This window comes from Ovis aries, chromosome 11 (assembly GCF_016772045.2).
Source record: "Ovis aries strain OAR_USU_Benz2616 breed Rambouillet chromosome 11, ARS-UI_Ramb_v3.0, whole genome shotgun sequence".
In the NCBI taxonomy this organism is placed as follows: domain Eukaryota; kingdom Metazoa; phylum Chordata; class Mammalia; order Artiodactyla; family Bovidae; genus Ovis; species Ovis aries.
In genome coordinates, this window is record NC_056064.1 from 5445752 (window position 1) to 5517684 (window position 71933).

At 44.5% G+C, this 71933-nt stretch overlaps 1 protein-coding gene and 1 long non-coding RNA gene across 6 annotated transcripts; one reads left to right on the forward strand and one right to left on the reverse strand.

Moving 5' to 3' along the window:
• Nucleotides 1-4795: 4795 nt before the first annotated feature.
• On the reverse strand, nucleotides 4796-45175 carry MMD (monocyte to macrophage differentiation associated). 5 transcript variants are annotated; one of them, XM_060395096.1, is made up of 7 exons: nucleotides 44889-45175; nucleotides 36580-36661; nucleotides 31552-31712; nucleotides 28033-28107; nucleotides 26344-26445; nucleotides 23862-23931; nucleotides 4796-5355 (listed from the first exon to the last, which is right to left on the reverse strand). In XM_060395096.1, the coding sequence occupies exons 1-7, from the start codon at nucleotides 44912-44914 to the stop codon at nucleotides 5335-5337; spliced, it is 537 nt and encodes a 178-aa protein (XP_060251079.1). In that variant the 5' UTR covers nucleotides 44915-45175; the 3' UTR covers nucleotides 4796-5334. The 5 variants fall into 5 exon arrangements, with proteins under 5 accessions (XP_060251079.1, XP_042111174.1, XP_012040524.2 ...); XM_042255240.2 differs by lacking the exon at nucleotides 4796-5355 and adding an exon at nucleotides 8655-8824; XM_012185134.4 differs by lacking the exon at nucleotides 4796-5355 and adding an exon at nucleotides 13521-15470.
• Nucleotides 45176-45451: 276 nt separating this feature from the next.
• LOC121820539 (uncharacterized) lies at nucleotides 45452-55025 on the forward strand. Its single transcript, XR_006061068.2, has 3 exons — nucleotides 45452-45643; nucleotides 46369-46521; nucleotides 47787-55025. It is a non-coding gene; the product is annotated as an uncharacterized LOC121820539 (long non-coding RNA).
• The last annotated feature ends 16908 nt before the right edge of the window (nucleotides 55026-71933 follow it).

Consider the following 71933-nt stretch of genomic DNA (forward strand, 5'->3'; position numbering starts at 1 on the left):
ACCAGGCTTATCCTGAAGGACATGGGAAACCACTTCCAGGAGTCAAGTCATTCTCATTTTAGAAAGAATGCTCTGGCAGGAATGTAGAGACTAGGATAGAGACATGTGAGATTGAAGGAATGGGGTGGATGCTCTGTTGGAGCTTTTGAAACAGGAGGGAAGGGGACAGGGCAAGTCTGTAAAAGAATGACATAGCCCGAAGACGTGACATAAACTGATTAGAACCAGATAGGTCCAAGATGGTGGATAAGGCTACTTCGGCTAGGCCTTGAGCCTCAGTGTATGCTCGTTGTAATACATCAACAAGCTAAATGACACACTCACGGGCACCATGACAGTTCCAAGGCCAAGTGTAAAGACAAAAAGTGGTGGCGGCCCAGTTCCTGGAAGTCTCTGCCCCTTTCCTGTGACTCAGACGGTAAAGAATTGCCTGTGATGAAGAAGACTCAGGTTTGATCCCTGACGCAAGAAGATCCCCTGGAGGAGGGCATGGCAACCCACTCCAGTATTCTTGCTCGGAAAATTCCATGGACAGAGGAGCCTGGTGGGCTACAGTCCTTGGGGTCACGAAGAGTTGGGTTTGACTGAGCCACTAACACTTTCACACTTTCCCCCAAATAGTGGGAATAATCCTCCCAGTCTTTAACCTGTGAAATTACCCAGCCTATAAAAACTGGCAACCCCACACCCTGGTGCCGCTCTCGTTTTCTGAGATGGCCCGCACCCTGTCTCTGGAGTGTGTTTCACTCCAAATAAATCCACTTCTTACCTATCACTTTCTCTCACTGGATTCTTTCTGTGATGAGACATCAAGAACCTGAGCTTCATTAAGGTCCAAGACTGGGTGTGATCTCAGTTAAAAGATTGTGGGTTCAAGTCCCAGTGTGGGTTTTGGCTAGATTCAAGCCCTAGCCCATGGGTTCAAGTCCCAGTCAGAGGTTCACGGTTTCACTTTTATGGTAAATGAGCTGAGAATGGATAAAGGCCTCTACTCAGCAGGTGTGGATGGAGGAGGGGAGAGTGGAGAGAGATCTGAGTGGTGGGTGTGAGACTAAGGAGCTGGTGGAAGGTGGGGGACAGACGTGAGGGAGGGGAGTCTAGACTGACTGCCCAGTTCCTGGCTTAGGTGACTGTGACGACCAGCCTGCCGGCTTACATAGGAAACACAGGGGGAGAATCAGGCTTGGGAGAACGTTGATTTATTTCGCTTTGAAAAGACTGAGGTGAGTATGGGACATCCACGTGGAAATAGCCAGTATGCAAGACACGAGAGTGTTTAGGGCTAGACACCCTCATGTGGGCATCAGTGAGGTCACCCAGGGTGAGCAGGGAGGGAGAGGGAGCAGGAAGGCCACAGAGGACCCCAGGTATCTGATGGTCGTTCAGTCGCTAAACTGTGTCCAACTCTTTGTGACCCCATGGACGGCAGCACGCTAGGCTCCTCTGTGGTCTACTATCTACTGGAGTTTGTTCCAATTCAGGTCCTTTGAGTTGGTGATGCCATCTAACCATCTTCTCAGGAAACGGATGTTTCAGGTGAAGTAGAGCAAGACAATCCAGGAAAGAAGGCTGAGTAAGAGAAGTCAGAAGTGCACGGGGAACCGGGAGGCAGCATGTTAGGGAGGCCAGGGTGGATTTCAGAAGAGACAGTGGACAGAGCTGTCAGGTTCCTAGGGAGGGTAAGTCTGATAAAAGCCAAAAATAAGGGGCCTGGTTGGCAGAGCAAGGCCTGTAACATCACTGACGGGCTTGAGGAACAGCCTTAGCGAGGAGGAGGGCTGCCCTTCACTGACAGGGGAGATGGAAAGAGCTGGGAAGGAGAACCTCCTTGTTCTAGTTCCTCAGGTCAGTTTAGTCCAGTCACTTGGTCATGTCTGACTCTTTGCGACCCCATGAACCACAGCACGCCAGGTCTCCCTGTCCCTCACCAACTCCCAGAGTTTACTCAAACCCATGTCCATCGAGTCAGTGATGTCATCCAACCATCTCATCCTCTGTTGTCCCCTTCTCTTCCCGCCTTCAATCTTTCCCAGCATCAGGGTCTTTTCCAATGAGTCAGCTCTTCACATCGGGTGGCCAAAATACTGGAGTTTCAGCTTCAGCATCAGTATTTGCGATGAAAATTCAGGACTGATTTCCTTTAGGATGGACTGGTTGGATCTCCTTGCAATCCAAGGGACTCTCAAGAGTCTTCTCCAACACCATAGTTATAGTCCAACTCTCACATCCATACATGATTACTGGAAATACCATAGCTTTGACTAGAAGGACCTTTGTTGGCAAAGTAATGTCTCTGCTTTTTAATAGGCTGTCTAGGTTGGTCATAGCTTTTCTTCCAAGGAGCAAGCGTCTTTTAATTTCATGGCTGCAATCACCATCTGCAGTGATTTTGGAGCCCCTCAAAGTCTCTCACTGTTTCCATTGTTTCCCCATCTATTTGCCAGGAAGTGATAGGACCAGATGCCATGATCTTAGTTTTCTGGATGTTGAGATTTAAGCCAACTTTTTCACTCTCCTCTTTTACTTTCCTCAAGAGGCTCTTTAGTTCTTCTTTGCTTTCTGCCATAAGGGTGGTGTTCCTAGCCAGGAGCTAGTCCACATTCTCCAGGGCACCTCTGATGAGGAAGAACTTTTGGGAATGGAATTCAGCGCCTCCTGATTGTCAGGTCCTGTGTTAGACATTTCATGCAAATAATCTCACCATAGCCCTAGGAAGGGACAGCATAATCTCTCTTTTCAAACAGAGGACATCAAGGCTCATTCAAGTCACTTATTCCTCTCTTTTCCACCGGCCAGGTCACAGCCTCCAAAGATCTGTGAAGAGCCAGGCCTTTATCTCTCACTGGCTCAAGTTGCTAAAGCTGATAAGGAAAAAAGATAGTCTTGGGCCAGACACAGGGTAGATTTCCACCACTGAGGCCACCACAGAAGCAAGTTAAATCAATGGGCAGAAGAGAGATAAAACACTGCACAAAGCAGCTTTCTTTTCCGGGAGCAAAGATCAGCTAGGGAGGGGTGGAGGTGAGGGCAGGTAGGGGAGAAAGTCTTCGAATCTCCTTCTTAAACAATCAGACAGTTCAAGGCTGCTTGCCAGGAAATACACGGGCCCACGTTTTATTTCTAAGATTGGTGCTCATTTTTAAATTAGTACTTTTACAGTGTTTGACTATCTTCCAAGATTGGTTTTATTGCTAAAATCTGCATTTTAAAGATAAACCAAGACCCGGGGTCTTGCACCTGCGCTTTTCTGCTATTTAGGAGCCCAGACTCAGTTCATTATTGAGAGCGCAGCACTGGGATCTCTCTAGAAGATCCCTCAAAGAATTCCAGTGCTAATCACAACACCAAACATGTGCCTACAGTGGCTTCCAAAGCCCTGTATATCCGCCATTCAGTTCCCCTTTTAAAGGAAAAATAATCCATGACCTTTGTTAAAGAGGAGTAGGCAGAGTTTCAGAGGCTACTGCAATGGGGTTTCGGAGTAAGGGCCACTAAGCTCAATACAATGACTGGGAGGAAGTTCCAGTCAAGGAACGGGGCTGGGGGCAGGAGTGGGGTGGTCAGCGGGTGGATAATGACCGAGCAGGCCAGGGTTGTAAGATACCAGTGCCGGGGGATGAGGAATTTCATTAGCTCCCAAGGGTAAGGCTTTTCCCTTTAACTGACCCAGCAGGATTCCAGCTAAGACTGGACTAAACAGGCCAAGGACAGAGCCCGAGGTCAGGGACTTGTCAGAAAGGGAACCGGGAGGCTGAATAGAGCTCGGTCACAGGAGACGGGCTCTGTCAGCCTCTCTGACTTGGTTGCCGAGTGCTCCCTGCTCACAGGGCTCCTCCCGGCCCCCTCTGTGCCTGTGCAGTCCCTCCCCAGGAAGGCCTTTCGCTGCGGGAATCGGCAGCGTGGGTCCTTACAGTCGCCCCTCCCAGACAGCGCCTGTCTGTGAGCACAGGCCCACCCGTCCCCATGCCCCCCGCCTCTCTCCTTCCTCCCGACACCATCTGCCATGCCGTTTACTTGTACATTTTGTTTATAGTCCCGTTCTCCTCCAGGAGAATGTCAGTCCCATGAGGCAGGAATTCACTGTCTCCCCAGTACCTGGAACGGCATCTGACATGTCGGAGGGGCTCACGCTTTGTTGAATGCATTGGATGCCTGGATGCTGACGGTCTCCATAATACCTTCAGATCTTGATTATCTACGTCCACAGCAAAGGATGACAGTCCCCAGTGTCGGAAGACCCTTCCGACCAACTCATAGCTTACTTTTACCAGGTGTTATTTCAACTTTTATACAATAACCTCAGATGTTGCTCAGTCACTCAGTTGTGTTCGATTGTTTGTGACCCCATGGACTGCAGCACGCCAGGCTTCCCTGTCCTTCACCATCTCCTGGAGTTTGCTCAGACTCATGTCCATCGAGTCGGTGATGCCATCCAACCATCTCATCCTTCTCTTCCTGTCTTCAGTCTTTCCCAGCATCAGGGTCTTTTCCAATGAGTCAGCTCTTTGCATCACATGGCCAAAGTATTGGAGCTTCAGGTCAGATGAACCATGGAATATTTGCCACCCATAAGAATTCTAAGGTATTATGTGCTTAGGAGGGGTTGAAAATGGGAAAAGGAAACCCAGAAATATTGGAACAAAGAAACCCATCTAGGAGTTTGCTGCAGAACACTTCACAGGCATACAGGGTCATCTTCCTCAATTGCCAGAGGAACAGATGAGTGCCCCACCCTCCTTTTGTCAAAATTTTGGCTCTCTGTGCACTAATGAGAAAGAGAAATACAGACACAGTTATGGAGAAGGAAAGAGTGGCTTTATTTCTTTGCCAGGCTAAGGGGGTACACAGTAGGATAGTGCCTCAAGAATTGTGCCCCTTTCCTGGTGAAGTGGTGTTGTTTAGTCACGGATTCATGTCTGACTCTTTTGTGACCCCATGGACTGCAGCCTGCCAGGTTTCTCTGTCCATGAGATTTCCCAGGCAAGAATACTGAAGTGGGTTGCCATTTCCTTCTCCAGGGGATCTTCCCAACCCAGGGATCAAACCCACTTTGGCAGTCAGATTCATTACCACTGAGCCACCATGGTAACCTGCATAGAAAGAGATTGTCTATTTAGGCAGGCGAATGTGATAAGGGTCAAGGCAGTGATAGCCTACTTCTGTTTTCTGCAAGTTTCAGAAGGGTGGGGCTGCTGACAGCATTAGGGTGTGTGCAGGGTCCAGGTGGTCCAATCTCCTAATCTTGATGAGTTTTCCTTTAATCCTGTGGTTTTGTGGCTGCTCCTCCCTTGATTAGCAACTGTTTGAATCTGCTCTTTTGGAACTCAGAGAAGGTCATGGAGGCTGGAGTCTTGCCTATAAGAAATGGTGAACAAAAAGGCCATTGTGCCTGGGAGTCCCACAGCGCTCTGCTCAGCATCACACCCTCTCTCCTCCCGAGAGGTCCTGTACAACAGGCCCTTAGTAGGCAATCACACAAGCTGCTGCTACTATCTGCAGTCAGCATCATCTTCCCTCCAGAGGCCCCACGCGGGGTTTCTCAGGAGCACCCATGCTGTTTAGGAAACCCGTCGGACTGTCTGCTGCCACGCGCCCCAGCTCATTCTTTCCCCGTGCCCAGATTGTCATCTCTCCTGTCTCTACCCACTGCCCCCTTATTTCTCATCTCCCTAGTAAGTCCCCACACACCCTGCACGTTTCAGCTGAAACTGCCTCTACGGGGAGGACTTCGGACTCCCCTGGGCAGGGTTAATCACTCCTCTTCCAATAATAGCAGCCAGTACAAACACTGTGATTAGGCTGTATTATAATTACTAATTTGTGGCCAAGTCCTCTCCCCAGGTGAACACGGGGGCCTGGAGGGCACAGACACAACTTACTGTCAGCGCCAAAGGAAACGTCTCAGCGGGCAGGTGTCTCTCACGCCTCACCCCTGCCCAGGAGGCTGGGGAAAGCCTGCTTCAAAAGCGCCTGACTCACTTCCGAGCTTCTGGAGTGCAGGGAGGCTCTGAGAGCAGACTTCACACAGGCTTCCTCTAAGGCGTGCTCTTCCAAAGCAACAGCTGATTTTCAGACAGAGGATTTGAATCTGGCCCAGCAGATGGAAATCTACTCCCCTGAATAAGACAGCTGTTGAAAAGCTAGTTAAAGCAGCCATTTCCTACCTGTCTGCTCACACTGGCATGTTCACTGGTCACTGTCATTTGGAAAGTGCCAGAAAACAGGTCAGCAAAACTCCACTAAGGCCTTGGAACCAGATAAAGGAGTGGAGCCAGGGGATCATCTGGCCGGAGTGACAGGCAGGAGTTCTGTCTTTTTATAGCATCCGCAGTAGGAGATCAGTCTCTAGCACAGATGTGATACCCACGAAACAGTTGATAGTGGCTCAGACATGAGTTGGACCATAAAGAAAGCTGAGCACCAAAGAATCGATGCTTTTGAACTATGGTGCTGGAGAATACTGTTGGGAGTCCCTTGGACTGCATCGGGATCCAACCAGTCCATCCTAAAGGAGATCAGTCCTGGGTGTTCATTGGAAGGACTGATGTTGAAGCTGAAACTTCAGTACTTTGGCCACCTCATGCGAAGAGTTGATTCATTTGAAAAGACCCTGATGCTGGGAAATATTGAGGGCAGGAGGAGAAGGGGATGACAGAGGATGAGGTGGTTGGATGGCATCACTGACTCAATGGACATGAGTTTGAGTAAACTCTGGGAGATGGTGAAGGACAGGAGAGCCTGGCCTGCTGCAGTCCGTGGGGTTGCAAAGAGTCAGACACAATTGAGTGACTGAACAACAACAGACAGTAAAGAATCTGCCTGCAATGCAGGAGACCTGGGTTTGCTCCCTGGGTCCGAATATCCCTGGGAGAAGGGAATGGTTACCCACTCCAGCTGGACACAACTGAGTGACTAACACTTTCTCTTTCAAACATTTGATGGATGAACGTGCAACTTCAGGGGAAAAGAGACAAGACGGAGGAGACATTGTATATTGCAGTTGACAGTAGCTCTTCATTTTTAGAAGTCCCTCAGTTGTTTCTCTGTGGCTGCCCTGGGCCCTGGTCGCTGCTCGAGGGCTCTCTCTGTGGTGGGCAGGGCAGCTCTCTGGCTGGGCTCTGGTGGCTCTTCCCTGGGGTGGCTGCTTGTGTGCGGCCCAGGATCTAGGGCTCGGGGCTCAGCAGCTGAGGCTCATGAGTTTACTTGCCCTGCGGCGTGGCACCCCACTCCAGTACTCTTGCCTGGAAAATCCCCTGGCTGGAGGAGCCTGGTAGGCTGCAGTCCAAGGGGTAGCTAAGAGTCGGACACGACTGAGCAACTTCACTTTCACTTTTCACTTTCATGCATTGGGGCAGGAAATGGTAACCCACTCCAGTGTTCTTGCCTGGAGAATCCCAGGGACAGGGGAGCCTGGTGGGCTGCCGTCTATGGGGTCACACAGAGTTGGACACGACTGAAGCGACGTAGCAGCAGCAGCGGTGGCGGCGTGGGGGACCTTCCTGGACCAAGGACTGAACGTATGTCCTCTGCATTGGCAGGCGGATTCTTAACCTCTGAACCACCAGGGAAGTTCCTAGAACTGATCCTTTAACAAGCCATCAAAGGTGGGTCTGGTAGGTGAGCCTCCAAAGTGGCACATGTAGCAGCAGGCGGGGACCACATTGCTGCCCGGGACTGTGGCCCAGTCAACCGGGCGCCTTTGGGTTGACTAAGTGGAGGGTGCATGTTCCCCACTGGGCACAGAAGGAAAACTGTCCAGCTTTCCTTGCCCACCCTTTGTCCACATAGTGCTCTGGATAAACCGCTAGAAAGCCAGGGGTGTCCGCCTGCCTCAGTTTAGCTTCAGCCACAGTCCCATGAGCTTTTAAGAGCTAAAAAGTGCAGGAGACTTTTTAAGAGCACTACTAACTGTTCCTCCAGGTTGCTTCTGCTTGAAAATCTCTGCAGGTGGGCTATATTGTTTGAAAAGCTCAGCCATATGGGGAGGCCATTTGTCTAGTGCCAGTCATATGCCAGAATGCATGAATTAGGCACTTCGGGGGTATCATTTCATCCCGGGGCTGCACCCCGAGGAAGGTCCTGGACTGCCTTCTGCAGGTGGGCATGGAGGCTCCAAGGTCATGAGGGATTTACTGAAGCTCATCTTCACTGGCAATCTGTCCCAGGCTGGCTGACCCATGCCAACTCAATACGCAGCTTGCAGATGAGATCAGAAAACACTCATGTTTTAAAAGAACCAAATCTTTTTGAGGAATAGCATTTCCTGACCTTTTCGGTGGCTGACATGGTTTGGGTGTCGTAAGTTTGATCTGGCACGGAATAGCAGGGGGAGCTGCAACCTCTCCCAGGTGGGGCTGAGAGCGTTTCCCAAGGCCCTCCTGAAGCCTGGCCAGTTGTTTCGCCTTGGCTTCCAAGTGCAGGGAAAGTCTGAGGGACAGTGAATTGTGTAGGAGAACGAGAGAGCTGTTGTGTTGGACAGGCTCCTGATGGGAACAGTTTTGACTTGCTTTGCAAGCGCCTAGACTGCACGGTGGCACTGCTTCTTGGAAAAATCACCCCGCTGATCATGACAGGGAACATGTAGGAGGAAGAGGCGCATAAGGTAAGAGGCTGGCACTGTCTGTGCCAACTAGCAAAAGCAGCAGAGACGCGAAGGCAGTAATTCTAACCTTGTTAAACTAAAAACATTTCTCAGGTCCTCTTGGGAAACTTTATTTTGCTTCCCAAGGAAGGAAGCGAATCGGCTTCTTCGAGGTCAGTTTCATTTGGAAATTTTCCTCTTTCACTTTCCATCTAATTGGCACATAAGAAGAGCAGACACAACCTGAAAATGTCAAGCAAAAATCTGGAGGTTTGGAATGAGTCTTGTTTGTAAAAGGTCTTCCTTTGGGCTTCCCCAGAGGCTCAGTTGGTAAAGAATTCGCCTGCAGTGCACGAGACCCCGGTTTGATCCCTGGGTTGGGAAGATCCCTTGGAGAAGGGAAAGGCTGCCCACTCTAGTATTCTGGCCTGGAGAATTCCCTGGACTGTATGTCTGTGGGGTCTAAAAGAGTAGGACAGGACAGAGCAACGTTCACTTTCACTTTGGGTAAACCCATTAAGAAAACTTTGACCCAGGGATTGCACTCTTGAGAATGAAAACACTAAGACTCCAGGATCCCTGGGTTTAATCTGGCTCTGACACTTATCTTGAGCAAGGAAATTCATTTATCTGTGCTTGTTTTCTAATCTGTAAAATGGAGATAATAAAATTATCTACGCATAAGGTTTTTTGTAAAGAGTGAGACAGTCCATGTAACTTAACTAGCACAGTACCAGTCCCCCAGACATAGAAGTACTCAATTGTTTCTTATTATAATCTCAAAGACCCAGTCACAAACAGGGACAAAACTTTATGCAAAGCTGTTCATACAGCACTATTTACAGTACTGAAAAATCTGAATCTAAACCCCCCCCAATTAGGTGAATGACTAAAACAGGCTGCATGTCTGGTCTGGAAAGATGATGGAGCCATTAAAAATTTTGGCTACGAAAGCTATATAATAATTTAAATGTTTATAATATAATAAGCAGGAAAAAGCAGTTACATAATTGCATATTGTGGCATATTTACAACTGTACAAAACAAAAACCAAATTCCTTAAATAGCGGGGAAAGAATGGCAGAAAATATATGATGAAGCATTAGGATGAGCGGACTCATTCTAATTGAGGGCAGTCTGCACTGAGGCTCATGGGTTGCAGAACCAAGTGTTATTTCAGTTTATTATTACATGCAGAAAAGAGGACCAGAGGGATGCAGGAGAGGCAGAACAGCTTTCCAGACTTTTATAAATTTAGTTTCAGTTGGAGGATAGTGGCCTTAGAGTGTCGTGTTTGTTTCTGCTGTCCAACGTGAATCAGCCAAAGGTATCCGTGTGTCCCCTCCCTCTGGGAGTTCCCTCCCGTCCCGCCGGCATCCCTCCCCTCTAGGTCGTCACTGAGCACTGAGCTCCTGTGTTACACAGCAGCTTCCTGCCAGCTGTCTGTTCTCCACACCATAGTGTCTATATGTTTCAGCGCTACTCTCTCAGTTCGTCCCACCCTCTCCCTGCCCTGCCGCATCCGCAAGTCCACTCCACGTCTGCACCTCCATCCCTGCCCCACAAACAGGTTCATCAGCACCGCTCTTCTTGATTCCATATATATGTGTTCGGTTCAGTCGCTCAGTCGTGTCCGACTCTTTGCGACCCCATGAATCGCAGCACACCAGGCCTCCCTGTCCATCACCAACTCCCGGAGTTCACTCAGACTCACGTCCATCGAGTCAGTGATGCCATCCAGCCATCTCATCCTCGGTTGTCCCCTTCTCCTCCTGCCCCCAATCCCTCCCAGCATCAGAGTCTTTTCCAATGAGCCATCTCCTTGCAGTCCAAGGGACTCTCAAGAGTCTTCTCCATATATGTGTCAGTATACAATATTCCCCTTTCTGACTTACTGTACTCTGTATAATAGGCTCTAGGTTCATCCACTTCAGTTCAACCGACTCAAATTCATTCCTTTCTATGGCTGAGTAATACCCCATTGTCTATATGCCCACAACTTCTGACTCAGTCATCTGCTGATGGACAACCAGGGTGCTTCCATGACCTGGCTATTGTAAATAGTGCTGCAATGAACATCGTGGCACTTGTGTCTTTTAAATGACGGGTAGTTGGTCCTTTGAACCCTTCGGTAATCTAGCTTGGATTTTCCCTTATTTAGGACAGACTGTCTCATGTCTCCATGCCAGTTTCTCATCAACTTTTATTGTAGTCTCTATGAATGTTCTAGCGACCCTTGGTCAGGGAAGCCAGTCGGTGAGAGCCACATTGGCTTTCAGGGACCAGAGCCACTGGGCAGAGCAAGTGTGTCCTGAAAACACTTTATGTCTTTCCACTCTCATTCCCAGGCCTCTTTCCACTTCTGCTGTGAGGGTGGCGCTGCGCTGTGGACGGAGCTGGGTGAGACTCAGCTCCTGCCTGCAGAGGGGCGGTCCCGGCCACAGAGAGGGCAGACAGACAAACGCTGCCCAGGGCAAAGGACGGGGCCAGAAAGGGGCGGCGGTGCTGAGGCCCAACCGGGAGGATGCACGGGGCCGGAGCCTGGGGGCACGGGTGGAGGTCTGGACCAGCAGATGCTCCCTGGGCAGGGTACTGGCTGGGAGTAAAGGCCTTCCAAGCCAAGGAAGAGCGGGTATGAAACCACAGGTACAAAGGCGCCGTGAGGGCAAGATGTCACGGGGCTAGTCCGTGGGGTCCAATCAGGGAGAGGATAAGGAAGAGCCAGCATGAAATTAAAAGACGCTTGCTCCCTGGAAGAAAAGTTATGACCGACCTAGACAGCATATTAAAAAGCAGAGACATTACTTTGTCAACAAACGTCCATCTAGTCAAGGCTATGGTTTTTCTGGTAGTCATGTATGGATGTGAGAGTTGGACTATAAAGAAGGCTGAGTGCTGAAGAATTGATGCTTTTGAACTGTGGTACTAGAGAAGACTCTTTAGAGGCCCTTGGACTGCAAGGAGATGGAACCAATCAATCCTAAAGGAAATCAACCCTGAATATTCGTTGGAAGGACTGATGCTGAAGTTGAAGCTCCAGTACTTTGGCCACCTGATGAGAACTGACTCATTGGAAAAGACCCTGATGCTGGGAAACACTGAAGGTGGGAAGAGAAGGGACTACAGAGGATGAGATGGTTGGATGGCATCACCGACTTGATCGACATAAGTTTGAGTGAACTCTGGGAGTTAGTGATGGACAGGGAGGCCTGGCGTGCTGCGGTCCATGGGATTGCAAAGAGTCAGACACAACTGAGCGACTGAACTGAACTGAGCATGTGAAGAGGCCACAAGAAGGAGGCCTGAACCATACAGACCTATACAGCCGTCAGTGGCAGTCCTGAAGCAGGGGAGAGACATCCTCATTCTTTCAGGGGGATGACGCTGGTAAGCGTGGAGGATGAGCTTGTCTGTTGAGTGTGACTGGTGGCGGGTACACGAGGAAGTGGCTACAATAGTCTGAGAGTCGCTATCTAGGGCTTTGCAGGGAGCCGCAGTGTGAAATGGGGTGAGGAATCAGATCAGGGAGCTGGGCTTGAGGTGGAGGTGACAGCTCTGGCTGCCTGGTTGAATCTGGGGGGTTGGGGAGTCCAGTCAGAGAAATGAAGGATGTACATGGCTATGGCCATGCTATCAACCAGGACAGGATATTTCAGAGAAATGGGTTTGGTGGGGGAATGGAGAATGACCTCAGCTTGGGACTGGGTGAGGAAAACGTGCTGGAGGTGGGGAAGAGGCCGTTGATTAGAGAGGTCTGGCCTTCAGAAAAGTTTAGGCTGGAGGTACTGATAAGGATTGATGCTTTAAGATTGGGATGCTAGAGAAGACTCTATAGAGTCCCTTGGACAGCAAGGAGATCCAACCAGTCCACCCTTTAGGAAATCAGTCCTGAATGTTCATTGGAAGGACTGATGCTGAAGCTGAAACTCCAATACTTTGGCCACCTGACGTGAAAAGCTGATTCATTTGAAAAGACCCTGATGCTGGGAAAGATTGAAGGCAGGAGAAGGGGACGACAGAGGAAGAGATGGTTGGATGGCATCGCCAACTCGATCGACGTGAGTTTGAGTAAACTCCGGGAGTTGGTGATGGACAGGGACGCCTGGCATGCTGCTGTCCATGGGGCCACAAAGAGCTGGACACAAATGAGCGACTGAACAACAACTGATAAAGAAGGAGATACACAGAGTGAGCAGATGCTCCAGGAAGAGATGAGGTTACCCTGGTGGACTAGACAACAGAATTCTAAACAAAACCTCAAGACACCCAATCTTCAAATAGATTTGACAGAGGTTTGCGTGAGGGTTTACTGAGGTTCTAAACTGTGTGAAAATTGTTGTCTTTTCCATGATTATGCTGACGAATTTTCAGTTCAAGTTTTTGATCCATTTGTTCTTGCTAACTCTGACAATGCTGTGATGCAAAGTGAACAGGAGGCTTCAGAACTGGAGAGAACCTGGGTTCCTGTCCCAGCTCCCTGAATGAGCACAAGGCAGGTAAGCCTGACTGTTTCTTACCCTGCAGAAGAGGGAGAATGAAATCCAACACTCAAGAGTTGTTACTCACTTACAGTATGTGTCTGCTTGGTAACAAAAAAGCGTGTTAAGTTCAATCTTACAGGATATTATATAAACTAAACCAAAAGGCTTCTCTGGGTAACATCATTTATAAAATTTATAATCCTTAGGCCCAGACTAGCATATTTTAAGCTGAAAATGTGCTTTAATGTTTGCACTGGTTCTGGCAATTCAATTATTAAAAAGTGGACTAGAAAATTGTAGATGACAGGGTACATTTGTTTTTCTTCCCATCCTGACTTTTCAAAAAAAAAAAGAGAGAGAGAAAAAAAGGCTAGTATACAAATTACATATGCTAGATGAGCTCAGGCGTTCAAAAATGCATTATCATTTTCACAGTCATCTAATTTAGAGACAGTGGAACAAGTCCAAGTAACAATTTTATTTTAGTCTACAGCACAATTTTTTACATACACTTTAGTGGTTTTGACAGTGGTACTTTTCAGCAGACTTCAAATGAATCGACGAAAGTTAATATACTTAAAATTAAATATACACAAAAAACAAGAGGCATCCAGATGTTCAGAACCATGCAGAAGGGATGGTCTGGTTGGTGTTTTCACTGGGTACCTTGCCTATTTGGGGTTGCAGAGAGTCGGACATGACTGAGCAACTATCACTTTCGCCTATTTAAGAATTCATCAGCAAAAGGCAGTTCTTCTGTTCTTCATTCCCATATAATTTACCAAAGTCAGAGTTCTAAACGTACACACACACACAAAATAAACCTTCCTTTAAGGCTACATCAGTACAAAATTTCAATGAACTGAATTCAATATACAGTCAAACTAACAATTCCAGTGATCATACCCAATCACTAGAAAACAGGCAATATCAGCACCGGATCTAAATGCAAGGTTATTTATTAAAACACCAACAGGAGATTAACCAAAAAGCAACTAATATGTTAATCTTAATATAAGACATTGAAGAAAAACCAAAAACAATATATTAAATATCACTCCACTGAGCCAGGCTATAACTGATGGACAACAGACACATGAGTTTGTCAAATAGTGCTTTAAATACTTTTCTGTGATAAAAAGTGTATCAGGAGATGCAAAGGAAAGGTAGAAATGTGAATTGATCCATTTAGTTCCACAACTTAAAATGACTATCAAACTGATAAGATAAAGCTAAGTGACAATAACTTAACCACTGGGCACCAGACAGGCATGACCACTATTCACTGTAATTCATAACGCTCTTCAGGAGTGTTCCGTGGATGGCCAAGCCAGCAATCCTGTCTTAATACAGACTGGATACTTATCCTCTGTGGGAAAAGACCCTGAAGAAGACATGGCAAAGGCCTAGAGAAAAAGTTCAACCTTTTGAAAAAGTTAAGTGATATCAAAATGCTTTTCTATCGCTGGGAAACCAAACTAGGTCAAATATGCGGCCCAAAGCAGCACAGAATTCAGAGTCAGAGGTTGGCAGGAAAGTTTTGGAAAACTTGCAGTTTTTAAAAATTGGCAATTTCTCCATGCTTAATAAAACTATCAGAGAAGAGGTATAATGTTTGTTCATTTGTGGAATGTTGACAGATTGCTGCAAAAGTTCACATGAATGAAGAACCGCACAGATGCGCTTCAATGAAGTATTTTTTAAAAAATTTACAAAAAACTGAAGTTTCTATTTAAAAAATAACCATGTATGCCAAGATGAAACATGGTAAAAAGTAGTGTAAGTTGTAGTCATGATTCTTTAACAGCTAATGGGAAAGTGATAGAAATCATTTTCTCTTAAAAAGGAAGTTTTGTTATTGCACTGACTTTTACAATCTGACCTAGTAATTTAGAAAAATCATGTAGTAAAATCTGTAAAATTAAAATACAAAATTCTGGTTTGTAAACATCAGTTGGCCAAGTCTCTCCAGAGTCCTTCATGATAGTGGAATGGAATGAATAATTAATTCACTACCTTATTTACTTGCTGTGAGGGGGAAAATTCCAGAACACAGCTTTCATACTTTCACAGTAATTATATTCAAAGATATAAAGAAAGTCAGTGCAGTCGTCTTCTTTTCTTTCTCTGTGCAATTTTCAGCTCTTATCCCACTCCTAAGTGCCGTAACTGAAATAATACTGGTTTGGAGACCTAGTACAGATTGGTCATAAATGTCGCATAAAGTCTGTAGGACTTCGGTAAAGGTATTTCCAAATGGCATAGTAATGCACTGCAGCTGCTGTGGCCACAAACAGGTGCCAGATGGCATGGGCAAATGGAATGATGCCATCGCTCTTGAAGAACACAACTCCCAGGCAATAAATTAAGCCCCCACAGGCAAGTTCCTGAAGTCCATCCGTGTTGTTCTGTCAACAGAGGAAAAAAAATGAAAAGGTTTTGATGTTACTCTGATATGACAGCTAAATCCATCCCTGCAAATGCCCCCTAAGTCTCCTGATTTTCCAGACAACAAAGCAGCTCTGCACAGACAGAATCCTAATCTGTAAACATGAACTACACTTAAGTCAACCTGGATTAACCTCTGAATCGGCCGTCTGGATCTCACCAAGCAATCAGGTTATAGGTTCCATGGCAAAAAGCAGAATCTTCTGCTCATCTATAGCTTGTTTAAGCAGACGAATCACATCTAAAGTGAACGGTCATTCATTTAATAAAGTCAAGTCCTTGGCTTTCATCTTTCTCTTGAGGAGCCTTCTTCCCTACTAAGGTACACTCAAGCCGCTCTGTTTATAATCCACAGCGCCAGCACGGTTTTCACTCCCTTTGTCTTCCTCAAACTCTGTTCTACACTAATCGCTTTTCTCAGACTCCTCTGTTTCTGTGAGCTTGTGGCTTCCTTACAGCTGACATGGCCAGAAGGCAAATCATTGCTAGGAGTGACCTCTGAGATCATATAGCACAATACAGTTCCTAACCTTCTAGATGCTCCAGGCCTTTTTGTCTTTGTGCCTGCGAGTTTTTTAGCTCAACAGGAAATTAACAGTCAGTTGTGCTTTAGCACAAAAACGAGACTTCATAAAGTACTCTTGGTTTTCAAAGCCCTTGACTCATCTACAAGATGAGACTGGGCTGTGTGATGGCAGGCGAAGAGAACAGAGGCAGGGCTCAAGATGCTGATGGACGAACTTGCCAGGGTTTCTGGAGACCAGAACAGGGAGGTCTCCAGTTCTGCAGGGTGAATGGGAACCTACAGCAGCTCATGGTCAGGCCTTGATAGGGACAGTGGTGGGTGTTCTGGAGGCCTGGGCCCTGCGGCTGCAGCCTTGACAGCCTTGGAGCAGGGCCCCGCACAAGTCCCACAGGGGACGGGGGTTGGGGGGGCCTGGTACGTGGGCTGCCTGCGCCAAGGCGAGGGCGATGGCCGCACTGGACACAGAGCCAGGCGTCGTGAAGACCCAGGCTGGGGCCGAGGGCCAGCCCCATCTTCAAAATTCACATGGGCACCAGGGTGTTCTGCAGGACCAAACAGTGAGGAAGGAGACTTCTCAGACTGCTCCTTAACCATCAGTTAGATTTCATTTTCTTTAAAAAGTAAAACAAAGCAAAACAAAACACCAGACACATTTATTATTTCCTAGAGGTTTTAGAGCAATTAATATCCATCAATAAGAGTACATCATGAGAACGCTGGGCTGGAAGAAACACAAGCTGGAATCAAGATTGCCGGGAGAAATATCAATAACCTCAGATATGCAGATGACACCACCCTTACGGCAGAAAGTGAAGAGGAACTAAAAAGCCTCTTGATGAAAGTGAAAGAGGAGAGTGAAAAAGTTGGCTTAAAGCTCAACATTCAGAAAACGAAGATCATGGCATCTGGTCCCATCACTTCATGGCAAACAGGTGGGGAAACAGTGGAAACAGCGTCAGACTTTATTGTTTTAGGCTCCAAAATCACTGCAGATGGTGATTGCAGCCATGAAATTAAAAGACGCCTACTCCTTGGAAGAAAAGTTATGACCAACCTAGATAGCATATTCAAAAGCAGAGACATTACTTTGCCAGCAAAGGTCCGTCTAGTCAAGGCTATGGTTTTTCCAGTGGTCATGTATGGATGTGAGAGTTGGACTGTAAAGAAAGCTGAGCGCCGAAGAATTGATGCTTTTGAACTGTGGTGTTGGAGAAGACTCTTGAGAGTCCCCTGGACTGCAAGGAGATCCAACCAGTCCATCCTAAACGAGATCAGTCCTGGGTGTTCACTGGAAGGATGGATGCTAAAGCTGAAACTCCAGTACTTTGGCCATCTCATGTGAAGAGTTGACTCACTGGAAAAGACGCTGATGCTGGGAGCGATTGGGGGCAGGAGGAGAAGGGGATGACAGAGGATGAGATGGCTGGATGGCATCACCAACTCAATGGACATGAATTTGAGTGAACCCTGGGAGTTGGTGATGGACAGGGAGGCCTGGCGTGCTGTGATTCATGGGGTCACAAAGAGTTGGACACAACTGAGCAACTGAACTGAACTGAATAATAAAAAATGCCCTGTGTACGTCTATTAGGGACATTTTCCTTAGAGAGGGTTAGGTTTTCCTAATGGAGGGTTAGGATTCTTATAGGAGCATCTGACCCCCAGTGAAGAGTCACTGATCTAACACAGCCTCCTTAGAGATGAAGAGACTGAAGTCAGAGAGATAAGTACTGCTTTATCAACTTTCAAAGAACCAGAACATGGTTAATCTTAAAAGCAGATTACGTCTGCTTCATTATCAACGCCATTACTGTGTTTGTGTCCCTATTAAATGTTTGAAACATTCATTTGATCTTCACAATCCTAAATTAGGTATTTTTATCTCAACTCCACAGATGAGAAACCTAGAACACACAGAAGATAAATAATTTACCCATGGCCACAGAGCCTTTAAGTATCAGAATCAGGATTTGAATCAAGACCAAGGTGTTTTGTTTCCTGAAGTCACATTCCTTTTTCAGGGAGGGAGGGAGGTCTTTTAAAAATTGATGATTCATTTATATAGTGTAATGCATAGATATTAAGTGGACTGTAAGGTTTTGTGAAATGCACACTTCTATAAGATGATGCTGTCAAAGTGCTGCACTCAATATGCCAGCAAATTTGGAAAACTCAGCAGTGGCCACAGGACTGGAAAAGGTCAGTTTTCATTCCAATCCCAAAGAAAGGCAATGCCAAAGAATGCTCAAACTACTGCACAATTGCACTCATCTCACATGCTAGTAAAGTAATGCTCAAAATTCTCCAAGCCAGGCTTCAGCAATATGTGAACCGTGAACTTCCTGATGTTCAAGCTGGTTTTAGAAAAGGTAGAGGAACCAGAGATCAAATAGCCAACATCCACTGGATCATGGAAAAAACAAAAGGGTTCCAGAAAAACAGCTATTTCTGCTTTACTGAATATGCCAAAGCCTTTGACTGTGTGGATCACAATAAACTGTGGAAAATTCTGAAAGAGATGGGAATACCAGACCACCTGACTTGCCTCTTGAGAAATCTGTATGCAGGCCAGGCAGCAACAGTTAGAACTGGATATGGAACAGCAGACTGGTTCCAAATAGGAAAAGGAGTACGTCAAGGCTGTATATTGTCACCCTGCTTATTTAACTTCTATGCAGAGTACATCATGAGAAATGCTGGGCTGGAAAAAGCACAAGCTGGAATCAAGATTGCTGGGAGAAATATCAATCACCTCAGATATGCAGATGACACCACCCTTATGGCAGAAAGTGAAGAGGAACTAAAAAGCCTCTTGAGGAAAGTGAAAGAGGAGAGTGAAAAAGCTGGCTTAAAGCTCAACATTCAGAAAACTAAGATCATGGCATCTGGTCCCATCACTTCATGGGAAATAGATGGGGAAACAGTGGAAACAGTGTCAGACTTTATTTTTGGGGGCTCCAAAATCACTGCAGATGCTGATTGCAGCCATGAAATTAAAAGACACTTACTCTTTGGAAGAAAAGTTATGATCAACCTACATAGCACATTCGAAAGCAGAGACATTACTTTGCCAACTAAGGTCCGTCTAGTCAAGGCTATGGTTTTTCCAGTAGTCATGTATGGATGTGAGAGTTGGACTGTGAAGAAGGCTGAGCACCGAAGAATTGACGCTTTTGAACTGTGGTGTTGGAGAAGACTCTTGAGAGTCCCTTGGACTGCAAGGAGATCCAACCAGTCCATTCTGAAGAAAATCAGCCCTGGGATTTCTTTGGAAGGAATGATGCTGAAGCTGAAACTCCAGTACTTTGGCCACGTCATGCGAAGAATTGACTCACTAGAAAAGACTTTGATGTTGGGAAGGATTGGAGGCAGGAGGAGAAGGAGACGACAGAGGATGAGATGGCTGGATGGCATCACTGACTTGATGGACGTGAGTTTGAATGAACTCTGGGAGTTGGTGATGGAAAGGGAGGCCTGGCGTGCTGCGACTCATGGGGTCGCAATGAGTCGGACACGACTGAGCGACTGAACTGAACCGAACTGATGTAACTCATATTACCCCTATCAAGATACACAAATATCCTAACACTCCAGAAAGTTCTTTGGTGATCCTTCCCAATCCTAGACAACCCCTTCCACTAAGGCAACCGCTGTTCTTGTTGCTATTACCACAGACTAAGCCTCTCCATTTGAGAACCTCACATAAATGGAATTATACTCTATGTACAGTTTTGAGTCTGGCTTCTTTTTTGCTCAATGTAGTATTTTTGGTGCTAGGAATAAAGAACTCGCCTGCCAATGCAGGAGATGTAAGAGATGCGGGTTCAATCCCTGGGTCAGGAAGATTCCCTAGATGAGAAAACGGCAACCCATTCCAGCATTCTTACCTGGAAAATCTCATGGACAGAGGAGCCTGGCGCGCTACAGTCCCTGGGGTTGCAAAGAGTCAGCCACGCCTAAAGCGACTTAGCATGCAAGTGTGCACCTGTATGCATGCGGGTGCTAACGTCATTCATTCCTACTACTTAGCATTGTATTAAGTTAAAAGATAATTAGTTTATCCTTTCCATGTGGGGCTATCATGAATAAAGTTTAATACTTAGACTGGTTTACAAGTCCTTTTGTAGATACATGTTTTCATTTTTGCCGAACTATAAATGTGTGCTTAATTTTATAATAAACTGCTAAGCAGATTACCAAAGTGGTTGCATTTTATATTTCCAAAACAGTGAATCGAGGCTCTAGTTATTTCACATCCTTGTTGGTATTTGGTGGCGTCAGCCTTTTTAATTTAACTATTCAGTATGGTGTGGTGGTAAGCTTTTAATTTTCATTTCCCTGATTTCCGAGATGACTGGTGACATTGAGCAGTTTTTCAAGGGTTTACTGGATACCTGTATCTCTTTCTCTTGTTATTATTGATTTAGAGTGGTACAGTGTTTGGTACACATCCTTTGTCAGATACATATAGAGAAAGCAAATAGTTTCTCCCAGCCTGAGGCCTGACTGTTCAAATTCATTGATCTTTTCTTCTGCAGTATCCCATCTGTTGTGAAATTCCTCCAATACATTTTTTTTTCAACATATAGTTTTCAGATCTAGGATTTTCATTAGGCTCTTCTTGCTTATATAGCAATATTTGTTTAGATAATGGATGCTGAGAGTACAGATTTTGTTGTCTTCCAAATGTTGAGTTTGTTCCGTTATTTATTTACTAGATCAACTTTTATCCTTTGAGGTTTCTGGGCTTTGTTATGGGAGTGCCACAGCTTTGTCTAAGACTTGATCTTGCTAGGGCCAATGGAATACTTGTTTTGCTCTGTGTGGTCTCTCCTTTCTGGCTGGTTGGAACTCTGGGGTCTCCAGTACTGGGCTCATTCAAGAATATGCACTTACTTCACAGCCTTTCAATAGCTATCTTCAGCTAGCGTATGCAGCATCTTGCCCAGCACAAATGCAGCTTAGTATTTGGGCAAGGGCACAAGGAAATCCCTTTGTAGATTTCTGGAGACTCTTCTCTGTGAAGCTCCCTCATCTCCAGGACCCTGCCCCAACCTGGGGAGCTGAATTGCTGGTTTGTTTCCTCCACCCAGATGGCTGCTCCTGGACTCCACTTTCTTTCACTGTACTTTGGAAAGCATTCCAAACAGGGAGAAAACTGCAGTGCATTTGAAGCTCATCTTTTGGTTTCTCTCTCCTCAAGGATCATAGTCCTATATGTCTGTGTCCAATGCCAAAAAATTGTCGTTCATGCACTTTACCCATTTTTTATAGCTCTTTGGGGCAGAAGGGTAATTCTGACACTCGTTACTCTGACTGCAACACCGAGGGTTTGAGTCTTCCTCATCTGTGCTGCTCCTGTTCCTTCAGATGCCTGCGTGGTTCCTTCTGGCCTGCTCTCTGCTCGCTGCTTTCATCACAGGACTCGTGTCCGCTGCACGGTCACACCCCTCACACGCCTGTGCACATTCGGAGGCTCCTGCTTCCCCGTCCCCGGGCCTTCCTCCACGCTGGGTCCATCTCCGCGCCACGTGCGCCACCCCTCCGCCTCTTGGCTCCCGCCTGTCCTTCTGAATCAGCGTGAACAGCGTTTCCTCGGGGATTCTGTCAGGCCCTCCCAGAGCAGGCTGCACTTTCCACAAAGCCTTATAAAACTTGATAGCCGCTTCTTATTTTGTATGAATTGTATTTTTCTGCTTGATTCTATCAGGGCAAGGGTGGGGATTTTCCTGTTTGATTAACGTGAACAGTAGTCACCTGTTATTGTACCACTTGAAAATGTCCATGAAAGATTTATACTAGTAAAAATACTGGATAAACTTGTTTTTACAATACCCAGAGGGAATTTACTTGAAGCTTCACTCTAATCATTAGTAACCCATCAACACAGACCTTGCTCTGGGTGTCCTCAATTGCCTTCCAAGCAGAGTTTCTCACTTCTGTCTTTCACCTCCCTCCTCTCACCATTCCCTGATGCCTTTACCAACTAAAGTGAAAGTGAAAATGAAAATGAAGTCGCTCAGTCGTCTCCGACTCTTTGCGACCCCGTGGACTGTAGCCCACCCGGCTTCTCCATACATGGGATTCTCCAGGCAAGAATACTGGAGTGGGTTGCCATTTCCTTCTCCAGGGGATCTTCCCAACCCAGGGATCGAAACTGGGTCTCCTGCATTGCAGGCAGACGCTTTAACTGCTGAGCTATATATATTTTCGGTGCAAGGTAAGTTACTAAAGCCATTGTAAATCTCATATCTCAAAGAACATATCTCGTTACAATCTCATAAAACATACCCCTTGAAAAAACCCAAGCAAACATAAATCCTAAATCTTTTACAGGTATTTTTGTGACCAGGGCAAGAACTATACACAGCAAAATTCTTACAAAGTGCCTGTGAGCTCAGGAGTGAAATTACAGGTACATTTCTAATCCTTGCAGGCTAAGAAGAGAGTTCAACTAACCAAACCATGAGTTCCTTAATTAATACAGTAGCCAGTGCCCAAAAATGCAGAGTATAGACTGGAAATACATAAGCTAAAGGCACAGGTGAGCAGTGGGCAGGATTGTGAGGTCGTTACGTTACTATTCCAAACTGACAGATAAACATGGATTTCTCAACACTGGTTAGTCTGACTCATACAGGTAATGCCACATTTTCACTCATTAAAGTCCCCAAAGGAAAATTTCAAGCAAAGTTAAAAGACAAACAAACAAACAAACACTTTCCTGGGAAAGAGAAATAATACGACTTAAAAGCAAGTGAAAAGAAATGTAAGAGTGAAGGGATTCAAGAAATATCCAATAAAATGTTGAGCCAAATGACCTTTTGAAGTTCTTCCAATGCTTAAATTTTAAGAAGTCATTAATTTACTGTGTACAATAGCCAAGACATGAAAGCGACCTAAATGTTCATCAACAGAGGAATCAATAAAGAAGATGTGGAACACATGTACAATGGAATATTACTCCACTGTAACTGAGTAATATTTTTAATATTACAAGCCATTAAAAAGAATGAGATAATGCCATCCGAAGCAACATGGATGGACCTGGAGATCGTCATACTGAGGGCAGTAAGTCAGAGGAGAAATATTGTATGACATCCTTTATATGTGAAATCTAAAAAGAAATGAAACAAATGAACTTATTCACAAAATAAACACAGACCCACAGACTCAGAAAAGGAAGTTATGGTTGCCAGGAGGGGAGGATGGCAGGAAGGGACAGTGAGGGAGTCTGGACTGACACGCACACACTGTTATATTTAAAATGGACAACCACAAGGCCCTCCTGTACAGCATGGGGAACGCTGCTTGATGTCATGTGGCAGCCTGGACGGGAGGGGAGTTTGGGAGAGAATGGATACAAGTGTATGCAGAGGTGCTTTGCTGTGCAGCTGGAACCATCACAGCATTATTAATTAATTATACTCCAATATAAAATAAAAAGATTTTTAAAAAATTTACCCTTGTCCATGAATTTAGGTTTAAGACACTAAGTAACTTAAAAAATTCCCACCTTCACATTATCTCACACCTCTTTGGGTAAAGGGTGGGAGTTGGGTGAATAGAAAGGTTATCCCAAAGAACAAATACAGCAGATTACCATATGGAAGAAGACACTTGGATATACAGCTTTTCCAAACTATAGACAGCAAGGAGTGCAAGTTGTGGCACTTTGTAATTTATATATTTTTTCTTTTGAGTCTCTAATAGGCATATTATAACTTCAGAAATAAAAACTAGAGATTGTATCTATAGACATATTACAAGTCACAGTGATTGGAAAGAAAATAAGGTGAAATAACTAAATTATGAAGAAACTTACCATTGATGTTACCACCAAGGCAGGAGAAAAGCCCATTGTGAGATAGAAAAAGAGCTCAATCACCTTATACCTGCAGAGGAGAAATGTGTTAATATCATTTATCTATTCCTACAACACTTAAACCATTTCCTCACCATTTTTTTCTTTTTTCTTCTGAAATACAAATGTAAACTCTTAATGAAATATATTTCATTTCTAATGAAATGTATTTTCCCTACAGGAGACCCCAAGCCTCTAACTGAAATACTGTGGTTGAGTACAACAATGAACTAATATTTCTTTCGGGATTGTTGTTGTTTAGTCATTAAATCCTATCTGCCCCTTCTGGGACCCCATGGACTCCAGCCCTCCCGGCTCCTCTGTCCATAGGATTCTCCAGGCAGGAATACTGGAGTGGGTCGCCATTCCCTTCTCCAGGGGATCCTCCTGACCCAGGGACTGAATCTGCGGCTCCTGCATTGGCAGGCGGATTCTTTACCACTGAGCCCCCAGGGAAGCCCTTTCAGGATTGATAAGGCATCAAATTCTACATGCTGCATGGAAAATGTTCTTTGCCCAAAGTTATCACTGAATCCAGTTAACCACGCACTTTCCCTTTCTAATCCCAGTGTTTGCCTTCACCATCATTCCAATTCCTCACTATAAGATACTGAAATTATGAAGCTGCACAAGGAATAGCTTGGCGCCTCCTCTATCAGTGGCAAAGGGATGGGAGCCTTAAAGAACTAAGGGAATGTGTTTCTGATTGTCTGTTTTGTATCTGCAGAAACTCTGCACAAAATTTGTTAAGGCTCATCACCTTAGATGCAGATTACTTGAAAATGCTAAAAAAAAAAAACCACTGTACTGAAATTCAAGTTATATTTATGCCTAGTCAAACTACACTTTAAGTTTCTCGAAGGCAAAGACCAAAGTATATTTATGTTTGGATCTGCAGGGCCTAGAACAGTATGTGGCACCATTTAGGTTTTCCCTAATACCTGCCAAACCAAATGGCCAAGGGTGACTCGCATCTCGTTCTTAGTGTTTTGTACTCAAAGTCCACCAGGAAGTAATCGTATCAGGGAACTGGGGAAGAATGTGGGTTTGGTTTACATCAGAAGGCCTGAAATAGGAGAAAAAACAGTTGTCTTACTTTACTTCCTATTTTATCCAAGGGTATAAATTAGGGGTTTGAGTCTGGGAAGCAAACTGTTCCCTTGGATATATATATATATAATGCATAACACCACTCAGAATTGCTAATTATGGTCAGAAATGCACTTAAGTGAATTTCAAAGTTACAGAGAAGTTAGCTAAAACTACTATTTTCTTCTGAAAAGAGAAAACAATTTATTACTTTGTGACAAGCACGTTATATTCAATTCTGAGGGCCATTCTGCCAAAAACAATAGATAAAGAATTTAATAAACTGTCTCCAAATAAATGATCTCATGGTTGTGAGTTTCTCAAGCTCAGGCATATGAAATGATGGAAAGAGCCATGGAATAGGAACTAGGCCGCCTGGGTCCTAATTCCAGACGTGTCGCTGACTTCATGCGTGACTACATGTTCTCAGTTTTCAAGCATGAAGCAGAAATAGATGACTTGAAGGTCTCTTCTAGAACTAAGATGCTAAATTTCAATAAGCTTTCTTTTTATACTGCTTCACACACCAGGACCTTTGAGTAACAGGTTTAAAAAAAATGTGTTCCATGGTGAGGATACTAAGAGCAATGGCACCCCACTCCAGTGCTCTTGCCTGGAAAATCCCGGGGATGGAGGAGCCTGGTGGGCTGCAGTCCATGGGGCCGCTAGAGTCGGGCATGCCTGAGCAACTTCACTTTCATGCATTGGAGAAGGAAATGGCAACCCACTCCAGTGTTCTTGCCTGGAGAATCCCAGGGACAGGGGAGCCTGGTGGGCTGCAGTCTATGGGGTCGCCCAGAGTTGGACACGACTGAAGCGACCTAGCAGCAGCAGCAGCAGCAGCAGCATACCCTTCCAAACATCCCCCTTCCCAGGAGTCCTAGGTTGGAACAGCCTCTGGGTCCCTAACTAGGTTAAGTGTTATGCTGAGGGCTCAATATCTATTATCTCCAACCTTCCTAGAAACTTAGAAAAGCAGCTATTTTTCTCATGTGGTAACTGTAAGTCACAGAGGGTCTGGCTAGTGTGCAGAAACGACTAGTCTGGCTGAGGATGTGAAGTGAAGGCTGGCTCATTCCAGAGTCAGAACTGCACCGCCATTGCAGACGAGGGAGAAGGTGGCTTTGTCTTTTAGCTACATCATGCGTTACACAGGTACCATTCATTTGTCTGCAGCAATCTGTCTGCCAGTGATAAAGAGCAAATGGTTCTGAAGATTTGTTAAAACAATATATATTCTGTTTATGTATTTCTACTATTTTGAAGTGCAAATGTAAAGTAAATCATACTGTAATGTAGATAAAATTTAGGAAGTTAATTTTAAAGGTATTAAATGTAAATTATTTTCTCTTACTTTTCATGGTAGAGAAATACATAAATGGTTCCTCCAGCTGCCATGAGCCAGATAAACCAACGCATATGAGATGCCAGGGGTCCAAGTTCACGGAGATTTAACCTAAAAACGTAAACATGACAACAGAGAACAGAAGTGATAAATGAAAGGAGTTCATACAACCTGTTTTCCTCTAGTCCTGAAAACGGAGAGAGAAGGTACGAGGATAAGACCAGAAAGAAAAAGCGCTCACCATGTGGTGGAGGTATTTGGGCAACTGGGGTCAAATTAATAACTGAAAGATAAAATTGTCGTTCAACCTTTAAGACTTAGAATCAGTTCCAGTGTGGTTTAAAACAGAACCAGCCGAAAGGAGACACGGGGAGGTGAGCCCCAGCGCACCGCGACCCGCGACTTTCCTGATGAGGTGGGCTGCTGCAGAGGCCACTCGCCTTGTCATTCTGGACTGCATCCCCGAGAGCAGACTGTTTACCAAGATTACTGAGAACAAAACCCTCAACCGGATCACACACACGCACACAATGGACACCTACTACACAGACCAAGTATCTCTGCCAAGAGAAAACGTCAGAAGAATTAGCCCAACATATGTCATGCGAGATATTTTGCTAGAATTTAACCATGGACTCCTGTGAAGCCTGAACTTAAAATGCTACAAATTCATCTGTACTAAATTCAGATTAAGAATAGAAAAAAATGTGATTCTGAATCACTATCACTACAAAATTAATATTTCCAAATGGAAAAGGTACCATCTGCGTATCAAAGACTTACATGTGAACAAACTGTTTACTGTAATATTTGTTTCCTCAGTCCACATTTAAATTTTTTATTTATTTTAAATTGAGGTATACTTCACAAAAGCCTCCAAGTATCCTCGCTCCAACATGATGCAGACCTATAATTTAGTAACAGGTACTGGGGAGAGACATCACTTACTTCTTACTACAACACATAATTAAGTTTCTTTTGAATGATGGATGCCACATTAGTCAGAATCCAGAGACTGGCTGTTTGTAATGACTATGGTAGTTGATGGCATAATATGAATTTCCGAGTGGTTAAAACTGGACCATACCGTGGTAGTGGAAAACTAATTTTTCTTTAATTATGGATTCAAAACAGCAAAAGACTCTATCTTGTCTATACCAAAAAGACAGGAAGAACCAGGACACTGAACTGAACACCAGGCATTTAAAATAGCTAACTAATTAGGCTAGCTCTCTTATTCATATAGCTGAAGAAATGAGAGACGCACTCCATATATAGTAGCTACTGCACTGTGAAGACAAGCAGTATGAATTTCAAAAGTTAGCTTGTTTTCTTTACATATATATTTATAGTGTTTCCATTTAAACAATTAGATGTCCAAGTATTCTGAGTAGCAAAAGCACAGAGAAAGAACATGGAAGGCATAGGGAACGTATTTCCAAAGTGAGCATGCTACCTGCACACGGCTTTGTAGCACCTCTCTCAACAGTCCAGTGCAGACATGTATTCTGAGCGTCAGCAACATTCTCTCCTTAAAATCTGCAATCTGACTCCAGCAAAGCAAAACGGGAAAGGAAAAAAACCCATGTCTGTATGCTTTTGGGGGTGGGGGGCAGGGACAGGAAGACAGGAGGGAAGAAAGACTGAGAAGTCTCTCATAGAAATCCTGTCTTCAGAAAGAGGAAAACTGTATCTTACCATGGAGCGTAAGACGCAGCGATGAAGAAATAGATGACCATTCTATCGCACATGTGAAAGCAATGCTCCACTGTCCTGTGGGGGGAAACGCATTAGACAAGTTTTCAGAAAATTTTAAGACTGGAAGTAGGGGCTATCACTCTGCTGTGCCTCAACTGCCACTCTTGTTCTTAGTTCTCATGGCATACATAAATGGGCTTTCAAAGCCACATGGCCTTTTTTTAATAAGATGAAGCCACAAATAAAAGCTTTATTATTAAATGACACATACCAAGGATCCTCTCCATGTAAGAACCCCACAACAATCAGAAACTCTGAAATTGTTAAACAATAACAAGCAAAATCTGTGCTTTCTGATGTTTTCCATTTCTTTTAGATCTTATCTAACAGGAAAATGAAGTTCCCCGAGGGCAGACCACCTCTCAACCCCTATCATGGTGCAGGGCACACACCCATGAGGGCTCAGGAAAATACTCCCTAAAGCCAGTTTTTAGAAGGTCTCTGAAGCAGCCTTTACTCCAAGCACCTTCATGCAGACAGTAAGTTGCAATAAAGCAAATTTAGAAACTAATTTAGGAACAGCAACGACACAAACAAAGGAGCAAAAAAAAGGTTATCTGCTGTCAAGAGGGTAGCCACCTGCGCTTCTAAGCAAGCTTTCTCCTTCTACAACTGGAGGGTCAGGAAGTGTACAACGATCTGGCTCCCTGAGGTCTATTCACAGAGCGGGTAAGACAGGATCTGCCCTTCACTGAGGGAACGTAAAAAGTACAGACGCACTGCACTGTCTTTAATCCACTTCCAGCCCAAGTGGTGGACACGACAGCTTGGTGGCTCACCAGCATTAGACTCGCCTCACCACACACACACAGCGGTGGCCAGGGCGGGCGAGGGTGTTCAGCCAGTCAGTGCTGGTCACTACGTTAATGTTCTCAAGCCTGACTGCCTTTCAGAATCGCCCGAGTCACAAACTCCAGGCCAGAAGATCCTGACTTAAGAGGGCTAGAAGATGAGGCAGAAGGTGGAGGGAAGAGGGGAATCTCTTAACTGCCTGGACGACTGTGATTCTGAGCCAGCTCTGGGCCTTGCTAATTCTGCTTTCCAGACGGTGGCAGCACCCAAAGTCAAGCTGCAGCTTGTTCAAGACCCACCCCCCAGGGACTACCCTGCCGGCCCAGGGCTGAGACTCCATGCTGCCAGCGCCCGGGGCCCGGGCGTGAGCCCTGGCGTGGGAACTAGAACCCCCCCCCCCCCCCCCCCCCGCCACAACTAAGAGTTCCTCTGTGGCAGCTAACACCTGGTGCAGCCAAAAAAAATAATAAATAAATTAAATATTTAAAAAATAAAACCCCACCACCCGCCTGACACTCACCCTCCTCACAGGTAAAACAGAAACAACAACATCTCTATCAGAGCATGTATGAGCATTACATGAGACCACGTAGCCATGTGATTAGCACAGCACCCAACACATAGTAGGTACTTAACCAATGCTCATTCCCTCCCCTCTTTTACTTAAATTAAGGATATACTGGGATATTTTTAAGAATGCAATTAAAATAAATAAATTAAAAAAAATTAATGCAGAGCAAAACTCCACCCATAGCTTAGGATTCCAGCAGTGCTATTCCAAGGTTCAAGAGAGACTGGTTTCTCTCACACCTTCTTCCCAGGCCTTGGCAGGGAGCCCCTGAATACTGAAGCAGGTACCTGCAACTCTTTTTACTGATTCAGAAATCTAAACAGCAAAGCCAAGTCAGACAAGGCAATCGCAGGCACTGCACTGTGCCAAAAAGATAATGAAGTGCTCTGGCCTCTGCGACAGTGTCCTGAAGAGTCAGGACAGGTACTTTTGAGGCTTGCTTCTGAGTGAGTCCCAGGGCTCCATCATGATTCAGCGCTGTGGTTTTATTTTAAGCTCAGGGAACTGTCAGCTTCTGGGTGAAGGTAGCAGACTACAAACTGTAAGCAATAACGTGAAGGGTGTGGTGGAAGAAAACCTCACGACAGGAGTCCGAGCACCTGGGGCGATCAGATTCTGCTGGTATCAATGACGGGCAAGTCAGGACGCTTCTCTGGGTCTCAGTTTCCCCAGGTGAAAATGATGGGGTTTGGATTAGATGCTCCTTAAGGATCCTTCTCAGAGAAGGCAATGGCACCCCACTCCAGTACTCTTGCCTGGAAAATCCCATGGACGGAGGAGCCTGGTGGGCTGCAGTCCATGGGGTCACTGAGGATCAGACACGACTTCACTTTCACTTTTCACTTTCATGCATTGGAGAAGGAAATGGCAACCCACTCCAGTGTTCTTGCCTGGAGAATCCCAGGGACAGGGGAGCCTGGTGGGCTGCCATCTATGGGGTTGCCTGGAGTCAGACACAACTGAAGTGACTTAGCAGCAGCAAGGAGCCTTCTGGTTTTAAACTCTGATCTTTAAATGTGAGGAAACTAATAATCATCTCATCACTAGCAGAATCCCAAATCCTGCTTTTAAATAAAACCTATCTTTTTAATGTTAGATTGTCCAAATAGCTTGAGATTTCTTTGAACATTCTGTAACACCAAAAATTACCTTCTAATATTACACTAAATCACTTTTGGTCTGCTCTAAATCCTCCTTTCTGGCCCTTAGGGGTTGTGTGGAATCCATTTCATAAGCAACTAAATAGTGTGCTCTACCTCTGTAGTCCCCCAAACTAACTCTTTTTACTCAAAGGATGATTGCTTTTATGTTCTTCTTGCTGGGAGGTGAGGGACCACTGTATTCTTTGGAAAGCATTTAATAGCTAATAAGCAGCAACATATGTGAGTTTTGTTTGAGTAGATACACTGGATCCAATTCTGAAAGCTGAACTTCGCAGAACAGTAGCCTGAGCTGTAATATACCTGCAGTAGCGGCAGTGATTCTAATTTTCAGTCATTCTCATACGCATCATCTCGTTCACCCATCACTACAGCCCACCAGCTGGGCATTACCATTCTCGTTTTAGTGATGAGGAAACTGAGGCTACATGAGGCTAGGCTGCAGGGATGGGACTGGAAAACCCAACTGATGAATCCAAGCCCAGGGTCCTGCCCACCACCCCGCAGCTGCAGTGCAGAACAGGCGTCGGGGTTCCACACTGTCAGTCCTAGGGAAGCAACGTGGGTTTGTTTGGTTGTTGGCTGGTTGGGTTTTATTTCGGCTGTGCAGCAAGGCTTGCAGGATCCCTAATCAGGGAATGAACCTGGGGCTCCAACAGTGAGGGTGCAGAGTCCTAACCAGTGAGCTGCCAGGGAATTCCCAGCCATGTGGTTTTGTCTGTCTTCTGAACAAAGATGCGCTTTTAAAAGATACACATGGGGGTCCTCAAACTCCTTCCAATCCACAGAAAATTTCCTGAACAATGGGACAGCTGAGTCCACCAGGAAGGGAAATGTCCACTCTTTGCCTCAGCTGCCCAAAGCATGCCGGCATGACAGGCCAACCTGAACCAATGATTCTGTGTGACCTGTTGAAACAGCTGCCATTCATGGTACCTTAAGTGACTCTTTTTCCATGCTACAATGTGAAATACTGTGGAAACGATGAAGAGGGCACAGAGGCCCATTCCATAAATCCAAGCTGTTATCTTTTCCCAGCAGTCATCAGAGAGCCGGTGAAGGAGGGCACTGCCCACAATGGCTGGAACAATGAGGAACTGAGAGAGAGGGAAAGAGAAATAAATATTCAGTAAAACGCTGAATTGAGAACTGTTAAAAATACCCAGGTTTACGAGGAACAACTTTAGGAAGGTCACTTTAAAACACTCATCTCCTTTCCCGGATAGTTAGAACAAGAACCAGATGAAGCTGATGTTTTGCTGCGCTGAGAACAGGTGCTATGACTAGGGCCCAGAGCCTCTGCCCACAAGTGGGGACACAGTCAGGCAACAAGATTACTCAACAGACGTCCTCTATCCTAATTTTGCTACCAAACACATACCCACATTTCCCAGGGATGACTTGATCTTTAGATAGTCTTTCCCGTTTCCTCAAAGTGCTACTGAAAGCCCAAATTTCAACAAAGGGTAACTAAATGAATCAAATCAGTGTGTATAACGCACATACCACACTCAAATCATCTGTCCAATCATATGTCCCCATTTCTAGTTGGGATGTCTACATTCCACCAGTTTGGGGGCTACTGTAGAATGAAAGCAGTGAAAAGGTCTTTGGGTTAGCTCATTTTCTGAGATTCATTTACCTATTTGGCTGTGCCAGATCTTGGTTGCAGCATGTGAGATCTAGTTTCCCAACCAAGGACTGAACTCAGGCGCCCTGCACTGGGAGGATGGAACCTCAGACATGGGGCCACCAGGGAAGTTCCCAGGTTATTTCATTTTTAACAGCACCTTTCAAGTAGACAAAGGTAATCCACTCCTACAGAGTCAAATGATTTTAAGAGACTAGAATCTTAAGGGGGAATTTTGCGTTTACACTATATTTTACACTACATATGGACGCAAAGTGCAAAGTCTAGTCATAACAGTATGACTAATAAACATTTTATAATAATAGAAATCGACAGAAGAAATAAACTACTTTATTAGATACCAGAATAAACATACCTGGCAAAGAATGCAAACTTTAGAAATCTCATCTACTTTTGTCTCCAACACCTGCGTTTTCTCTCTTGCAACAGAATATTAAATCCTCCAGATAGGATCAGCACTGAATTTCAATGCCGGTTACAATGGCTTAGAACAAAATGTGATAATTAAGGACAACAAAGTAAGTTTTTCATAAAACAAAATTTATTTTGAGATTATGTCCTTTCTAATTTCTTTTATGTTAAAGTATCTTCCTGTTAATGAAAATTAGATGGAAGTTTTTCGTTTTGTCGTTTTTAGAAATTTTAATGCTCTCTGGAATCCAAAAATCAGGGATACAGTTTAATAAGTTTAATAAGATGACATTTTCTGTTCTGAAAAAATTAATGTGTTATGTTTTGTCAGTTTTCCCTTAACTTTGGTTTATATAAGTGTTCCTGATGACCATCCAGGAGAGATAAACTAAAGGATTATTCAGGTCTATTTCAAGAAAATATTATTCTTAAAGGTGATCTGTGCATCTCAACAACCAAACAATTATATTTAAATGCTCAGTATTATGCTGAATAATAAGCACTTCACTGGTTACTTTTATAGGTCACTATTTTGAAAACTATCAGGACACTATTTTTCTAACTTTTATCAGTACTTTGCAGTTGGTAAATGGATACAATGATGGATATATACTGGAACAATAAGTGAAAGAAAAGGCCATAAGAGCTGTCATTCAAACTTTATATCCCTTATATCCTAATTCTGACCTAGATTTAAATACATACACACACACGCTTATTTTCTTAAGGGCCTGTGGACAGTTATCTTAAGAAATAACTTTACTTTTAGCTCTGTTAAATCCATCAGACATTCAGTTAAGAATAAAAAATGGAAACAACCCAAATGTCTATCAAAAGATGAGTGGATAAAGAAGGTGGGATATGTATAAACACACACACATACATACATATATACATACACACGCACATAACAGAATGTTACTCAGTCCTAAAAAAATGAAATATTGCCAATGTGCAGCAATATGGAGGGACCTAGAGATTATCATACTAAGTGAAGTAAGTCAAAGAAATATATGATATCATTTATATGTGAAATCTAAAAAATAAAATGGATGAATCTATATACAAAGCAGAAACAGACTCACAGACATGGAAAATAAACATGGCAGCCAAAGGGGAAGGGGGTGGGGGAAGGAAGGGGGATAAATTAGCACTATGGGATTAACAAATACACACTGCTAGACAAGACAGAAAAGCTCAAGTTTTACTGTATAGTGGAGGGAACTATATCCAATATCTTATAATAACCTATAATGAAAAAAGCTGGCTTAAAAGTCAACAGTCAAAAAATGAACATCATGGCATCTGGTCCCATCACTTCATGGCAAATAGAAGGAGAAAAAGTGGAAACAGGGACAGATTTTATTTTCTTGGTCTCAAAATCACTGCGGACAGTGAATGCAGTCATGATTTAAGACACTTGTGCCTTGGAAAGAAAGCTATGACGACTCTAGACAGTATTTAAAAGCAGAGACATCACTTTGCTGACAAAGGTCTGTATAATCAAGGCTATGGTTTTTCCAGTAGTCATGTATGGATGTCAGAGTTGGACCATAAAGAAGGCTGAGCACTGAAAAATAGATGCTTTCAAACCGCGGTACTGGGTAAGACTCTTCAGAGTCCCTTATACTGTAAGGAGATCAAACCAGTCAATCCTAAAAGAAATCAATCCTGAATATTCATTGGAAGGACTGATGCTGAAACTGAAGCTGCAATACCTTGGCTACCTGATGCGAAGAGCCAACTCATTGAAAAAGCCCTGATGTTGGGAAGACTAAAGGGCAAGGAAGAGTGGCAGAGGATGAGACAGCCAGACGGCATCACTGACTCAACGGACATGAGTGTGAGCAAACTCTGGGAGACAGTGAAGGACAGGGAAACCATGGGGTCACAAGGAGTCAGACACGACTTAGTGACGGAACAACAACAAATGAAAAGTAATCAGAAAAATGTATATGTATGTATATACAAAGAAACTGTCATAATATTTTAAATCAACTACACTTCAATTAAAAAAAAGACTAAAAGATGGCTATCTAGAAAGTACAGCTAACAATCAAATTAGGCTGTGCATGACTCTAAACATTTTGACCCTCTGGTGTTGTGAAGCTCACTTCACAAAGTGTGTGTCATTAATGCAAAGACAGGGGTCAGCTCAAGTCTAGAGAATTTCCCCAAATCCTTCCTGCCCTGAGAATCTAAGCCACAGGTCCAGGGAGACTGTCCAGTAGTGAGGTTACTCCAAATTTCATTACTGAAGAAGCCCTTTAACGGAATCCAGGGCAGGCATGTACAAACAGAGTAGGCAGGAACTCTTTTCTGAAGAAAAAATATTCAGCAAGATTTCAGCATTTTAATTATTTACATAAAAATCTTTTGAGCACCTAAAGAAAAAGGACAGTGATAAAAGAGAATAACATTTTGATACCACGAATAACACTTGAATTCTACTACTATAATACTAGGGGCATGGCAACCCACTCCAGTGTTCTCGCTTGGAGAATTCCACGGACAGAAGAGCCCGGTGGGCTTCAGTCCATGGAGACTCAGAGAGTGGGACACAACTGAGCGACTAACACTTTGCCTTCACTTCTCTATAATACACAGAACTAATACTTGAGAAAGTTCGATTTCTGCTAAGCAATGACCAGACAGCACTGTTCCACCAGAGTTCAAGGGAATCTACCAAAAACTAGCTTATTTCAGGTTTACTTGGCATCACGTTCCTTTATAGAAATCAGACTATTCTTTGCAGAAGGGGCTTAAAGAAATGAAAAGGCACAACTTGAATTCAAGCAAATTTTATTCCAGTAATATTTATGTGTAACCTACCTACATATTATACTAACACTGTCTAAGATAACTGAATTAGCCTGTTCTAAACACTCTTCACTAAAGAGATAAATTGATCTACTCTATCTCTTATCTTCAGACTATAGACCAGCCACCATTTTCCCCTCAAAAAATTTCACTGGGTGCAATTTTCAAGGGGAATAATGAAATCATAGATAAAAGGAAGTTTATAATGACACAAGAAAATGCCAATAAAATGAAATCAATAGGGCAACTATGAAAATACACACATAAACACAAACCCTGGGCTTCCCTGGTGGGTCAGATGGTAAAGAGTCTGCCTGCAATGCGGGAGACCTGAGTTCAGTCCCTGGGTCAGAACGATCCCCTGGAGAAGGAAAAGGCAACCCACTCCAGTATTCTTGCCTGGAAAATTCCATGGACGGAGGAGTCTGGCGGGCTACAGTCCATGGGGTCACAAAGAGTCGGATATGACTGAGCAACTTCACTTTCTAGGTAGTTTTGCTTTTCTTATGTATTCTTCAGTATTTTCCATTTTTCTTAAAATGAACATGCTTTGCTTTTAGAAGGAAGAAAAAACTGAATTCAGGAATTAAACTTTTCTTTTACAGTAAGGACTAACATCTGCCCTGAGAAGAAATGACGATCGTGGGGATGGGAAGGATGTGGCTACCTGTTTTAGGAGATCACTGAGGGGAAAAAAATCTTTCTCAGCACATGGTGAACACTTCTTGCTAAATGGACACAGCTGACTGTCTTGAAAAGGTAATTTATTTCACTCTAGGGGTGACAGTCTTTATAAATAATTTCCTTTGGTTTTTCTTATAACTAAACACTTATTTTCTTTCAAAGAAGGTCTTATCTGAGAAGGCAAATTCAGGATCAACAGAGCTGACTGTAGGTCAGAGCACTCAAAGTATCCGACAGGCTCACAGTTTCTGGTGACACGACCTAGTACTGATACGAGGTCAAGAAAGGTCACAGGGATGGCTGAACCGGCTTGACGGGGTTGAGATTAAGAGATGATCGCCCTTTCTTCCCACCAGAGCGCTCGGGAAGCACGGAAAAGGCAGGAAGCTTGTACTCACTGCATGCGTGTAACAGTTAGCAGCGTGTTCGTAACAAGTCGGCTTGTAGCGGCCATTGGCAGGGGCCCGGTGGTTCATGAACCTGTAGAGACACAGACATCCCGTGAGAAAAGCTCGGAGCGTGTAAAGAACGGTGGGAAAGCTCGTCAGAGTTTGCCTGGTCTATTCTAACTGAAGAGCTGACTGCTGGAAATACCTAGTTACTGGAACAAAACCGAAGCCACAGAGCTGTTGTAAACTGAACCAAAGCCTTGGTCTAAAGTGCATGCCCTAGTTAACCGGATTCAATATTCTTTCCGTTCATTCAAAAAAAACCTTCTACCAACCAAAAGCAAACAAAGCTCATATCTATCCCCTTCAACTGGCACCCTTCAACTGGGATACTTTAAAAAAAAAAAAAAAAAGGCACAACCAAATCTGAAAAAAAAAAAAAAAAATCAAGGTCATTTTCCTAAACTTTACAAATACCAGTAACCAACATTTAACATGAATTCAATGCATTTGAAAGTTCCTATTTTCTCTCTCAAAATGTATAAAGCTTTATACATGTAGATCTTTAAATGTTCCATCCCATTATTAGCAGGGCTGCCAAACTAGTTTCCCTGTATTGCATTACCTGCTCCGGCATCAGACAGCTTAAATAAATGACACTTGGCTGCCTCCAGGCCACTTGAAACAAGAGGTTCATTTTCACCTGCATTCTTCCTGAATTAAAAGAGTTTGCTTCAAAATCTAAATATGTGACCAGTGCCTGACACATTGGCCAGAACTTTCACATGTGCCTGTGCTTAGTCGTGTCTCTTGTGACCCCATGCACTGTAGCCCTCAGGCTCCTCTGTCCATGGAATTTTCCAGGCAAGAATACTGGGGCAGGTTGCCAGGATCTTCCCAACCCAGGGACTGAACCCACGTCTCTTGCCTCTCTTGTACTGGCAGGCGAACTGTTTATCACTGAGCCACCTGGGAAGCCCTAAAGTGTATCTAAACACCAACATTTGGCATGTGTCCCTGACCTGCCTCCTGAGAAACCTGCATGCAGGTCAGGAAACAACAGTTAGAACTGGACATGGAACAACAGACTGGTTCCAAATAGGAAAAGGAGTACGTCAAGGCTGTATATTGTCACCCTGCTTATTTAACTTCTATGCAGAGTACATCATGAGAAACGCTGGGCTGGAAGAAGCACAAGCTGGAATCAAGATTGCCGGGAAAAATATCAATAACCTCAGATATGCAGATGACACCACCCTTATAGCAGAAAGTGAAGAGGAACTAAAAGCCTCTTGATGAAAGTGAAAGAGGAGAGTGAAAAATTTGGCTTAAAGCTCAACATTCAAAAAACAAAGATCATGGCATCTGGTCTCATCACTTCATGGCAAACAGATGGGGAAACAGTGGAAACAGTGTCAGACTTTATTTTTTGGGGCTCTAAAATCACTGCCAAGGGTGACTGCAGCCATGAAATTAAAAGACGCTTACTCCCTGGAAGGAAAGTTATGACCAACCTAGACAGCATATTCAAAAGCAGAGACATTACTTTGCCAACAGAGGTCCACCTAGTCAAGGCTATGGTTTTTCCAGTGGTGATTTATGGATGTGAGAGTTGGACTGTGAAGAAAGCTGAGCACTGAAGAATTGATACTTTTGAACTGTGTTGTTGGAGAAGACTCTTGAGAGTCCCTTGGACTGCAAGGAGATCCAATCAGTCCATTCTAAAGGAGATCAGTCCTGGGAGTTCATTGGAAGGAGTGATGCTGAAGCTGAAACTCCAGTACTTTGGCCACCTCATGCGAAGAGCTGACTCACTGGAAAAGACTGTGATGCTGGGAAGGATTGGGGGCAGGAGGAGAAGGGGACGACAGAGGATGAGATGGCTGGATGGCATTACCGACTCAATGGACATGAGTTTGAGTGAACTCCGGGAGCTGGTGATGGACAGGGAGGCCTGGTGTGCTATTATTCATGGGGTCGCAAAGGGTCGGACACAACTGAGAGACTGAACTAAACTGAACTGATGGTCTATACCATACAGATAGACATATGTCCATGTTCCATTCCCTCTCTGGGCTAATTTTGTGGCAACAGGCAAAGCAGTGCAAAGCTCCAGTACCACTGGGCATGAAAGAGAAACAGCTGCCTTCTACTTCAGTGTGTGGGTGAGGATCCCCCAGCCCTAGTTCACACCCCTGCCATGTTTGACCAAGGAGTCTGGTTTAATCTGTGTGTTCTTTGGAAGGAGTGAGATATAAGCTCAGGAAGATAAAAAGGCAGCTGTCTGAAAGAAGCAGATGCAGAGAACACAGTGGTAAGAAAGCCCTGCTGGCTTTCAGGTCTGAGAGCCCTGCTGGCTTTCAGGTCTGAGCATTCAAGCAGCACTCCTGGGCCTGGGGCCTGCAAGATGTCAACAGGCTTTACACAATAGTGTAGGTTTTTGCTTGAGTTAGTTTAAGGGGGTGTGGGTAGGAGGCGGAGACTTTGTTACTCATCACTAATGAGATCTGACTAGTAATGTCTTATCAATTAACATGATGGAAAAACGGTACCAGGCTAAACCAAATGGCACAGACAGGTTGCCAAAAACAGACTAAAACATGTGGCCAAGCAATTCCAAACAGTGTCCGGTTTATGAACAAAAGACCAGCCAACACTTTCTCCTCGAATTAAAGAAGGGCCTGGTATCCCTAGAGCAAATGAGTAAAGATCAAGTGGCAGGCCCTGCCAACCCAATATAGAAAGTTCGAGCGGAAGATCCCCTAGGGAATGGATCTGGCACTATGAAGACACCTTCCCTGGAATACCAATGGGCAGATACCTAACCGCCATGCAAAAGATACACATACTGAATAGGATTCATCACATGGCTTGGAAACTGTTAGAGAGAAATGTACAGTTAACAGCTTCAGAATTATTCCAAGATACTCTCACACGTAGATAAAGAAATCTTTTCTCCCCTGACAATCCTTTAAATAATTTCACTAATTTCCTAAGGGACTAGAGTGTTGCTATACGGCAGTTATTAGTAAAAAGGAAAATAATTACACTCTTGGGAAGGAGGCTTTAAAAGTGTCCCCAGCATTCAAGGGCCTACCAGATGATCAGCCTGAGACATAACGACAGGGTATGGGGTAAGTAAGTAGCATACCCCATTAGGAATTGTAAAGGGTAAAGAGTAAGGCTCCACGGTGGCTGAGGGTAGATTAAATTGCAAGCACTCTGTGCAGGGCACGCTCAGGAGGGTTTGTCCACCCACCACCAGCCTGCAGGCTAAAATAGCAATTTGTATCTCTGGCAGCCCAATCTAAAAATAGTCAGGCTATAACACAGAGACAGGGATAGACTTTAAAAGCAAGGAAGCGGAGTGGCCATGTGTTTAACATGTTTGTGCCCACCTGGAATCACTCAGGTTAAAAATAAACTCAGAAGTTGCAGAGAAAAATATTCCTCCCATGTGACTTAAGGTAGTTTCTCTTTAAGGGTAGGGGCAAGATTCTGGCAATAAGGAAAGGGAAGAGCAAGTATGCCAGGCACCGTCTGGGGCCCCATGGGATGGCACATGGTTCTGCCAGGAAATTTACATTTTTCCATTTCTCTCTGATACAATCATGTCTCCCATTGCCTCCTGAAGAAATCATTATGAAGAAATTAGTCACCCAAGACCTACATGAAAAGCAGATGTAAAATGCAAATAACCGCCTCCCCCCTCCACACTGAGGCTATTCTCTTTGCCCCAAAAAGAATGAGAAAGGGTCTCAAGAGTTATGGGAAACAGCACCCACTTAGGCAAGACACCTCCACTTAAAGCAAAGCCATCCTGATGGTCATCCAATGCTAGAAAACATTCTAACAGTGGGTGTGTTGCCCATGCCACAACAACAGAAGCCCCCCAACCAAGTGTCACAACTAGAGAAAGCCAAAGCGTGCATGCTAAGTCACTTCAGTTGTCCGGACTCTGTGACTCTATAGACCATAGCCCGCCAGGCTCCTCTGTCCATGGGATTCTCCAGGCAAGAATACTGGAGTGGGTCGCCGTGTCCTCCTCCAGGGCATCTTCCTGACCCAGAGACTGAACCCGTGTCTCTTAGGTTTCCTGCACTGGTAGGTGGGTTCTTTACCAGTAGTGTCTCATGGGAAGCCTGGAGGAAGCCCCTGTGCCTCAAGAAAGCGCGCACATGCTACAGTGAAGATACTGCACAGCCTCCCCACCATCACCGCAAAGTTTTAGTCCAAAACAGTGCCTAAGGTCTGAAGGCAAATCCGCAACGCACCATCAGACCGCAGAGCCTGAAATCAAATCTCAGACGTTGTCCTAAATTCCTCTGTGTTTCCCCATACTCCAAATACAAGTACTGTCTGTGCTATCTTCAAAATATATTCCCAAACAGTCCCAGTCTCCACAGTTTCAAAGTTACTATCTTAAATCAAGACATCGACTCCTCTGGTCTGTAAACAAAGGCTCTGGTCTCCCTGCCTGCCCGCACATGGACTCTCTTCTTTACCCAGCAGCCACGAGTCTGTTAACACCAGATCATGTCACACGTTAAGCCCAGCTTAAAACCTGTCTGGCTTCCCAAAGTGCTTGGGAACAGGGCCTTCTCTGCAGGCCACAAGCCGTCCCAACTTCTCCAGCCGGGGGCTCCCTTCCTCTCCTCTCCCCCTCAGGCCAATCACAGCCTTTCTGCTCCTCCAACCAACCAGGCCTGATCTGACTCAGAGCATCTGTGTTTGCTGTTTATGTCTGCCCAGAACATTCTCCTCCAGTGTGCCCAGCTCTCCTCTCATCTGTCAAACTCGGCTCAACCATCCTACCTAAAGTATCCATTCAGCAGAGCCCGTATCATAATTAGTAAGAACTGGACTTTTTGAACTTGTTTATTTCATCTTCCCCCACTGTAAAGTGAATTCCATGAAGGCTGCCTTGTCTATCTTTTCATTTCCAGTCCCAACACAAAGTCCAGCTGATTGTTGGAGATTAATAAATAAGTGTTGAATGAGAACAAAAAGACAGACATTTTGCCTGCTGTTGAAGCATTTTATTATCCTAACAGAGAGATCCTGTCGTCAGTTAGTTTCACTGGGGATTTCTGTATGCAACAAAAACAGGCAGTCTTAGACCCAAGAGAATCCTCAATCTTGTGAGAACAAAATGGACAAAGGACAAGACCATGAACATTTCAGGGGCTCCTTCAACATCATTCGATGGGGCAACAGAACTGATCCCTACATAGAACCCTACTATTAATATTAGCTGTCCTGTATGAATAAGCATGATGTCTAGGAAAAAGTGTCTGCGGCCAGAGGTCGTGATAGTGGTGGCAGACACTTAATTACTAAGTAAGGGAAATGGCACAAATAAAGAAACAACTTCAGTGTTCACTGAATCGGTGTATGATTCGATGCTCTGAGAACCTGGAACGAAAAGGCAACAGGCGGCACTGCAACACTTCCTAATGCTTCAGAATAAGACCCCTTACCACACACTCGATTTGAAACTAACCAGTTTCAAATCACCAGGCTGGAGCTAAGGAAAGCAGTATCCTTTTCCTTGGATTTCTGGCTGCCAGGCTAGAGAAACGAGCACACACCAACAGCACACTTTAGAAGCTCTGGGTTCTAGGCCTCTGTGCTATCGCACAGATGTGTGTAGGCGGGGAGACAGAGGCAAATGGCTGCATGAGTGGTGGAAAGGGACATGAACCCTCTGTCTGCCCCGTTCTAGCTGTGTGATGATGGCAGGCTCTCTTTTATTCTCTAAAGCTCTTCTATTAAATGGGTAAAAAGTTTGCCTTTCAGGGTTACAGTTAGGGATGAGATGAGTTACCTACAAATACCCAGCTACTGCCTGGCACCAATAGGCACTCAATAAATGTCAGCAAGTATTCTAATCAGTCAGAGATGCTGTGAAAGGGAGAGAATGACTCTGTGCAGTGTGGAGGTGGAATCAAGTGTAAAAGGGATACAGCACAAAAGATAAAAGGCGTCCCAGTAGGATTTTTCACATCCTAAGATTTTGGAGAAGCCATGCCTGCATAAAGCCCTCCACTTACTACACCAGGTTAGGCATCCTTACAGCTCTTCTCCACATGGCAGAGCTCTGGAAGTTGATCCAAAGCCACAGTGACCGCCAAGTTTCCATTATGAACAAACCAGCAGGGTGTTCAAGTTTTCTTATAAGTTAGACATAGCCACAAAGGATGGCCTAATGAAATGTTTTTACTGCAGTCAAATGCTCTTCAATGGAGTCCTGGTGGATCTATCAGAAGGAACACATGGGGTCAAAGATAAGTGTGTTCCTCTCTCTAGTTCCTCTGTCATTTACAACCTGTAACTTTCCTAAATGCGCACAAGATGGATAACAAACACAGCTTTCAAGAGGTGCAGAACAGTACTCTCAGTATGTTAATGTATAGACCACAATATACTACTTATTTGCAGACTTTATTTCTAAGTTCAAATTGATTTATAGAAATATCTTTCCAAACAAGAAATTATGGGATCATTCATTCTGCAAAGAAAATCAGGGCAGGTCTAGATGTCATCAAGGAAATAACTTAAATATCCACTGACATTGTGCAGTTGCTGCGGAAATTACAATGTCTATGCTATACCGAAAGAAAATGCCTGTATTTTTAATTTTTAAATGAATGGAGTAGAGCGCAAAATCACATTACAACTGTGATAATAAGAACTGGACAGATCAGTGTCCAGCAAAAAAGAAGAGTTCAATCAGCTGAGATGGTAGGATCTTAAATAAAGATGTGCTTGTTTCTCATTTCTCTTAATACTGCTAATGTTTGCTCAACAAACAATAACACAAGTCCCTTTTTTTCCTTCTTTTTCAGGAGAAAACCTAGAAGGATAGAAAAGAAATAGAACTCTTTAATCTAACAAAAACCGGTAAATGCACAGAAGACTGCCACTGTTCCCGGAAAACAGGAAGAGCACAGATGTGCAGAGAAGTAAAACCAAATTAAACAAACCACACATACAGGGTTTTGCCAGCCATTGCTGAACCTGGTGTTACATCCTCCCTTAAAGCCCCTCCAGTCCTCATGGCTGACTTCATGTTCTAAAGCCGGAACATCACGGTTCCTTTTTGCCTTCGGAAGAACTGATATGATGTTCCCATTAGGCGAACACTGCCAGGCATTCAACACACTGAGTGATAAGCAATGTTCAAAAGTTAATCCAAGTCTTCACCCTGATCACCCCAACCCTCCCTGTGCAAATGTCGCTCTGGAGAAGGATGAGACCAGCAGAATAGGCAGAGACGGTTTCTAGGGATTCAAGCATCGGAAAGGAAAAAAACAAAGCGTACTTCAAAATCTTGTAATAAAAAGCAATGCCTAAAAACGCAACAAAAACCTTCAGAGATTTCATGCTTTTTTTTTTTTTTTTTTCAAATTCTACTGCACACTAACCTAGCCTGCTCAGGGTGAAGGCCTGGGAGTGGGGATGCCTGCCTGATTCAGACAAAGGGATGGAGAGTTACCACAAACACACGAGAGGTGAACTTTCACCCACTTACACGAAAGAGAATTAGGGGGGAAAAAAAAAAACCCGCAGAGCTTCCTCTCGAATTATGCCCAGCCTCCATTCATTGCTAGATGGCAGGGACCTGGAGTCAGGATTAAGGCCACGGTGTCTCCCCAGGCTGGCGTTCCCACCGGCTCTCCAGCCAAACAGCTTCCGGGGGGGCCTCCTCGGTTCCTCGTTCTCAGGCGCCTCAACTGCAGGTTTTACCGCCCAGAAGCTAACCTGCCCCGGCGCGGTGACCCAAAATAGCACACGCTGGGGCTCTAAGCCCGAGAACCCCGCAGGCAAGGCTAAACCGGCGGAGCCTGCCTCAGTTTCCCCCACCGCACGGCCGTTCAAAGACAAGTGCCGGAAACCCCCAGCACCCGTGCGGGGCAACCTGGCTCGGGTCCGGGCGCCTCGGGGGTCCCCCAAGCCTGGTAAGGGGTGCAGGCCAAGGCTGGGGTCGGAAGATCGGGGCCGGTGCCCGCGGCTGGCGTTCAGGTCCCCGGAGCAAGCGAGAGGCTGTCCCTGCAGGGCAAAGCTAGGCGGGCAACGGACGCCCCGGGGAAGGCAGCCGGGGTCCGAGGGCTGGGGACTACAGCCTGCAGCGAGCAGCGGGAACCCGGGCCGGCGCGAGACCCGCTCCCGGAGCGGGGGCGCCCGGGGACGGCTGGGCGGGGAGCCCCGGGAGCACGAGAGGAGGACCGGGCGGGGCGCCGGGCCCCCCACGGGCGGAGGCGGGCCCGGGACCCGGTGCCGGCGCAGGCGGCGGGCCCGGGGCGCTGCCCTCTCACCGCTGGAATCGACTCTGGAACCGCATCGATGCTCCTGCTCCTCCGCGGGGGCTGCGAGCTCCGTCTCGTCAGCGCCGGCGTCCGAGCGCGCGGCCCGCAGGAGCTGGGGTGGCTCCGGGGGCCGCCGCGGGCCCGGCGGACCGCTGGACCGGGCAGCGCAGACGGGGCCGGGCCGGGGGTCGGGACCGGGCCAGAGCCAGACGGGGTGCCTAGGGGCGGGAGGGCGGCCCTTAAACGGCCCGGCCGCCTCCCGCCACCTCCCGCCGCCCGGCCCTGCCGCCCCCGGCAGGGAGGCCCCGCCCCGCCCGGCGCCTGGACCCGCCCCCCGCTGCCCGCGCCCCGCCCGCCTGCGTGCTCCCGTGGCCGCCCGCTCGTCACCGCGCCCGGGGGCCAATCAGCGCGCGAGGGGAGCCGCAGCCACGCTGCCATTCATGCCCGCTGGGGCAGGCGAGGGGCGGGGCCTCCCGGCCGGGGGCGGGGATACAGAAGGGGCGTGGTCTCCCGGCGGGGCGGGAGCCAGAGGGCGGTTCACGGCTTGAGGGGCGGAGTTGGAGCGAGAAGACAGAAGGGCCCGATGACAGGAAGAAAAATGGTAAAGGAGGATGTGAGGCACGGCTCTTGAAAGCGACTGTGGTGAAAACAGCAACAAACAAGGACCTCTGTGCGTGTTCTAGTCCTGACTCTGTCTGTGTCTTTCGTTCTTCAGCACTCATTTCTTCATCCCTGCGTTGGTTTATTCCTTCATCATTTTCAAGGTCAGCTACCCTGAGGCTGTTATGCTAGGTTCTGGGGTAGATTTTTTTTTTGGTCATTTTATTTATTTATTTATTTATATTATTTAAAAAAAATTTTTTTTTTTACTTTACAATACTGTATTGGTTTTGCCATACATTGCCATGAATGTAGGAATGCTTACATGCAGTCCTTTCATTTATTTGCTTAATCCAAGAAACTTCTAAATAAACCAAAAAGTAGATTTGAATCAGGGTCTTGTGGGAAAAATCTAAATTCAGAGGGCTTCCTGTAAGAGGTTCAAAGAATATTTAATGATGACGATTTTTTTGTTTGTTTTGGGGTAGAGTTTTTGAGATGAACCAAGCTATGTACAATTTTTAATCATCGTCAAAGCCCTCAATGATAGTTTGTTTTTCAATTTTTATATATTTATTTATTTAGTGCTGGGTCTTCATTGCAGTGCAGGCTTTCTCTCGTTGCCCTGAGTGGGGGCCTACTCTCTAGTTGTGTGAGGATTTCTCATGTTGGGGAGCGTGGGCCCTAGGGTACATGGGCTTCAGTAGTTTCTGCCCATAGGCTCAGAAACTTGTGGCGCCTGGGCTTAGTTGCTCCGTGACATGTGGGAACTGACACGGATCAGGGATGGAACCCATGTATCTTGCAATGACAAGCGAATTCTTATCACTGAACCACCAGGGAAGCCCCTGGTTTTATTTTTTCTTTAATTTTTTTTTTTTCCCCCCAGCTGCATCACATGGCCTGTGGGATTCTTATTCCCCAACCTGAGATCAAACCTGTGCCCCTGCAGTGGAAGCCAGGAGTCCCAAACCACCAGACCTCTAGGGAAGTTCCAAATGGCTGATTTCTTGATTCCTTCCCTAGAGATGGCTTCCTCCAGGTATTCTGTCCACACCATCACTGACACCCCAAACTTCAGGCTCTCAAGCGAACAGTAGGTCAGCCTATTAGAAGTGTTTAGTCAGTGGGGAACATTGGAAAGCTGAGAAGTAGTTCACCCAAAATTCTGGTTTCTTTTTCTTTAACACCTTCCAAGTTGGCTGGATCTAGAAGGGTGCTTTCCGTGGTTATTTTCATCAGTTTCCCAGGAGATAAGCATTATCTTACTCATTTCACAGATAAGGAGTCTGAGAAGTTTAGAATCTTACCAAAGGCTAGGATTTGTTCCTAGCTTTGTCTAACATTAAAGCCTCAGATCCTTTCAGCCCCAAACTGCCTCTCCTATGTTGTAAAGTTGTATATTTCTTTAATTTTTTTTTCTATCAGTCAGAAAAATGAGCATGGATTGAAGGTTTACTAAACTGCTCTGTCCAGCCACTGGGTTAAATGAATTGGTGGGGGAGGGAAAGGTCACAAAGGAAATAACTAATAAAAACAGATTAAAAAAAATGATATGAAGTAACATAGGGAGGATTGAAAACAATGAAGCAGCAGATGCTAGGTCACATCTAGCAATGGTTTAGGAATGTGCAGGAGACAGACGCTAAGTGTGGTGAGGCTAATTAGGAAATAGGACGCATGAGAGAAGGAAGTCTGGAGATGCATTTTTAAAGAGATGATGGGCATGACTTGGCACACATCCTTTTGTAAAGTATAATAGCTTGGAAAGCATAGGAGATGTGGTTAGTATGGGGAAAACTTGTGAATGGCCACCTAGGTTTAGAAACATCATTATGGATGGCATTTACCAAGGTGGGGGAAAATGAGTGAGATAAAAATTAGATCAAATCAGAATAAAATATCTTGACCTATAGTGATCTCTTCCACAGAAATATTGTAGGAATATAATACACAGGAATATTAATAAACTAAAAATGGCTTGTGTAAACAATATGGTCACAAAATAAAATCAACCTCATTCTTGGTGACTCGCCCAAGTAAAAGCAATTCTCGAAAGATAAAAACCATGAAAGAGTTTAGAATTAAACACCTGCCCCTCCTCCCTTTTTTACTGAGGTGTCCATTTGGATCTTTGTTGTTGTTTTCATCTTGAGGAGAAGTCCTGAGTATGTTTTTAGAAAAAGGTACCAGATTCAACTTAGAGATTAGCATTTTGAAGTGGAAGAAAACAGAGTTTTCACATTAGCAGGATGTGACATTTTTGTTGAGCTCAGAAATATACTAGTTCTTCTTTCTGGGAAACAGCAGACAACTATTTGCATAGCCTCTGCCTGGAAGAAAGGATTTGCAAAGGAGCAGATGCCAGCTGCAGAGGAATCTCTTGGGAGAACACCTGTCCTGCTTGCTGAGGGCCACAGAGTTCCTGACCGGATGCTGACCATACTAGGAAGCACCTGAAACCTAGGCCTTCAGCTGCCATCATCCAATCAGAAAGTAGCAGCTCTGCTGCAGACTGTGGCCTCAGATGGCCAAGGAGGTTGCCTGAACTCCTGATTGCAAATCTTATTCTATGACTGGCTTTCAGTGTGTCTCTTTACAGATATGACAATGTAAAGCAATTATTAAAATGTAAATGCTCCCATCCTTTTTTCCCTTTCCTGAAGACGGAAATGCTATCTTAGTCTTAGTTCAGTTCTTAGGGTTTTGCCCACATCTCCTTATTGTCTTCATCCCTACTCCAAGCTGCATATGTTGAAATCCTAATGCTCAATGTGATGGTATTAGTGGGGTGATGGGAGTAGGGGTAAGAGGTGATTAGGTCAACCACTACCCTTATGAATGAGTTTAATGCCCTCATAAAAGAGCCATGAGAGAAATATCTGGCCCCCTTTCATCATGTGAAGAACCAAGTCAGCAGTCTTCAACCCAGAAGAGGGTTTTCATCAGACCCTGATCATTCTGGCAGTCTGATCTTGGACTTCTAGATTCCAGAACCAGAAAAAATAAATGTCTGTGGTTGATAAGCCACCCAGTCTTTTTTTTTTTTTTTTTCTTAATAGCCCAAGTAGACTAAAACCTGACCTTCAAGGAATACCTGTCTCTTTCATGTTCAGTTCCTGCTGCTGCTGCTGCTGCTGCTGCTGCTGCTAAGTCGCATCAGTCGTGTCCGACTCTGTGCGACCCCATAGATGGCAGCCCACCAGGCTCCCCCGTCCCTGGGATTCTCCAGGCAAGAACACTGGAGTGGGTTGCCATTTCTTTCTCCAATGCATGAAGGTGAAAAGAGAAAGTGAAGTTGCTCAGTCATGCCTGACTCTTAGCGACCCCAAGGACTGCAGCCCACCAGGCTCCCCCGTCCCTGGGATTCTCCAGGCAAGAACACTGGAGTGGGTTGCCATTTCCTTCTCTCCTAGACCTTCACAATGGAAACAGCTGGTGAGAACAATGGGAAGAAAGATCTAGAGAGAAAAAAGAGGCCTTGGCAGAGAGGCTATATTGGTATACAAGATGGAAATGAATGAGAGAAAAACTTTCCATAATCTGGGGGATATTGACCTTTATTGACCCTTGTGCCTTCAGTCAACTAAAGCTTGGACTCTGTTGACCTAACTCCCAATTCTGTGCTGAATTCCCCTCTGCTGAAGGCGTGAATATGAATATATGAACATGTGCCCTTAGCTTAAAACTTCCCCAATTGCTGTTCTTGGAAACACTGTTTTGGGAAAGATCCACAGTATTTCCATTGCTTGCTGTAAGTAATCAATCCTTCCTTCTCCTGCTCTTCGGCTTGTCTGTATCTTTTGGCCCCACACCAAGGTGAACTCAATTTTCCAATAACAAGTTTTGGCCCAGATGGGATATCTCACCTAACCTCTTTGGCTTCCTCCAGCTCCGAATAGGCTAGGCAGTGGGCTGTGGTAGCTCACCTGGGTGAATCTGTCTGTGTTGCTGGGGGACTGTGGGGAAGGGCATAGGATAATCCCTCTTGGCACCTGATTGTCAAGTCTGGGCACAGCGGACACTGTGGACATCTTGAATTAAGAAGTTGCTTTGGAGAGGTGAGTGACATTTATTCCACAAGTTAGCTTCAAAGCCCTGTCCCCATCTCAAGGTGGGAGAAGGAATGATTCAGGAACTGAATAAGTAATCAGATTTTCTCTGGTTGTCTTGGAGAGTCTGAAGGATCTGAGAGGTTGTAAGATATCCCTGCCCTCCGAGTCCTGGGGGCTGATCAAGGATGCCTGATTGTGAAACCCTTCCATGAGACAACCTGTATTTCTCTTGGTTTTGACCTTCGTTAGGGAGCTCTGGTAACTTAAATTATTTCTAGAAGGGTTCCAGCTTGGTGTACCTGAACAACCTGCATATCTTTTTTAACTTCTTTTTTTGTATTGAGGTGTAGTCAATTATGGAAAATTAAACTGTGGAAAATTCTTAAAGAGATGGGAATACCAGACCACCTGACGTGCCTCTTGAGAAATCTGTATGCAGATCAGGAAGCTACAGTTAGAACTGGACATGGAACAACAGACTAAGGCTCTATATTGTCACCCTGCTTATTTAACTTCTATGCAGAGTACATCATGAGAAACACTGGGCTGGATAAAGCACAAGCTGGAATCAAGATTGCTGGGGGAAATATCAATAACCTCAGATATGCAGATAACACCACCCTTATGGCAGAAAGTTAAGAAGAACTAAAGAGCCTCTTGATGAAAGTGAAAGAGGAGAGTGAAAATATTGGCTTAAAACTCATCATTCAGAAAACTAAGACCATGGTATCCAGTGCCATCATTTCATGGCAAATAGATGGGGAAACTGGAGAGTGTCAGACTTTATTTTTGGGCTCCAAAATCACTGCAGATGGTGACTGCAGCCATGAAGTTAAGTGATGCTTGCTCCTTGGAAGAAAAGCTATGACCAACCTAGACAGCATATTAAAAAGCAGAGACATTACTTTGCCAGCAAGGGTCTGTCTAGTCAAAGCTATGGTTTTTCGATTAGTCATGCATTGATGTGAGAGTTGGACTATAAAGAAAGCTGAGTGCTGAAGAATTGACGTTTTTGAACTGTGGTGTTGGAGAAGACTCTTGAGAGTCCCTTGAACTGCAAGGAGATCCAACCAGTCCATCCCAAAGGAAATCAATCCTGAATTTTCACTGGAAGTACTGATGCTGAAGCTGAAACTCCAATACTTTGGCCACCTGATGTGAAGAGCTAACTCATTTGAAAAGACCCTGATGCTGGGAAAGATTGAAGGCAGGAGGAGAAGGGGACGACAGAGGATGAGATGGCTGGATGGCATCATCTACTCAATGGACATGAGTTTGAATAGACTCTGGGAGTTGGTGATGGACAGGGAGGCTTGGCATGCTGCAGTCCATGGGGTCGTGAACAGTTGGATACGACTGAGTGAGTGAACTGAACGGATAGTCAATTATGGAGAAGGAAATGGCAACCCACGCCATTATTCTTGACTGGAGAATCCCATGGACAGAGGAATATGGTGGGCTACAGTCCATGGGGTCTCAAAGAGTTGGACACAACTGAGCAACTAATACACACACATAGTCAATTAACAATGCTATATAGTTTCAGGTGAATAGTGAACACTTACGTTATTAATTGAAAGAAATTATCACTAACTCTCTAAATGAGGAAATTTTCATTGGGCTAAGAATGGCTCAATCTGTGTCTCCATCAACCCCTACCATAGACCTCTTGGAGCTGAACACAAATCCTCAACCAGGATGTGAGGATATGGGAAAACAGATATTTTCTCCTCAGACAGCAAATTAGGGTACATTCTGAGTCACTGGAAACTGTATAGCTATATCCAAACGACAAAAACCAATTTTTTTTTTTTTTTTCAAGTAATACTGTCTGGCCACAATACCAACTAGGTGACTATGAGAAATGGCCAGAGGGTGGCTCATTAAATTATAACACCATCTTTCAACTTGAACTGTTTAAAAAGGAAAGGAATAAAAACCCCTCCACCTTTTTGGAGAAGATTAGAGAGGGATTTAGGCAATACCCCCACCCTGGACCCTGAGGATCCAAGAAGTACAGTAGTAATAAACACTTAGGTCATATCTCAGAATGTTCCAAGTATAATATTAGCTGCAAATTTCAAAATATTGCAGCTAACACTCCCATCTCCCAACTAGTTGCACTGGTCTTTAGAGTTTTAAAAAAGTGGGACACGATAGAAGAAGAAAATGAAGACAAAAAGTGGACCACTCCAGGTATAGGTAATGATTCCCGCCCCCAACATGGGACATGAAGATCTCCAGCAAAGCTGACACCTAGTCAATAAGCTTACTGAGAAAGAGGGATATTGGTAAAGGGGATGCTCCAACTGTTCCCAGAGAGGGAAGGCCTGAACTCAACAGCCTTCCTTTCAGCTCCCAGTAGCCAAAGAAGAGAGCTTGTGGGCCCTGGAGGTTCCCCAACTGTGTCTTCAAAACACCATCTCAATCTTTCCTGAGGAGCCCTGTTTTACCTTAGAAATAAGAGAAGAACCAATTGAATTTTTGTTAGATACCAGATATATTCTTCCTGTTGACAACTCCAAGGTGTTCCACTCTCCAAGAGGGAATACAATGTCAAATGAATCTCAGGAAAGAAAGATACTAGGAAATCTGACCCTGGAAATGCCAAGATGGGGCTCCTTTGACATTCTAAAACTGGTTTTGCTACTCAGTAAAAACTGGCTTTCTAGGAGGCTTCTCAGGTGGTGCTAGTGGTAAAGAACACTCCGGCCAACGCAGGAGAAATAGAAGACTCAGGTTCGATCCCTGGGTCACGAAGATCCCATGGAGGAGGGCATGGCAACTCACTCCAGTATTTTGTAAGTGGTTAGGATTGGCTAAGATTAGACTGAATTTAATTAAGGAAATACATTTTGTTTTTCAGAGTAGGCTGATGCAAGACTGAGGTTTGGATTTTTCTCTCCTGGGAAAACGAAGTTTTCTTAAAGTGTTGAGTTGCTGATAATAGTTTATAAGTTTCTTTGCCTTTTGAGAGATCTGATTGGAACTCTCTGTATTTGCCAATGAGATCTTTTATTGTCTCTTTGGTTAAGTGAATGGGTATTTCACAGTGACCTCTAATCCTATTTGACTAGGTGTTTTGAAATTTTTTGATATTTTTTACAAACTTCCCAAATACCAAATGCTAATTAAAATTCATTTGACCAGCTAACTTTGGGACGCTTCAGAGAAACCCTGGGGAATTTCAGAGAGAGACTAAATTAACTAGGTTTATTTGGTATGTTAAACTATGTGAAAAGTGTTAGTCGCACAGTCGTGACCAACTCTTTGTGACCCATGGACTGTAGCCCACTGGGCTACTCTGTCCATGGAATTCTCCAGGCAAGAATACTGGAGTGTGTAGCCATTCATTTCACCAGAAATTATGTCAGAAGCATTGTAAAATGAGCAGTGATAAGCCTTCTCAGGTTATGCTGTATGGGTAAATGTTATTAATATAGGTATCCTAAAAATTATGTGAAACTCCTGAAAATCTGGTATGTCCTGATAAAATATAGTATTATCAATCATAATTCTAGCTATTATAACCAAGTTTCTTTGTCAGTTGATTGTGATCAAATGTTTAACCATGCCTTTAAAGTCTCTTGCTATTCATAGACAGCTTTTGTTTAACTCCAATGTTTCTGCCTTTCTTTGGGATTGGAATGAAAACTGACCTTTTCCAGTCCTGTGGCCACTGCTGAGTTTTCCAAATTTGCTGGCATACTGCATGCAGCACTTTCACAGCATCATCTTTTAGGATTGGAAATAGCTCAACTGGAATTCTATCACCTCCACTAGCTTTGTTCATAGTGATGTTTTCTAAGGCCCACTTGACTTCATATTCCAGGATGTCTGGCTCTAGGTGAGTGATCACATCATTGTGATTATCTGGGTCATGAAGATCTTTTTTGTACAGTTCTTCTGTGTATTCTTGACACCTCTTCTTAATATCTTCTGCTTCTGTCAGGTCCATACCATTTCTGTCCTTTATCGAGCCCATCTTCGCATGAAATCTTCCCTTGGTATCTCTAATTTTCTTGAAGAGATCTCTAGTCTTTCCCATTCTGTTGCTTTCCTCTATTTCTTTGCATTAAAGCAACAGTTAGAACTGGACATGGAACAACAGACTGGTTCCAAATAGGAAAAGGAGTATGTCAAGGCTTTATATTGTCACCCTGCTTATTTAACTTCTATGCAGAGTACATCATGAGAAACGCTGGGCTGGAAGAAACACAAGCTGGAATCAAGATTGCCGGGAGAAATATCAATAACCTCAGATATGCAGATGACACCACCCTTATAGCAGAAAGTGAAGAGGAACTAAAAGCCTCTTGATGAAAGTGAAAGAGGAGAGTAAAAAAGTTTGCTTAAGGCTCAACATTCAGAAAACGAAGATCATGGCATCTGGTCCCATCACTTCATGGGAAATAGATGGGGAAACAGTGTCAGACTTTATTTTTTTGGTCTCCCAAATCACTCTGGATGGTGATTGCAGCCATGAAATTGAAAGATGCTTACTCCTTGGAAGGCAAGATATGACCAACCTAGATAGCATATTAAAAAGCAGAGACATTACTTTGCCAACAAAGGTCCGTTTAGTCAAGGCTACAGTTTTTCCAGTGGTCATGTATGGATGTGATAGTTGGACTGTGAAGAAAGCTGAGTGCCGAAGAATTGATGCTTTTGAACTGTGGTGTTGGAGAAGACTCTTGAGAGTCCCTTGGACTACAAGGAGATCCAACCAGTCCATCCTAAGGGAGATCAGTCCTGTGTGTTCTTTGGAAGGACTGATGCTGAAGCTGAAACTCCAATACTTTGGCCACCTCATGTGAAGAGTTGACTCATTGGAATAGACTCTGATGCTGGGAGGAATTGTGGGCAGGAGGAGAAGGGGATGACAGAGGATGAGATGGCTGGATGGCATCACCGACTCAATGGACATGAGTTTGAGTGAACTCTGGGAGTTGGTGATGGACAGGGGAGCCTGGCATGCTGCAATTCATGGGGTCGCAAAGAGTCGGACATGACTGAGTGACTGAACTGAAATGAATGTTTCTGCAAAAGTGTTTTGTCTTCAAGAAGATTCACAGGAAGGACTTTTTGACAATTACTTGTTTCTGATAAATTTCAGATCATACTGCTGAACCAGATAATAAATTAAAGAATTTTAATGAAAACCCCAATGGCTTCATAAAACTATTAGCAGAAAGGATTAGTTACCTTATGAAAAGTTTCAGCACAGCTAACTTAAAAAAGCCTACACGGTCCATTAACCAGACTTAATTTTGCAAGCAAATTAGTTTTAACTTGGCTATACTTGGTAGAAATGAGGGTGATTTTAGGAGGAAAAAGATTATGTTTCAGTGGATATTAAATTCTAGTTTTCTTAACTAAGGTCTGTATTTACTGCCTAAAAGTCCCTTTCCAGATAGTTCCTTGCTGCTATGTTATAGTACTGTAAAGTTTAATTGAATTATTAAAGTGACCCTTATCAGAAGGGCCTCTGCATTGGACTGGTCTATATAAAGGCTGCTGACCCCAAAGGACATCTGCACCAGGAGTGGAAAAGACTGCAGCAGTGATAGACAGCTGACCTGGGAATCTGGACCAGGACCAAGACCCCTCCTACTCATTTAATTGAGCTGTTTACCAAATGTTTGTCTCATTATCAACACTGGACTTTCCCTCAATGTTTAGGATGGAAAGGAAATTCTCCAGTGTAATTGTCACAGAATATAACTACTCATGGTCTGCATTCTGGCTGCTTTAAGTCTACTGCTAAAAGCATGTGTACAAAGTTTCTGGGACAGTTCAGTATAATTGATAACATGGATAGTCTATAACATTTTCCCCCATTAACATAACTCTAAGCTTGTTCACTGGGTCTGATTAGTTTTCCCAAAATGTGGATGGCTAGGCAAATATATGAACAAAAAGGAGGCCTTGCATCGATGGACATGATGAGGTCATGGCAGGCGGCAAGCACCCTTGCATGTAGGGTGCACCCTTGCAATCAAAAGACAGAAATTTTCCCACTGAGGAGGTTATTGTGACCAGCATATGATTTAAATCTAACTTGACGCTGACTAGAGTGGTCTGTTTTATGACCTCTAAACATGCATTGTACATCCACTTTGGCTGTTGAGGAGGGGAATGCATTTAGAAATAAAAAAATAGAGGACGTTGTCACTCACATAAAGGTCTTAAGGAATTTTACCCTGCAAGTCCTAAAAGATAGTAATCAGGATGCCAATCTGCTGAACTCAAATGTTCCTATGATTAAAAAAAAAACAACACATGGTCCCACAAAAACACATGGCCCTTGATATTTTAACAGTCTCTCAAGAAAGAAATTATGTTATTATATAATACGTACCAAATGCTACTTTTTTGTACCTGATGAAACTTCTAATGTGATTCAACTTATGATATATATAAAAAATCAAGTCTCATCTCTGAATTATTCCCTTCCTGTATTTAGTTGCTCAGTTGTATCTGACTGTTTGTGACCGCATGGACTGTAGCTCACCAGGCTCCTCTGTCCATGAAATTTTGCAGGCAAGAATACTGGAGTGGCTTGCTGTTTCCTCCTCCAGGAGATCCTCCCAATGCAGGGATCAAACCCAGGACTCCTGCATTGCAGGCAGATTCTTTACCATCTGAGCTATCTGGGAAATCCCTTCCTAGTTTAGGGGAAATATTAGAAAACTAGTTTGATTTACGGGAGTCTAGGCTCATATCTCTACATTGCAAAGTCTCTGTTAATTGTCTCTCTTGCTATGCTTCTGCTATACATGCTACAATAATCCTATTCAAATGAGGTTCAAATGCTACTTCAGTTCAGTTCAGCTGCTCAGTCGTGTCCGACTCTTTGCGACCCTGTGAGCCATAGCACACCAGGCCTCCCCGTCCATCACCAACTCCCAGAGTCCACCCAAACCCATGTCCATTGAGTCGCTGATGCCATCCAACCATCTCATCCTCTGTTGTCCTCTTCTCCTCCTGCCCTCAATCTTTCCCAGCATCAGGGTCTTTTCAAATGAGTCAGCTCTTCGCATCAGGTGGCCAAAGTATTGGAGTTTCAGCCTCAGCATCAGTCCTTCCAATGAACACCCAGGACTGGTCTCTTTTAGGATGGACTGGTTGGAACTTCTTGCAGTCCAAGGAACTCTCAAGAGTCTTCTCCAACACCACAGTTGAAAAGCATCAATTCTTTAGCACTCAGCTTTCTTCACAGTCCAACTCTCACATTCATACATGACCACTGGAAAAACCAAAGACATACCTTTGTTGACAAAGTAATATCTCTGCTTTTTAATATGCTACCTAGATTTAGCATCACTTTCCCTCCAAGGAGTAAGCGTCTTTTAATTTCATGGCTACTTCATGAATGCTACTTCAGTGGACTCCAAAACTTATCTAGCCCGAGCAGCAAGAGTTTCACTCATATAACTAGGGATACTACAACACCTGTTCTCAGTGGGAAGCAGTTACGGAAGACTGGCCTTAGGCCCTGTACTGCTTGAGACTGAAGACTGAAGTATCTCAAGGGGAGATTTTGTAAGCAGATAGAGTACAGGGTCTTTTGGCTTGATACCCACCAAGAGGTGAACTCGATTTGAGGATAACAGAGAGAGCACAGCATATGCAAAAAGCATGATATGTTTTAAGAGCTGCAATTCCACATGCTTTAGGTCAAAGGCATTTGTGGAGAATTGCCATAGATGAAGATGGAGTCATAAGAAGGGTTCAGATTAAACAAAGGACTGATGTGCTAAACTAAGGAGATTTGGTGTTTTTTCTGAAAGCAGTAGAGACCTGTTGCAAACCTTTGAACACACAAATGAAGTGATCAGTTATATATGATGAAATTTGTTTGGAGAACTGGAGGGGTGTGGACAAGATTGTTGCTTGTCTATATCAGTTCTATCCAGTGTAACTTTCAATGATGATAGAAATGTTCTATATCTATGCTGTCCAATATCATGGTATGTGGCCACTTATACTACTGAGCACTTGAAATGTGGCTAGTGCGTGAAAAACTGAATTTTGCCAACACTTAATTTTGCTAAATTTAAATGTAAATGGCCACACGTGGTTAGTGGCTACCATATTGGGCATCACTATTATATATCATTTCCTTTTTGTCTGGCCTAAGAGGGACCCAGTTTTTCAGCTGGGTGCATGGTTGCACAAAATAAAGATGCTTTATAGCTAAGTGTGGGCCATATGACTACATTCTGGGTAATGAGATATGCGAGCTGAAGTGCAGTTGCTGGATGATGGATGAAGGACTTCCCCTGCACCCAGGTCCCTTTCTCCACAGACTGAACTGCAATGTAGGGCAGTATGCAGCAGAGCAGAGCAGAAAGATAGAAGGAACTGGGCCCCCATGGTCCAGAGCTGTCATGACAGCCAGACTTTTGGGCAACAGAGAAATAAAGTTCTGTCTTGTTATACAACTCTAATTCTGGCCTTCTCTCATATGCAAGCTATTCTAATGGATACTGTGAATAAAGCTGGAAATGGAGTGACCAGGTGAAACATGATTAGAATAATCCAGCCAAGAAGTGATGCAGGCCAGAAGTAGAGTAAAGCCATTAGAAGGCAGAGAAAGGATCTCATCAGAGAAGGATAAAAGGGCTCTTTGTACCAAGCCTGAATCTGTGAAAACTCGAGGAATAGTTCTATCCATGACTGCTTCTGTGAGCATCAATTTAAACTCACAATTCAGTACCATTTAAAAATAGAAATCTAATGAGTAAAGAGAAACAAAAATAGAACATATGCTCTTCTCCACACTCAGCTCAGGTTGGTAGCAATACAGATAAAATTAAATCAGTGTAGTACCCTTGCTTATTCAGAAACTTGAGAAATCTTTGTATTTGGATTAAGTTACTGAACCCTCTTCCAATAACACAAGAGAAGACTCTATACATGGACATCACCAGATGGTCAACACCAAAATCAGATTGATTATATTCTTTGCAGCCAAAGATGGAGAAGCTCTATACAGTCAGCAAAAACAAGATTGGGAGCTGACTGTGGCTCAGATCATGAGCTCCTTATTGCCAAATTCAGACTTAAGTTGAAGAAAGTAGGGAAAACCAATAGACCATTCAGGTAGGACCTAAATCAAATCCCTTATAATTATAGAGTGGAAGTGAGAAATAGATTTAAGGGACTAGATCTGATAGATAGAGTGCCTGATGAACTATGCACTGAAGTTCATGACATTGTGCAGGAGACAGGGATCAAGACCATCCTCATGGAAAAGAAATGCGAAAAAGCAAAGTGGCTGCCTGGGGAGGCCTTACAAATAGCTGTGAAAAGAAGAGAAGTGAAAAGCAAAGGAGATAAGGAAAGATACAAGCATCTGAATGCAGAGTTCCAAAGAATAGCAAGAAGAGATAAGAAAGCCTTCCTCAGTGATCAATGCAAAGAAATACAGGAAAACAACAGAATGGGAAAGACTAGAGATCTCTTCAAGAAAATTAGAGACACCAAGGGAACATTTCATGCAAAGATGGGCTCGATAAAGGACAGAAATGTCCTGGACCTAACAGAAGCAGAAGATATTAAGAAAAGGTGGCAAGAATACACAGAAGAACTGTACAAAAAAGATCTTCACGACCAAGATAATCTCGATGGTGTGATCACTCACCTAGAGCCAGACATCCTGGAATGTGAAGTCAAGTGGGCCTTAGGAAACCTCACTATGAACAAAGCTAGTGGAGGTGATAGAATTCCAACTGAGCTATTTCCAGTCCTGAAAGATGATGCTGTGAAAGTGCTGCACTCAATATGCCAGCAAATTGGGAAAACTCAGCAGTGGCCACAGGACTGGAAAAGGTCAGTTTTCATTCCAATCTCAAAGAAAGGTGATGCCAAAGAATGCTCAAACTACCGCGCAATTGCACTCATCTCACTTGCTAGTAAAGTAATGCTCAAAATTCTCCAAGCCAAACTTCAGCAATACGTGAACTGTGAACTTCCAGATGTTCAAGCTGGTTTTAGAAAAGGCAGAGGAATCAGAGATCAAATTGCCAACATCTGCTGGATCATGGAAAAAGCAAGAGAGTTCCAGAAAAACATCTATTTCTGCTTTCTTGACTATGCCAAAGCCTTTGACTGTGTGGATCACAATAAACTGTGGAAAATTCTGAAAGAGATGGGAATACAGACCACCTGACCTGCCTCTTGAGAAACCTATATGCAGGTCAGGAAGCAACAGTTAGAACTGGACATGGAACAACAGACTGGTTCCAAATAGGAAAAGGAGTACGTCAAGGCTGTATATTGTCACCCTGTTTATTCAACTTCTATGCAGAGTACATCATGAGAAACGCTGGGCTGGAGGAAGCACAAGCTGGAATCAAGATTGCCGGGAGAAATATCAATCACCTCAGATATGCAGATGACACCACCCTTATGGCAGAAAGTGAAGAGGACCTAAAGAGCCTCTTGAGGAAAGTGAAAGAGGAGAGTGAAAAAGTTTGCTTAAGGCTCAACATTCAGAAAACGAAGATCATGGCATCTGGTCCCATCACTTCATGGGAAATAGATGGGGAAACAGTGAAAACAGTGTCAGACTTTATTTTTTGGGGCTCCCAAATCACTGCGGATGGTGATTGCAGCCATGAAATTAAAAGATGCTTACTCCTTGGAAGGAAAGTTATGACCAACCTAGATAGCATATTTGAAAGCAGAGACATTACTTTGCCAACAAAGGTCCGTCTAGTGAAGGCTATGTAGGCTATTTCCAGTGGTCTTGTATGGATGTGAGAGTTGGACTGTGAAGAAAGCTGAGTGCCAAAGAATTGATGCTTTTGAACTGTGGTGTTGGACAAGACTCTTGAGAGTCCCTTGGACTGCAAGGAGAGCCAACCAGTCCATCCTAAAGGAGATCAGCCCTGGGATTTCTTTGGAAGGAATGATGCTAAAGCTGAAACTCCAATACTTAGGCCACCTCATGCGAAGAGTTGACTCATTAGAAAAGACTCTGATGCTGGGAGGGATTGTGGGCAGGAGGAGAAGGGGACGACAGAGGATGAGATGGCTGGATGGGTTCACTGACTCTATGGACATGAGTTTGAGTGAATTCCGGTAGTTGGTGATGGACAGGGAGGCCTGGCGTGCTGCAATTCATGGGGTCACAAAGAGTCGGACACGACTGAGCGAGTGAAGTGAACTGAACTGAGTAACAGCCTCAACTTCAAAGGTATTGTGAGGAGTAAATAAGATAATGTTCTTTAAATACTCTGAATAGTCATGACACATAGTACATGCTCAATAAATACAGCTGTGTCATTATTACAGCAGCTCTGCTATTTACAGTTCTTGGTTAAATACTCCAAATCCCAACCTGACATGCTCGATTGGGAGAGCCATTAGCTGAGCCTTATCTCTTGAGTTTTTAGGTTTCTATGAAGGAGGCTTTCCATGAACTGGCTGCCCTCTTTCAATTAACTCAGGCTAGAAGATGAACTCCGACAGAACAACACAATTGACTCATCCATCATTTCTCTAGGGGTTCTGAGTGTGGGGACAGTTCTTTCAGAAGAGGGTGTGAGTGTGGCTAGCTCCTGATATATGCAAGAGTTTGTTCTCAGACATTGAATTTTAGTAAGTGGTTGCACCTCCTGGGTTATCGGCATCTACTTTTTGCTTTGCCACTTGGGCTACATTGTATTCATGGGGTTCTTAATGGACCATAAAGAAGACTGAGCGCCTAAGAATTGATGCTTTTGAATTGTGGTGCCAGATAAGACTCTTGAGAGTCCCTTGGACAGCAAGGAGATCAGATCAGTCCATCCTAAAGGAAGTCAACCCTGAACATTCATTGGAAGGACTGATGCTGAAGCTGAAACTCCAATGCTTTGGCCACTTGATGCGAACAGCTGACTCTTTGGAAAAGACCTGATGCTGGAAGGGATTGAGGGCAAGAGGAGAAGGGGACAACAGAGGCTGAGATGGTTGGATGGCATCACCAACTCAATGGACATGAGTTTGAGCAAGCTCCGGGAGGTAGTGAAGGACAGGGAAGCCTAGTGTGCGGAAGTTCATGCAGTGGCAAAAAAATCAGACACCACTTAGCGACTGAACAACAACTTGGGCTACATGAGGAGTTCTCCCCCATCTTCACCCTTATGCTTTCTTACATCCCAGAGGTTCATGGACCCAGCCCACATCTGCCAAATGCCTGCAGTGTATCAGGCACCACAGTCTGCATTGTGCAAGTGCCAGTGCCGGGCTCAGGTCAGAGGACGGATGTAAAGACGAATAAGGAGCGATTTCTGTCTCTCAAGGTACTTAAACCTGGTGGGTTTCATAAAAATAACTCTAAACCAAGGGAGTGTATGATGAATATGGTATGCCTCCATAGGCATGAAGCGTTGAGTCCACAGAAAGGGATAAATACATTCCGTCCATCTGCTGGGATTATAGAGGAAGTCTTCACGGACAAAGTCATTTGGCCTGGACAGTGAACGGTGGTGGTAGCTTATGGTGAATGATGTCAGATTCGTGATCTCCAAAGAAGAAGATTTAGCTTTGGTACCAGGGACCAGGCTGGATCACCCAAGAGCTTTTGTGTAGCAGAGTTTTATTAAAGTATAAAAGAGAAAGCATCTGACATGGACATCAGAAGGGGGATGGAGCGTGCCCTGGTCTTAGCAGGGTCTTATATACTTTTACCAGACCCACTGCCAGAACACACTTCTTAAATTAACAAGGTTAGAACTGGCAATAGAAAAAAGTCTTACCAGACCCACTCCACCTAAGATAACCTGATTAGTATACCTTGTTGTTATATGATCCTTAGTACAGAGTTTGAGATGAATTGTTTTGCTGTGTGATCATCAGCTCTGGGCTTAAAGAAAATAAAAAGGTATAGCTTAAAGAATATATAGTAACTAATAACTTAAAGGAAATAGCTCTGGGCTTAAATAAAAGTCTTATGTGACTAAGACTATGGAACATTTATACTTTTCTCCTCCTTGAGAGCCCTGGACCTCTTTCTCGAGGGCTCTGGACTCCTTATTAACCTATCTAAGAATCAGCTCTCTCAGTGGGAAGATACTGACCAATTAAGGTAAGTAAAAACTATATTACACACAAGTTTTGTAAATACCATGAATGAGTTTTTAGAGGTAAGAAAGGACAGAGTCCATTAGGTCCGAGTTCATGGTCTGGCTTGGTTCTACTATAGGTTATTTTCTTAATGAGGAAGAATGTGTCACGTGTGTAGAAACACTGGCATCAGATCATCATGGACCTTGATCCCAAGCAAAAGAGTTGGTGCTTAATTCAAAAAAGCAAGTTGAATCTATTAAAGTAATAAAATCAGTTCAGTTCAGTTGCTCCGTCGTATCCGACTCTTTGCAACCCCATGGACTGCAGCACACCAGGCTTCTCCGTCCATCACCAACTCCCAGAGCTTACTCAGACTCATGTCCATCAAGTCAGTGATGCCATCCAACCGTCTCATCTCATCCTCTGTCATCCCCTTCTCCTCCTGCCTTCAATCTTCCCCAGCATCAGGGTCTTTTCCAATGAGTCAGTTTGTCACATCAGGTGGCCAAAGTGTTTCAGCTTCAGCATCAGTCCTTCCAATGAATATTCAGGACTGATTTCCTTTAGGATGAACTGGTTGGCTCTCCTTGCAGTCCAAGGGACTCTCAAGAGTCTTCTCCAACACCACAGTTCAAAAGCATCAATTTTTCAGCACTCAGCTTTCTTTATGGTCCAGCTTTCACATCCATACATGACTACTGAAAAAAACATAGCTTTGACTAGATGGACCTTTGTTGGTAAGTAATGTCTTGGCTTTTTAATATGCTGTCTAGGTTGGTCATAGCTTTTCTTCCAAGGAGCAAGCATCTTTTAATTTCATGGCTGCAGTAACCATCTGCAGAGATTTTGGAGCCCAGAAAAATAGTCTCTCACTGTTTCCATTGTTTCCCCATCTATTTGCCATGAAGTGATGGGACCAGATGCCATGAGCTTAATTGTTTGAATGTTGAGTTTTAAGCCAACTTTTTCACTCTCTTTTTTTACTTTTGTCAAGAAGCTCTTCAGTTCTTTTTCACTTTCTGCCTTTAGGGTGGTGTCATCTGTGTATCTGAGGTTATTGATATTTCTCCTGGCAATCTTGATTCCAGCTTGTGCTTCACCCAGCCTGGTATTTTGCATGGTGTACTCTGCATATAAATTAAATAAGCAGGGTGACAGTATACAGCCTTGATGTACACCTGACTTCACATTCCAGGATGTCTGGCTCTAGGTGAGTGATCACACCATTGTGGTTATCTGGGTCGTGAAGATCTTTTTTGTATAGTTCTTTTGTGTATTTTAGCCACCTCTTCTTAATATCTTCTGCTTCTATTAGGTCCATACTATTTCTGTCCTTTATCGTGCCCATCTTTACATGAAATGTGCTCTTGGTATCTCTAATTTTCCTGAAGAGATCTCTAGTCTTTCCCATTCTATTATTTTCCTCTGTTTCTTTGCATTGATCACTGAGGAAGGCCTTCTTATCTCTCCTTGCCATTTCTTGGAACTCTGCATTCAAATGGGTATATCTTTCCTTTTCTCCTTTGCCTTTAGCTTCTTTTCTCAGCTATGTGTAATAAAGTAATAAAATACCTACTGTCTAATTTTGCTTTTGCTTTATGTTCTTACTTGTTGGCTGCATGTATTATAGAAGTATGTCCATTTAAGTGTATCTTTCTCTTAGTTCCCGGAAGGCAGGGATTATATAATAACTAATATAGCCTGAGTGCTCACCTTTGTATCTGCCAGGTGCTAATCTAAGCACTTCACCTGTATTATGTCCTCCTACTAACCCTGTGAGACAGGTACCATTATCCTCATTTTACTGATGATGACGTTGGCACTGAGCAGAAAGCAATCTATTTGCCTGGAAAATGTTAAAGCTGATATGTGAACGTGGGCACACTGGTATGTCACACTGCACCTTGCTAGCAATTAATCCTTTTGCAGCAACACCTAATCTAGACCAAGCAACAATTCTGGCCTTTAAGGAAAATAAGTCCATGCACAAGGTGATCCTTTTGACAATCATAAAGATACAGGATGGAGAAGGCCTTGTTACCTATGGCCTAATTATCCATGCATGGCCTTTCTCTCCACCCAGACTTGGGCTGTGGAAGAAGATCCCTGTCTCAATCAAAGACCAGAGAGCAATTCTCTAAAGGACTCCAAGCCCTGAATAATTTATGTAGTGACTCATTCTTCCTCTTAAGGGGAGCTTTTACTTTCAAACCAAAAGAACAAACAGAAGCACAGGTGTTTTCTTAGAATCACCAAGTATCAGACTTAGAAGGAGTTTTAACTACTGCTACTTCATTGTCCCCGCTTCGAATTCAGTTCTTGGATTTCCCTCTACCACAGCACTGTCTGTCTCGGCAGTTCAAAGCCCTCGTTTTGTGTGAGATACACCGCCTCTGCTAATGAGATAAGAGTTGGTGTTAAGTTCAGTTACTCAGTCGTGTCCAACTCTATGCGACCCCATGGACTGCATGCAGCACGCCAGGCTTCCCTGTCTGTCACCAGCTCCCAGAGTTTGCTCAAACCCATGTCCATCAAGTCGGTGATAACACCCAACCGTCTCATCCTCTGTCGTCCCCTTCTCCTCCTGCCTTCAGTCTTTCCCAGCATCAAGAGCTGGTGGGCTGTATGCAATTCCTGGCACCCGCTTTTGCCACACCTTTTATTCCACTCAAAGAGAATACATAATGCAAACAGTTAAGAGGGATGCTGTTACAGAGACAGACTTGATTTTATTCTAAAGTACGCAATTTTAAAGTCATTCATTCGCAAAAGTTGGCAGTTTAACTCTTAATAGCCAAAATTACTGGTAACTCTTAATAGCCAAAATGACTGGAAACACGCTGCTTGGCTGTTCTTGATACATAGGTTTTGTGCATGAAAAGTGCTGAGGTCACCAGTGGTTGAAATCATCCAGAGATGGGGAGTTTGCCATTTCCAGTGGGAGCCAATGACAACTTTGGCAGTTTTACTGTCAGCAAATTCTTCCTTTTATTCAGTTGAAAATTTTCTCTAACTGCAGTGGGCCCTTTACAGCACTGGGGAATCCCTTTGTCCCTGGCTCTGCCTCTTCTCCTAGTGTTCTGAGCCTGTTCTGAATTATTGCAATTCTCTTCAAGTCCTCCATTTGACTTGTATTTCCCACACTCAACAGATGACCTTCCCTGGGACATTCTAACTTCTCAGGAAGTGTCTGCTGGGTGAATATCTCTTCCTCTACCAAACAGTTGACACGAATGCCCCAAATTCTAGATTCTATCCTACCAATGATTTTTAATTTTAGCTGCATGTCAGAATCACCTGGGAGCTTTAAATAAAGATGCTCAGACCAATGAAACCAGAACTTCAGAGGGTAAAGGTGGGAATCAGATTTTGGTATCATTCCTCTTGGGCACTGGTATTTTTAAAGCTCTCCAGGTGATTCTGAGATAGGAAGGGGATAGGGCACAGCCTTCAAAAGAATGGCATAGCTGTTGAGGGCACGACATAAACTGGTTAGAACCAACTAGGTCCAAGATGGTGAAAGATTCACTTCATATAAACCTTAAGCCTCGTTGTACTCATTATAATACTGATCCATTAGCTAAATGACACACCCCCAGGGGCCATGACAGTTTTGAGGCTGGCCATAGAAGACCAAACAGTGGTTGCTGGCTCAGTTCTTGGAAATTCCCACCCCTTCTCCAGAATAGTTGGAATAATCCACTCATGAACCGCTGACATTACCCAGCTCATATAAACCAAACACCCCATATTTGGGGGCCACTCTCACTTTCTGGGATGGACAGCATTGTGTCTGTGGAATGTGTATCTCTCTAATTACACCTGCTTTCACTTTGCTATGGCTAACTCTTAAATTCTTTCCTTCGTGAAGCCAAGGAGCCTCACTTGGTGGCCCGTCCCACAAACCTGCCTGAGACCTGGGACATGACCATCCTTTCATGCCCTGTTTTTCTTGCAATAATTCCAGGGTGCATCCACGGTCGAGAACTTCTGGTCTAAACTCAATCCCTGCTGTTCAAAACATGGTTCTAGATCACCACCATCATTCCCATCTGAGAGTTGGTTAAAAATGTAGAAACTCAGGCCTCACCTACTGAACAAGAACGTGCATTTTACCAAGACACCCTGGGATTTCTATGCACTTTAAAATTTGAGAAGCAGTGGTCTAGACACTCTAGAGCAGGATTCAGTGAACTGAAATCCTTAGGTCAAATCCCACTCACTGCTTTCTTTGTAAATACAGTTTTATTAACAAACTTCCTTCATTACTTTACACTGTTTATGGTTGGTTTTGTGCTGCAGCGCAGAGCTGAGTGTGGATACCGTAAAGCTGACAAAGCCTAACATGTTTACTATTAGGCTGTAAACAGTTAGGCTGTCCCTTTACAAAAAAAGTTTGCCAATCACTGCTTTAGAAGATGGAGCGGCTAAGTTCATCCAAGAAAGCATTTGTCAAGGCGCGGGTGGAGGGCAGGGCAAGCGTCCCTGCCCTTATGTTGGTGCTGCCCCTTGTGAGGACAGGGTTTCTGGTACATAGGCCTTTTCTATGTACTTACCAGGGCCATCCTGCCAAATGAGCCTGCTATTTATTTTTAAAACCTTTTAAAAATAATTTTATTTTAATTTTTAATTTCAGCTATGCTGGGTTTTTGTTGCAGGGCAGGCTTTTCTCCAGTTGTGGTGAGTGGGGCCTAACCTCTAGCTGCGATGCAGGGGGGCTTCTCATTGCAGTGGCTTCTCTTGGTGTGGAGCATGGCTCTAGGCATGCGGGCTCAGCAGACACGACTCCCAGGCTCCAGAGCACAGGCTTGGTAGTCGGGGTGGTAGGCTTAGTTGATCTGCAGCACGTAGGATCTTCCTGGACCGGGGATCGAACTTGTGTCTCCTGTATTGTCAGGCAGACTCTTTACCACTTAGCCGCTAGGGAAGCCCAAGCCCGTTTATTGCTAACAGAATTAAATCTGGATCTACTCTCCAGAGAAACAGATGGGCTGGCACTGATGTGCTTTCAGCCTCATGCTCAGATCAGACACAAGCAGACATTTTGTGTCATTTCAATGATGTTGGAGAATCATTTGACTAATGCAATATTGCAAAGTGTCTACGAGAAAAACAGGACTGCATGAGTCAGGAAGATGAGCCTTGTGCCTGACAATCCAGACGATCTCTTTTACTCTACTTCCTCCTCAAAGATACAAAGGTTTCTTCCCCGACCACCTAGTGTCAGCTTGATTATATCTTTTTACAAATGTGTGTGTTTCATGTTCATTAACCACTGGCCTCTGGTGAGAAAGTCAGAGTTTACTTGATTTGCCCAGGAAAGAGGGCAAAGAGCTGACCTGCTTTATGAGCCACTTTGGTAGCTAGCACAGATTGGGAAGGTGCCCATCTTTCCTCTGTAATCACAGAACAGAGAGAAGCTAACTAGCCTGTGGCGATAGGACCTTGCTCCAGTGGACACTACATAGTATTGCTTCTCAAACTCATACTAGAAATCACCTGCCCAGCTTGTTAAACTGCAGATTCTGATTCAGTGATTCTGCACCTGGGCCTGGGAATCAGCATCGTCTAGCAGGGTTCAAGGTGAAGTTGAAGACCCTGGGATCATGCCTTGAAAAATAAGAGTCAGGGTGAGGGTTGCCAAAGCGTGGCCTGCGGCCTAAAGTCACCTGTAGCCTGCTTCCAGAAATGAAGTTTTCTTGCAGTCCACACATCTCTTTTATCTGACATCTTATCTGTGGCTTCTTTCATGCCACAACAGTGGAGCTGAGCAGTTAGGACAGAGGTTATCCAGGCCTTCCCCAGTGGCTCAGCAGTTAAGAATCTGCCTACAACGCAAGAGACACAGCAGACTTGGGTTTGATCCCTGAGTTGGGAAGACCCCCTGGAGAAGGAAACGGCAACCCACTCCAGTGTTCTTACCTGGGAAATCCCATGGACAGAGGAGCCTGGCGGGCTGCAGTCCGTGGAGTCAAAAAAGTCGGACACCGAGCAGCTGAGCACGCATGCGCACCTGACCTGCCACGGCTAAAAGAGAAAAGTCTACAGCGTTGATTCTCCAACAGTGGGCCAGGGGTGGCCTGCATCAGCATCATTTGGAGGGTTGGTTCCAGATATTGATTCCCAGTGTCATCCCAAGCTGCCTCCGAAGACAGTCTGGGGTGAACCTGACGAGCCTTGTGGTTGTCAAGCTGCCTGGGTGCCGCTGATGGGCCACCCTGTTGCAAGCCTGAGGCCTGGGGGAACCTGCCAGAGACAGCCACGGGGGACGTCTGCCTGGCACTGGAGGCATTTCTTTGGGGAATGCCTACTTTATTAGATGCATAAATCTAGCTCTTGCTGAGGCTTTTGGAGCCCTGCTGTCTCTCTTTCCTGCCATCCAAGTCCTGACGGAAGGTGGGCTGTTAGAATCACAGTGGTGTTGACTGGGTCCTCAGGAGGCTGACTCTCAAGTGGAAATTTGTTGTGCTCGATCACAATAAACTGTGGAAAATTCTGAGAGAGATGGGAATACCAGACCACCTGACCTGCCTCTTGAGAAGTCTGTATGCAGGCCAGGAAGCAACAGTTAGAACTGGACGTGGAACAACAGACTGGTTCCAAATAGGAAAAGGAGTATGTCAAGGCTGTATATTGTCACCCTGCTTATTTAACTTCTATGCAGAGTACATCCTGAGAAACGCTGGGCTGGAAGAAACACAAGCTGGAATCAAGATTGATGGGAGAAATATCAATAACCTCAGATATGCAGATGACACCACCCTTATGGCAGAAAGCGAAGAGGAACTAAAAAGCCTGTTGATGAAAGTGAAAGAGGAGAGTGAAAAAGTTGGCTTAAAGCTCAACATTCAAAAAACGAAGATCATGGCATCTGGTCCCATCACTCCATGGGAAATAGATGGGGAAACAGTGGAAACAGTGTCAGACTTTATTTATTGGGTCTCCAAAATCACTGCAGATGGTGATTGCAGCCATGAAATTAAAAGATGCGTACTCCTTGGAAGAAAAGTTATGAGCAACCTAGATAGCATATTCAAAAGCAGAGACATTACATTGCCGACTAAGGTCCGTCTAGTCAAGGCTATGGTTTTTCCAGTGGTCATGTATGGATGTGAGAGTTGGACTGTGAAGAAGGCTGAGCGCCAAAGAATTGATGCTTTTGAACTGTGGTGTTGGAGAAGACTCTTGAGAGTCCCTTGGACTGCAAGGAGATCCAACCAGTCCATTCTAAAGGAGATCAGCCCTGGAATTTCTTTGGAAGGAATGATGCTAAAGCTGAAACTCCAGTACTTTGGCCACCTCATGCAAAGAGTTGACTCATTGGAGAAGACTTTGATGCTGGGAGGGATTGGGGCAGGAGGAGAAGGGGATGACTGAGGATGAGATGGCTGGATAGCATCACTGACTCGATGGACACGACTCTGAGTGAACTCCAGGAGATGGTGATGGACAGGGAGGCCTGGCGTGCTGCAGTTCATGGGGTTGCAAAGAGTCGGATACGACTGAGCGACTGAACTGAACTGAACTGAGAGCTTTATTAGGGAGTGCTCTTGGATTAGCACCTGTAGAAGAGAGAGAAGGGGAACAGAGGGGGAAGGGAGGAGACAAGTGGGCCTCGGGGAGGGTGAGAAGGTGGGCTGTAGGGTGGTCTCAGCTGGTGGCTGTAGCCAGCCCATGGGAAGCTCTGAAGCTCAGGCAGCCCTCACAAAGAGGTTGAGAGGGTCAGAGCTCGGTGTTCACAGCCGCTCCACTGCTGCCCTAAGAGGGCACGTCATTGTCCTGCTCTCTTCAGCCAAGAGCATTGCTGAAGAGGGCTGAGAGTGGAGGGCTGTCTCCCAGCAGCCTTCTCAGCAGCTGGAGAAACAATTCCTGCCTTTATTCTGAAAGGGGGATCTGGAAAATGCCTCACAGTCTCCACTCCACAAAGGATCATTTTTATAAATGGCAACTGCCATTCACCAGACTCCCATAAGGTGTCAAGCAATACCTTCATTTATTTCATTCCCATAGGATCAATCAGTTCAGTTCAGTTGCCCAATCATGTCCAGCTGTTTGAGACCCCATGAATCGCAGCATGTCAGGCCTCCCTGTCCATCACCAACTCCTGGAGTTTACCCAAACTCATGTCCATTGAGTTGGTGATGCTATTCAGCCATCTCATCCTCTGTCCTCCCATTCTCCTCCTGTCCCCAATCCCTCCCAGCATCAGGGTCTTTTCCAATGAGTCAATTCTTTGCATGAGGTGGCCAAAGCATTGGAGTTTCAGCTTTAGCATCAGTCCTTCCAATGAACACCCAGGACTGATCTCCTTTAGAATGAACTGGTTGGATCTCCTTGCAGTCCAAGGGACTCTCAAGAGTCTTCTCCAACACCACAGTTCAAAAGCATCAATTCTTCGGCGCTCAGCTTTCTTCACAGTCCAACTCTCACATCCATACATGACCACTGGAAAAACCATAGCCTTGACTAGATGGACTTTTGTTGGTAAAGTGATATCTCTGCTTTTTAATATGCTAGGTTGGTCATAACTTTCCTTCCACGGAGTAAGTGTCTTTTAATTTCATGGCTGCAATCACCATCTGCAGTGATTTTGGAGCCCCCCAAAATGAAGTCTGACACTGTTTCCACTGTTTCGCAATCTATTTCCCATGAAGTGATGGGACCAGATGCCATGATCTTAGTTTTCTGAATGTTGAGCTTTAGGTCAACTTTTTCACTCTCCTCTTTCACTTTCCTCAAGAGGCTCTTTAGTTCCTCTTCACTTTCTGCCATAAGGGTGGTGTCATCTGATATCTGAGGTTATTGATATTTCTCCCGGCAATCATGATTCCAGCTTGTGTTTCTTCCATCCTGGCATTTCTCATGATGTACTCTGCACAGAAGTTAAATAGGCAGGGTGACAATATACAGCCTTGACGTACTCCTTTTCCTATTTGGAACCAGTCTGTTGTTCCATGTCCAGTTCTAACTGTTGCTTCCTGACCTGTATATAGGTTTCTCAAGAGGCAGGTCAGGTGGTCTGGTATTCCCATCTCTTTCAGAATTTTCCACAGAAACCGTTAGGAGGCTGGAATTATGAGCTTCCTTTTAAAGACTGCAGGACAGAGGTTCTGAGAGGTTTAGTACATTCCCCAGGGCCCCACAGCAAGTAAACGATCGGATAGTGATTCCAATCTAGGCTTGCAAACACCAAAGGTCACAACGATTTTCCATTAAACCTGCATTTCCCAGTTTGTATTCTTCAGAACAGATTGTTGATAAGTATTGTATGAAAGAGGAAAAAAAAAAAAAACCTGTATGGTCAAATAGCTTTTGGAAGAGCTTCCAGGTAGCTCAGCTG

Excerpts from the sequence above, each read along its gene's own strand:
- MMD (XM_012185134.4), bottom strand. The coding sequence starts at position 44,914 with ATGCGGTTCCAGAGTCGATTCCAGCG. Across the intron at positions 31,713-36,579 it reads CTAACTGTTACACGCATGCA|TTCCTCATTGTTCCAGCCAT; the intron begins GTGAGTACAAGC and ends CCTCTCTCTCAG. Across the intron at positions 23,932-26,343 it reads GTATTTCTCTACCATGAAAA|GTATAAGGTGATTGAGCTCT; the intron begins GTAAGAGAAAAT and ends TCTCCTCTGCAG.